The sequence below is a fragment of the Salvelinus namaycush genome, chromosome 41 (assembly GCF_016432855.1).
Source record: "Salvelinus namaycush isolate Seneca chromosome 41, SaNama_1.0, whole genome shotgun sequence".
Classification (NCBI taxonomy): domain Eukaryota; kingdom Metazoa; phylum Chordata; class Actinopteri; order Salmoniformes; family Salmonidae; genus Salvelinus; species Salvelinus namaycush.
The window spans coordinates 13,814,560-13,886,648 of record NC_052347.1 but is presented as its reverse complement, the minus strand read 5'-3'; the positions used below and the strand labels follow the sequence as shown (position 1 = coordinate 13,886,648).

At 43.0% G+C, this 72,089-nt stretch overlaps 1 protein-coding gene across 2 annotated transcripts; it reads right to left on the bottom strand.

Annotated features, from left to right (window-relative positions):
- Positions 1 to 28,940: 28,940 nt before the first annotated feature.
- On the bottom strand, positions 28,941 to 56,692 carry LOC120034151 (acyl-coenzyme A thioesterase 1-like). 2 transcript variants are annotated; one of them, XM_038980600.1, is made up of 4 exons: positions 56,414 to 56,692; positions 44,255 to 44,647; positions 39,827 to 40,047; positions 28,941 to 29,050 (listed from the first exon to the last, which is right to left on the bottom strand). In XM_038980600.1, exons 1-4 carry the CDS (start codon positions 56,570 to 56,572, stop codon positions 29,029 to 29,031), a joined length of 795 nt encoding a protein of 264 aa, XP_038836528.1. In that variant the 5' UTR covers positions 56,573 to 56,692; the 3' UTR covers positions 28,941 to 29,028. The 2 variants fall into 2 exon arrangements, with proteins under 2 accessions (XP_038836528.1, XP_038836527.1); XM_038980599.1 differs by lacking the exon at positions 28,941 to 29,050 and adding an exon at positions 54,779 to 54,984 and having other exon boundaries at positions 37,535 to 40,047; positions 56,350 to 56,485.
- Between the last annotated feature and the right edge of the window lie 15,397 nt (positions 56,693 to 72,089).

The following is a 72,089-nucleotide window of genomic DNA, read 5'->3' as shown; positions in this document are numbered from 1 at the left end:
AGATCATGCATTCAGTATTAGTTGATAGATTGATAACATTTATATAATTGTGTTAAAATCCGTCAAGCATACAAAGGGTACGAATTGTGAGAGGAATGTGTAAACGTTATGTTGATTACTTTATGTTGTCGTGGGTAAAAGTGTTAATCTGTGATCTACTAAATGCTCTTAATCTATGAGCCTGAGATCGATTGCTCTGGTCTCCACTCAAGTTCACGGAGAATTCGCGGTCTTTTTCTCATTGCACTAAAAGTTCAATGAGTAAACATTCCGTATCACAATTGTGATTCTTTCTCCCCTTGTTCAGGTACGTTATTGATGATTAAAAAGAGTAATTTAAATGTAATAACTTGCTAACATGTCAAGAGTGTTTAAGGTGTGTCGTAGTAACATATTGAGGAAGTTAGTTAAGTTTGCAGAGAGTAATATGAGCCGTGCTCGGTTGCAGCTAGCTTCGTACTGCTAGGTACTGCTACGTAGCTGCCATTTTATGTCGATTGTGAATGAACAGGTGCGTTGTTAATAATATATTTTGCGGTGTTATTTGTGTAATGGTTTTTCAAACACTTTATTGCCTGTTGATAAATTGAGTTATGGTTTACTGAGTTAAAGCTTATATTATTATATTATATATTGAAAATAGTATTTGTTTCAGTGATGTACAGTGTATACTGTTGTGACTTGAATAAGCCTTGTACCCTACAAAACTATCTATTTCCTGTAGATCTGTTATTCTGTAAAATGTGTTACTTATGTAAAATCATTGCACTAAAAGTTCAATGAGTAAACATTCCGTATCACAATTGTGATTCTTTCTCCCCTTGTTCAGGGGTGTAACACATGCAGGTCCTGTTTTGGACGTGCGTAAACCCCCTCCATGATGTAGGCTACATGTCCATGCCCATCATGAAATGAGAGATGAGAACCTGGGGCGGCAGGTAGCTTAGTGGTTAGAGCATTGGCCCAGTAACTGAAAAGTTGCTGGATCGAATCCCCGAGCTGACAAGATATAATTCAGTGTTCTGAACAAGGCCGTTAACCCACTGTTCCCCGGTAGGCCGTCAATGTAAATAAGAATCTGTTCTTAACTGACTTGCCTAGTTTAATAAAGGTTACGTTCACCGGTGAACCTGGTATTAAGAATTTATCTGTAACCTGTTACAATTTAAGTTTTCCGTTTCATATGTTCAAAACCCAAGATGTCCCTTAGACGTACTATAACGAAGGCTGGTTCAACAGCAATGCGTGTCTTTTTTTAAACTGCCGATTTTATGATATCATTACATTTTATTCACCTTACTGGTATTATGGTGACAATATCCGTGGTTCGCTTGCAATGCAACTTCTGGAGATGTGTGAATGTGATCTGATCTGCAAAATGGTTCCGATTATGTTCATAAAACATAGGCCTATTTGGGAGCAGTATAATGATGAGTGGACATTCTCCCTTTCTATTTATATTGGATCTGTGTCCAGCTACTGTGAAAAGTTTGGATGTGCACAAACCATCCATAGTTTGCAATGTTTTATATGCCCATGGGGAGAAACTATGGTGCAAACAAGTTGTTGCTGTCACGGATCCCTGGTCCTGCTGCTCATTCCGTTCACCAGCTCCGGAGGTCTAAGTCACCGGCCTTCTAGGCGTCACTGAACTGGATTCATTACCACCAACCCCGGACTGTCTCATTACGTACACCTGGTTCCCATTCCCCCTGATTAGTATGTGTATATATGTGCCCTCTGTTCCCCATTTGTCTTTCTCGATAATTGTCCCATGTCCCTTGGTCTTGTGAGTACCTGTGCTCTGTTGTATCGGCTTTCGTGCGACATGCTATTGCACACTTGTTATTACGGGTCTCGTTCAGTGTATTATTTAGAGGTTTACACCTCGCTCTTTTGTTTGGGTAACATCCCTGTTATATACACACACACACATACACACACACACACACACACACACACACACTTGAAGTCGGAAGTTTACATACACTTAGGTTAGAGTCATTAACTCTTTCTTCAACCACTCCACACATTTCTTGTTAACAAACTATAGTTTTGGCGTGTCAGTCAGGACATCTACTTCGTGCATGAAGTCATTTTTCCAACAATTGTTTTTCGGACAGATTATTTAATTTAATTCACTGTATCACAATTCCAGTGGGTCAGAAGTTTACATGCACTAAGTTTTAAACAGCGTGGAAATTCCAGAAAAGGATGTCATGCCTTTAGAAGCTTCTGACAGGCTAATTAACAACATTTGAGTCAATTGGAGGTGTACCTGTGGATGTATTTCAAGGCCTACCTTCAAACTCCGTGCGCTTGATGTCATGGGAAAATCAAAAGAAACCAGACAAGACCTCAGAAAAAAATGGTAGACCTCCACAAGTCTGGTTCATCCCTGGGAACAATTTCCAAACGCCTGAAGGTACCACGTTCATCTGTACAAACAATAGTACACAAGTATAAACACCGTGGGACCACGCAGCCGTCATACCGCTCAGGAAGGAGACGAGATGAACGTACTTTGGTGCGAAAAGTGCAAATCAATCCCAGAACAACAGCAAAGGATCTTGTGAAGATGCTGGAGGAAACAAGTACAAAAGTATCTATATCCACAGTAAAATGAGTCCTATATCGACATAACCTGAAAGGCCGCTCAGCAAGGAAGAAGCCACTGCTTCAAAACCGCCATTAAAAAAAAGCCAGACCATGGTTTGCAACCTGCACATGGGGACAAAGATGATACTTTTTGGAGAAATGTCCTCTGGTCTGATGAAACAAAAATAGAACTGTTTGGCCATAATGACCATCGTTATGTTTGTAGGAAAAAGGGGGAGGCTTGCAAGCCGAAGAACACCATCCCAACTGTGAAGCACGGGAGTGGCAGCATCATGTTGTGGGGGTGCTTTGCTGCAGGAGGGACTGGTGCACTTCACAAAATAGATGGCATCATGAGGAAAATGATGTGGATATATTGAAGCAACATCTCAAGACATCAGTCAGGAAGTTAAAGCTTGGTCGCAAATGGGTCTTCCAAATGGACAATGACCCCAAGCATACTTCCAAAGTTGTGGCAAAATGGCTTAAGGACAACAAAGTCAAGGTATTGGAGTGGCCATCGCAAAGCCCTGACCTCAATCCTATAGAACATTTGTGGGCAGAACTGAAAAAGTGTGTGAGCAAGGAGCCCTACAAACCTGACTCAGTTACACCAGCGCTGCCAGGAGGAATGGGCCAAAATTCACCCAACTTATTGTGGAAGGCTACCTGAAACATTTGACCTAAGTTAAATTTAAAGGCAATGCTACCACACACTCAATTAGTATATGTACATATGACACACTGGGAATGTGATGAAATAAATAAAAGCTGAAATAAATCACTCTAATATTATTCTGACATTTCACATTCTTAAAATAAAGTGATAATCCTAACTGACCAAAGACTTTTTACTAGGCTTAAATGTCAGGAATTGTGAAACTGAGTTTAAATATATTTGGCTAAGGTGTATGTAAACTTCTGACTTCAACTGTGTGTGTGTGTGTGTGTGTGTGTGTGTGTGTGTATATATATATATAACATACACACTCACGTGTTTGTTTTGGGCTTTGTCGTTGTCATGACGTAATATATTTTGGGTGGAGAAATAAAAAACCCTATTATGTATTCCTGCACCTGTCTCCTATCATTATACAGCGTGACAGTTGCTTCGTTTTTGTTTAGAATTTCATTCGAATTATTAGTTCACTTTTCAGGCCTTATCAACAATTTAATCTTGTTTATTGACAATGTTTGGTATGTCCATGCTCAGCCATAATACAATTTACAGTAGGCCTAGCCCCTATATCAGTTTGAATGCTTTTGAAGCCATGCAATTACTTAGAACAATGTGGAATGCTAGTTAACATATTTAGCAAAGATAGGTCTAAATTTTGTTATTTGTTTCTGTAAGCCATTTAACTATAACATAGTAACATTAGAATTGGAATTGATTCCAAGGCAATACATAAGACTGTAAAAACACAATTTGAAGCAACCAAATATTTCGACCATGGATCACGTTCTGATTGGCCAGTGAGGAGCCAAGCCTACACACACCCACAACTTGTCTATTCATCAAAACCCAGCCATTTTGCACCAATGCCAGCAAGTGTGCAAAAATAAATCTGACACACCCCTGAACCTAGAGTTAACTCCGGCGCTTAGATTTACCATTGCGTTAGGTTTGTTAAAATAGAGCCCTAAGAGTAATGTTTTTGTTGTATTTACTAGTAAAAATAAACATGTTTCATGTGTTCCTGAAGTATTAAAGCAGTGTGAATATGAACTCAGCAAAAAAAGAAACGTTCTCTCACTGTCAACTGCGTTTATTTTCAGCAAACTTAACATGTGTAAATATTTGTATGAACATAAGATTCAACAACAGAAATAAACTGAACATGTTCCACAGACATGTGACTAACATAAATTGAATAATGTGTCCCTGAACAAAGGGGGGGGATCAAAATCAAAACAACAGTCAGTATCTGGTGTGGCCACCAGCTCAATCGGATTGAGATCCGGGCTCTTCGCTGGCCATGGCAGAACACTGACATTCCTGTCTTGCAGGAAATCACGCACAGAACGAGCAGTATGGCTGGTGGCATTGTCATGCTGGAGGGTCATGTCAGGATGAGCCTGCAGGAAGGGTACCGCATGAGGGAGGAGGATGTCTTCCCTGTAACGCACAGCGTTGAGATGCCTGCAATGACAACAAGCTCAGTCCGATGATGCTGTGACACACCGCCCCAGACCATGACGGACCCTCCACCTCCAAATCGATCTCGCTCCAGAGTACAGGCCTCGGTGTAATGCTTATTCCTTCGAGAGATAAACGCAAATCCGACCATCACTCCTGGTGAGACAAAACCCTGAATCTGGTCCAGCGACGGTGGGTTTGTGCCCATAGGCGATGTTGTTGCTGGTGATGTCTGGTGAGGACCTGCCTTTCAAGCCCTCAGTCCAGGCCTACAAGCCCTCAGTCCAGCCTCTCTCGGCCTATTGCGGACAGTCTGAGAACTGATGGAGGGATTGTGCGTTCCTGGTATAACTCGGGCAGTTGTTGTTGCCATCCTGTACCTGTCCCGCAGGTGTGATGTTTGGATGTACCGATCCTATGCAGGTGTTGCTACATGTGGTCTGCCACTGCGAGGATGATCAGCTGTTCGTCCTGTCTCCCTGTAGCGCTGTCTTAGGCATCTCACAGTACGGACATTGCAATTTATTGCCCTGGCCGCATCTGCAGTCCTAATGCCTCCTTGCAGCATGCCTAAGGCACGTTCACGCAGATGAGCAGGGACCCTCAGCATCTTTCATTTGGTGTTTTTCAGAGTCAGTAGAAAGGCTTCTTTAGTGTCCTAAGTGTTCATAACTATTACTTTAATTGTCTATCGTCTATAAGCTGTTAGTGTCTTAACGACCATTCCACAGGTGCATGTTCTTTAAAACTTCTTTGGGACTGGGGGGCAGTATTGAGTAGCTTGGATAATAAGGTGCCCAGAGTAAACTGCCTGCTACTCAGGCCCAAAAGCTAGAATGTGCATATAAGTAGTAGATTCGGATAGAAAACACTCAGTTTCTAAAACTGTTTGAATGATGTCTGTGAGTATAACAGAACTCATATGACAACAGCACTGATATGGCAGGCAAAACCGGAGAAAAAAATCCAACCAGGAAGTGGGAAATCTGAGGTTTGTAGTTTTTCAAGTCATTGCCTATCGAATATACAGTGTCTATGGGGTCATATTGCACTTCCTAAGGCTTCCACTAGATGTCAACAGTCTTTAGAACCTTGTTTCAGGCTTCTACTGTGAAGGGGGAGAGAATAAGAGCTGTTTCAATCAGTTGTCTGGCAGAATGCCATGAGCTCAGTCAGGCGTGCAACCGTGAGAGGTAGCTGCGTTCCTTTTCCTTTCTAAAGACAAAGGAATTGTCCGGTTGAAACATTATTGAAGATTTATGATAAAAACATCCTAAAGATTGATTCAAAACATCATTTAACATGTTTCTACGAACTGTAATGTAACTTTTTTGACTTTTCGTCTAAACTAAGCGATCGCGCATTGAGCATTTGGATTACTGGGCTAAACGCGTGAACAAAAATGAGGTATTTGGATGTAAATGATGGACTTTATCGAACAAAACAAACATTTATTGTGGAACTGGGATTCCTGGGAGTGCATTCCGATGAAGATCATCAAAGGTAAGTGAATATTTACAACGCTATTTCTGAGTTTTGTGACACCTCTGCTTCTTTGGAAAATGGCTGTATGTTTTTCTGTGACTAATAATCGCAAGGTGTGCTTTTGCCGTAAAGCCTTTTGAAATCTGACACAGCGGTTGCATTAACTTCTTATGGCTGCAGGGGCAGTATTGAGTAGCTTGGATGAAAAGGTGCCCATTGTAAACGGCCAGCTCCTCAGTCTCAGTTGCTAATATATGCATATTATTATTAGTATTGGATAGAAAACACTCTAAAGTTTCCAAAACTGTCAAAATATTGTCTGTGAGTAGAACAGAACTGATATTGCAGGCGAAACCCTGAGGAAAATCCAAACAGGAAGTGGCTTCTATTTTGAAAACTCCATGTTCCATAGCCTCCGTTTGCTGGATTTAAAGGGATATGAACCAGATTCCTTTTCCTATCGCTTCCTCAAGGTGTCAACAGTCTTCAGACATAGTTTCAGGCTTTTATTTTGAAAAATGAGCCAGAACGATAACATCTCGTCAAGTGGTCACATGAGTTTTGCTCGCGCAACAGAGTTTGGGCAGCCATTGTTTTTCCCTCTCCTACTGTGAAAGACATTTGCGGTTGATATATTATTGATTATATATTTTAAAAACAACCTGAGGATTGATTATAAAAAACGTTTGACATGTTTCTGTGGACATTATGGAAACTATTTGGAATTTGTCTGCTTTGTCGTGACCGCTCTTTCCTGTGGATTTCTGATCATAACGCGCCAAACAAACGGAGGTATTTTGGATATAAAAATAATCTTTATGGAACAAAAGGAACATTTGTTGTCTAACTGGGAGTCTCGTGAGTGAAAACATCCGAAGATCATCAAAGGTAAACGATTAATTTGATTGCTTTTCTGATTTTCGTGACCGAGCTACTTGATGCTAAGTGTACTTAATGTTTTGTCGAGCGATCGATAAACTTACACAAACGCTTGGATTGCTTTTCACTGTACAGCATAATTTCATAATCTGACACGACAGGTGGATTAACAAAAGGCTAAACTGTGTTTTCCTATATGGCACTTGTGATTTCATGAATATAATTTTTTTTTGTAATATTTATTGAATGTAGCGCTATGCTATTCAGCGGTTGTTGATGACACTTATCCCGTTAACGGGATTGCAGCCATAACAAGTTAAGGAGAAGTTTATCTATAATTCCATGCATAACACTTGTATCTTTTATCAATGTTTATTATGAGTATTTCTGTAATTTGATGTGGCTCTCTGCACTTTCACCGGATGTTTGTTTGAGACAATGCATTTCTGAACATAAAACACCAATTTCAAATGAGGTTTTTGGACATAAAGATTAACTTTATCGAACAAAACACACATTTATTGTGTAACATGAAGTCCTGTGAGTGCCATCTGATGAAGATCATCAAAGGTTAGTGATTAATTTAATCGCTATTTCTGACTTTTGTGAGCCCTCTCCTTGGCTGGAAAATGGCTGTATGGTTTTCTGTGACTAGGTCCTGACCTAACATAATCGTTTGGTGTGCTTTCGCCGTAAAGCCTATTTGAAATCGGACACTGTGGCTGGATTTAAAAGAAGTTTATCTTTAAAATGGTGTATAATACTTGTATGTTTGAGGAAGCTAGCGTCCCACATATCCCAGAGAGGTTTTAATTGTTTATGGTTCATCGAACAAGCATGGGAAACAGTGTTTAAACCCTTTATAATGAAGATCTGTGGAGTTATTTAGATTTTTATTAATTATCTTTGAAAGACAAGGTCCTGAGGGGACGTTTCTTTTTTTGCTGAGTTTACAATAGTTCAAGGTTATGGAATCTTTACAAATGCCTATTGCCTTGCTCCAACGATCGCCAGCATCCCTTCTCATGCAGGGAAAGGCCTGTGGTGCCAGCTGTGGTCTGGGAAATCTCTGTCATTACAATGCTATGGGAAGGTCAGGAAACCAACACAATGATTCCTGGTCCCACCCAGTGCTGGACATGTCATGTTTGAGATGCCTGACAGAGAGCGGGATGTAGACTGATGGCCCCATCTGGACACAGCTCCTTCTTTCCATTGTGATGGAGGACAGAGTGTGATAAACATGCCTGGGAAAAGGCCGCCTTTGTCGGCTCAAAGATACCAGCCCGTCCATCCTCATGAAAGACCACAGCTCTGAAACCCTTTCAGTTCAATGGATCTGCATGGGGTGACACTGTGCGACACCTGCCACACGCACATGCCAGCCCGCACACAAATTATGGAGAAAGCCATGCAGTATATTTTCTGTTTACTGTACACTGCACGTATAAATCAACAGGTATCCTATTTGTTTTGTTGAGAAAATAACAAGCACTCAACATCCAGAACATTTGAATTTAGAGGCAAACTGATGAACTGAATCCCTCTGATGGCACGGTTCTACTAACGTAGTGTGGCAGTGCATCTCAGCCCAATGTTCTGCTAATCACACAGAGGGTGGCGTGAATCTTTCAGCATCTTAATAAGCTGTGTCTAGTTGTCTCCACCTGAGTCACTGCATCATATTATTACCCTGTGTCTGGTAAAACAACTCCCGCTAAATGGAAAACTACTTTTGATCATAACATTGAGATTGAAATGCAGAAACTCAGTCTAAACAGAAAGTTCACCCATTTATACATGTGGCCTTATTTTCATTATTTTTGTTCTTGTAGTTGATCCCCCAAAACGTATTTAAAAATATATATATTTTGTTTCTGTCACGACTTCTGCCAAAGTCGGTTCCTCTCCTTGTTCGGACGGCGTTCGACGGTCGACGTCACCGGTCTTCTAGTCATCAACGATCCACCTTTCATTTTCCATTTGTTTTGTCTTGTTTTCCCACACACCTGGTTTACATTTCCCTCATTACTTGTCGTGTATTTAACCCTCTGTTCCCCCCATGTCTGTGTGTGAAATTGTTTGTTGTAAGTGCTTGTGCACATTTTGACAGGTGTGCGACGGGTTTTGTACCTATATTTTGTATTTCTGGATGCCGTTGGTTTTGATAATTAAACTGCTCCGGTTATTACCCAGTTCTGCTCTCCTGCGTCTGACTTCCCTGCCACCAGTTATGCACCCCTTACAGAATTTTACACCCCTGCCACCAGTTATGCACCCCTTACAGAATTTTACACCCACAATATGGAGTCAGCAGGAGCAGGTGCCCCTGGTATAGGGGTTGAGGAGCGCGTCCGGGAGCACGCGGCGATGCTCCACCATCTTAGCGTCACCATGGACCGCTGGGAGAGACAGGGAGTTCCTCCAGCGCCTCCACCAGCACCACCAGGGTCTCCACTACTCGCCCCCCCTTCACCCGGTCCGAGTGGGACTCTACCTGAGGGTAGAGTGGCGGGTGAAAGCCTTTTCCATCTGAGGCAGGGGACGAGGACCGCCCAGGAGTTTGCGATGGACTTTCGGACCCTGGCTGCCGGCGTGGGATGGAACGACAGGGCCCTGATCGACCACTATCGCTGCAGTTTGCGCGAGGACGTCCGTCGAGAGTTGGACTGCAGGGACACCACCCTCACCTTCGACCAGCTGGTGGACCTGTTCATTTGGCTGGATAACCTGCTGGCTACCCGCGGACGTCCAGAGCGGGGTCTGTCGGTTCCATCCCCCAGCACCACCGCTCCGATGCCCATGGAGCTGGGAGGTGCTGCGCTCATGGAGACCGGAGGAGGTTCCGTCTCATGCACCATCTGTGGCCGCAGAGGTCACACTGCCGGTCTGTGCTGGGTTGGTCCCTCTGGGGGTCGAGGCAGCAGGCAGGGCACTCTGGCGTCACCCCAGGTGCGAAGGCACCATTCTCACCCAGAGCCCTCTGTTGCACACATGTTTTTGTTTGTTACTTTTCCTGAGTTTTCCCCGCATTCCCAGCATAAGGCGCTCGTCGATTCAGGCATGGCTGGGATTCCCCCCGAATATGCCGATTTGGCTCTCACCTTCTCCAAAAAGAATGCGTCTCAATTACCACCCCATCGATGGGGGGATTGTGCAATAAATCTCCTGGTAGACGCCGCACTTCCCAGGAGTCACGTGTATCCTCTGTCACAGGCGGAGACGGCGGCTATGGAAACATATGTCTCCGAATCCCTGCGTCAGGGGTACATTCGGTCCTCCACTTCACTCGCCTCCAAGTTTATTTTTTGTGAAGAAGGAGGGAGGTCTGCGCCCGTGTATTGACTATCGAGGCCTCAATCAGATCACTGTGAGGTACAGTTACCCGCTACCTCTGATCGCCACAGCGATTGAGTCAATGCACGGGGCGCGCTTCTTCACCAAACTAGATCTCAGGAGCGCGCACAACCTGGTGCGTATCCGGGAGGGAGACGAGTGGAAGACGGCGTTCAGTACTACCTCAGGGCATTATGAGTACCTCGTCATGCTGTACGGGTTGATGAATGCTCCATCAGTCTTCCAAGCCTTTGTAGACAAGATTTTCAGGGACCTGCACGGGCAGGGTGTAGTGGTGTATATTGATGACATTCTGATATACTCCGCTACACACGCCGAGCATGTGTCCCTGGTACGCAGGGTGCTTGGTCGACTGTTGGAGCATGACCTGTACGTCAAGTTTGAGAAATGCCTGTTCTTCCAACAGTCCGTCTCCTTCCTAGGGTACCGCATTTCCACCTCGGGTGGAGATGGAGAGTGACCCTTATTTCAGCCGTGCGTAATTGGCCGACTCCCACCACGGTAAAGGAGGTGCAGTGGTTTCTAGGGTTTGCCAATTACTACCGAAGGTTTATCCGGGGTTTTGGTCAGGTAGCGACTCCCATTACCTCACTGCTGAAGGGGGGACCGGTACGTTTGCAGTGGTCGGCTGAGGCGGACAGGGCTTTTGGTCACCTGAGGACTCTGTTTACCTCGGCTCCTGTGCTGGCCCATCCAGATCCCTCTTTGGCATTCATAGTGGAGGTGGATGCGTCTGAGGCTGGGATAGGAGCCGTACTCTCAGCGCTCAGGTACGCCACCGAAGCTCTGCCCCTGTGCTTTCTTTTCGAGGAAGCTCAGCTCGGCGGAGCGAAACTATGACGTGGGGGACCGGGAGCTGTTGGCTGTCGTTAAGGCTTTGAAGGCGTGGAGACATTGGCTTGAGGGGGCTAAACACCCTTTTCTTATCTGGACTGACCACCGCAATCTGGAGTACATCCGGGCGGCGAGGAGACTGAACCCTCGCCAGGCAAGGTGGGCCATGTTTTTCACCCGTTTTGTTTTCACCCTTTCTTACAGACCAGGTTCCCAGAACGTGAAGGCAGACGCACTGTCCCGGCTGTATGACACAGAGGAGCGGCCCATGGATCCCACCCCCATACTCCCGGCCTCCTGCCTAGTGGCGCCGGTAGTGTGGGAGCTGGACGCGGACATTGAGCAGGCGTTGCGTGCAGAGCCCGCTCCCCTCCAGTGTCCCGCTGGGCGTCTGTACTTTCCGTCTGCTGTCCGTGACCGATTGATATATTGGGCCCACACGTCACCCTCCTCTGGTCATCCAGGCTGTCTGAGTGGGAAGTACTGGTGGCCCACTTTGGCTAAGGACGTGAGGGTTTATGTTTCCTCCTGCTCGGTGTGTGCCCAGTGTAAGGCTCCTACACTGGGCACACACCGAGCCCTTACCCGTTCCACAACGGCCATGGTCTCACCTGTCGATCGATTTCCTGACCGATCTCCCCCATCACAGGGAAACACTACGATCCTGGTTGTTGTGGATCGTTTCTCTAAGTCCTGTCGTCTCCTTGCATGCAGAGGCTGTGTTTCAGGGTGAGTCTCCTGGGCTGTTCCTGACTCATTCTCACCTCATTGTTAGTAACTAAGTGATAACCATTAAAGCCTAGTTTTACTCTTTGATCACTTAAACCCTTTTCCCCTTTAAGTCTGTGATTACATCCAGCAGTCAGCTATCCTTTCTGACTCAGAGAATTCATTAGTGCTCACCAGTGGAGACTCCTCAGAGGAGGAAGGGGAGGACCATCCTCCTCAGTGAAATTTCATAAAAATAAAAATTGTGAAACATTAAAAAGTTATCATTTTTAGATAAAACTATACTCAAGTCACCAAATAATTGATTAAAACACACTGTTTTGCAATAAAGGTCTATTGTAACTTCAACAGCACTGTCTGGGGTAGGATCATGGTGTAGCCGGAGGACAGCTAGCTTCTGTCCTCCTCTGGGTACATTGACTTCAATATAAAATCTAGGAGGCTCGTAGGCCTCACGCCCTTCCACAGACCTACATGGTAATTATGACAACCTCCAACCAATCAAAGCTTTTGCAGTATGAACTCACATGTTGTCCATCCAATCATAGGATTAGGAGAGAATTAACCTAGTATGTTGTATTGGGGTTGTGCTGCAGAGCGTTATGGGGGGGATTCTATGTGTGAGAAGGTTGGAGAGTTTGGGAAATTATTGGATAGAGATTGAAAAGTGATAGTTGAGCATTTTTTGGAATATTATTCAATTCAAATTAGTTTCTTGAAATTACAGGAGATGGAGGCGGTAGATTATAAATTGTTTTCATGATTTTAGAACTTTTTTGTTGTTGTGCCCAGTTAGTGCAATTTATTTCAATTTGCCTTGCTAACTTCAGTAGCAAGTATCAGTAGCTACCAGCTCGAGTGTGCAGTTTTCACCACCAACACTACCGCCAATATTGTTGACGAACCCATTTCATTCTCTGGGGTACACGGAAAAGGTGCGAATTAAAACCAAGGGTGGACCTCTGCCTGAGATCAGTTTCACGAAGAAGGATGAAAAGGTGAGGGCGTTCAATACCAACTGGTATCAAAAGTATAGCTGGTTAACAGGGAGGCTTTCATCAAGCAACCTGTATTGCTGGCCTTGCCTGCTTTATGGAAAGTCTGAGCCTTGTGTGAAAGGGCAGGACAGTAGCCTCCAGAACATATATCGTTCAGCTAAACGGCTAAACAAAAGCAGGGAGCATACAAAAGCCCACATCAGATTTAAGCTTCTGGGGAAAAGCCGCATCGATCTTGACGAAGGTCTGCATATTCAGACAACGCAACACAACGAGAAAGTAAGAAGAAACAGGGATGTTCTCAAGCGGCTTATCAACACCACTGCGTTTTTTGGCATGCAAGTACACTTTTAGAGGATACGACGAAAAGGAAAGTTCCGCTAACAAGGGCAACTACAAGGAGCTTGCAGCGGTAATTGCACGTTACGATGCTTTACTTGCTGAACATATGGATACTTTTGACTGCCTTTTCTGGGATGTCGAAATCTATTCCGAATGATTTGATAGCTTCCATCGCATCATCCATTAAAAGTTAGATTAAAGAGAGAGGTTGACGCAGCGCATTTTTTTGCGCGCTCTCAAGTAGTCTTTCCACTTTCCTCCGGTATTTATTTAGCAAAGATGATAACATATCACTCCAGACAGACACAAGCAAAAACTACTTACATAAATGTTACAGCAGCCTAGACTACACCTAAACATTAGAGATCTGACATGCTGTATGGGATGAAAACTAGACAATTTTTCAGTCTGATCAACTGTAGGCTACTAATAAGAGCAACTGGTCAGGGTAAAATAATTGGTAACATTATGTATTTATAGTCCCATTTAAGGGCTTGTAAGTAAGCATTTCACTGTAAGGTCTACACCTGTTGTATTCGGAGCATGTGACAAATAACATTTGATTTGAACTCATTCTTAGCATTTTTGTCTAACTGTGTAGTGTGTTATTGTTTTTTGTCTTCCCAGTCAAATCCTGTCCTGCACTGAAGTCAAGCCTCTGAACACCTCAACTCATGCCTCATACCCTCATTCAATCGCTGCTGTGATCCCTTTCCAACACTGTATGTAGCCCTCTCATTCCCCATAATATTGTACTATAAATGTCTTTATTAAATGCTTTAGGTTAAAATAATTAGTCTTTGACGATTTTTTGAAACACTCTGTCGTCTCCGTGCCTATACCGTGGGTCTCGGATCCTCCTCAATTTTTAAGTCACCAGCCTCCACTGGTGCTCACCCCCTTCCTACATCTTGGAGGTGGCCAGGCTCCAATGAGAATCACCCTCTTGGGCTGACTGAGGATGTATGTGATACCTCTCCTCTTTGATCCTTACAGAACCAGGATGTAATACAGAGAAAAGGAAAGGGTGGTGTCATTCCATCTGTGTTCTCTGGCCTCTGCCAGCCTTCCGGTCTGGTTTGGAGTAACATGGGGATTAGTGACAGTCACATTCCAACTCTGTGTGCTGTGGTCACTCACAGAGGCATTCTCACAACATCACCACATACTGCATCACTGCTGAATGCCTATCAGGAAGCAATTGTCTCAAAAGGAAGAGGTTGGACTCCTCCGTTGGCCCTCCAGTCACGACACCTTGTTTTCCACCATCATTTATATTTTACAGTGTCTGTAACAGTGTGACCAAACGCAGTGCTTGAAGACTGAGTGTTATTCACGCTTCTGTTTAGAGTTTACAAGGTTTCTATTAACATGTATTTCTCGTAATCTGCCGCTTATTGGACACAAAGCCACAAATAACATTCAACTAAAGGCTAATATGTGGAAAAACTGGCCTTGTTAGAAATTAATAGGCAATGGAGTTTGTGGACAAAGAACTGCATGAAAGCAGAATTAATACTTCACACCCAATAAATACATCACAGTGCTGTGAGACCCATTATTGGCCATCTATCTGGTTTGGGCATTCATTTAAGCTGCATGTTTCATATTATATCTAAGCCATCACAACCCCTTACAAGCGCCCAGCCCAGGTATTATGATATTTCCAACAGCCAAAGACCAAATTGAGTAGATCATTGAGTCACTGTTTACTCCTATCAAGGAGACTTCATGCACTATTTTGATAATATTGACCACTTTCAATGGACTTTTCTCAAGAGAATCATAGGTCAAAGTGTCCAGACATTGACTACCCTTGGAGCGATCCTTTCAAATGGGGGATTACCGGTATGACAGCTGTAACACACTGAAAGATGGGAATCATTAACCACTTTAAATAAGATCCTTGATCCTTGAGGTCAGGACAGCATCAATAAGACTGCAGACCACGACCACCGGAACCTGTACGTGACTTTTACTGGGACAGGCAGATCATATCGAATAGATAGATGTGGGCCAGAATGTTATTTATTAGAGTACATTCCACATCAATGAAAAACTGTCTGGAAACACTCTCCTCATAGACGCAACAAGGGATCAGTGTCCCTGAATGTGTATGTGTGTTGTGTGCGTGAGCGTCCATGGGTGTGTGTGTGTGTATACACTGATTTGTATGTGACTACACTATGTGCAAGTGAGAGGCCTGACCACACCCCCTCTCCTCTCTGGGGGACGTGATGTGAAAACTCCAGGGTGTCTCTCTGAAGTGTCTGTGAACACATGAAGTCATTAGTTCCACCTCCGGCTGGACCCCTGCCTGCCTGATCCACACTGATGTGATCTCACAAAGGCCAGGGCGGCAGGGCGAGCCCTCCCTGGAGACCCATAACCACACGGGCACAAGAACAAATAGCTCAGTGCTTACTCATGTCTCTGGACCTCTTTATGGCAGGTGATTTCTAACCTTTTCAGAGAACGCCAAACTTCAAAGTACCGCCAGTCACCCCATTCCTTCTCTCGCCTTTCTCTCTCTTCCCTCCTCACGGCGCCACGTAGCTGATTCCTACTCATAACCGAGTAGTGAGACACAAAAACAATAACGGCAGGAATCATTGAGCTATGTGTTAGTATGGCCACTTTGAAGCTGAGGGGGGTCTTCAGCATTGGACCACAAGGTGAATTGGGACATCTGGAGGATACTGTATAGTGTTGGTCTTAGATATACTCCCAATTATATTCATATGAGAGACATATAGCATATTCTATTGTCAATGCAAACAAAAGTCAATCAGTTTTGATCCATTTGATCAAGGTGTTTTGAGGAAAACTGTGATAATTAAGCTGTCATTCTTGTCAGCCTTGGAACATGGAGCCAGGAGTTGATCAGTGACCTGATACTATTGAAGCAGAATAAAGGCTGAGAGATGACTGTACTGATACAGATATCCCTTTGAATAGTCAGCTCCCATTCAGTTCGAGTATATCAACATCTAGCTGCCTTTATGATACGTTGTCAGAAGTGGGTGGTAGATACACCTGCTGTACAGATGTGAGCCACTCTATCGTTAGCAGTAAAGAACACATGACCTCACCACCCCTCTAAGGTCAGACCTGTCTTTAACTATTCACCACAGGACAAATCCAACATTCTAAGCCCATACTATATACAAGTTAGGTGACTGTCGTTTGATCCTGTTCAATATGCCACATACTGTATCTATTAAAGTGTATCTATTTTTAAAATATAATATGCAATAAATTACTGGTACCTAATTTGTTCTTAACTCCACTATTTGTTGATATGTAACAAATGCATACATATAATTGGAGGCTGCTGTTGCCAATACTATACCCTAAGCTTTGCATGTCTTAATGTAATCTAGCACTTGCTGGATCAAAGTTAAAATAGCAATTTGCTTGATGTGCTTGATTAGGTAGGAATGCCTTTAATTTCATATTCATTTAATTTCCTTCAGCCTGAGATCATGGAACAGAGCGAGCCAGCGTATAGGCTAACATGTTGGCCATCTTTTGAAGTGTTGAAATGGGGGAAAGGAGGAGATGGAGAGCGGGAAATGGATGGCAGAGAAGAGATGCGTGAGGCATTGGAGGTTATCCACCAGCTGAGGAAACACCGAGGCTGGCTGGGAGAGGTTGTTTGTGGTGAACACAAGCTCTGCAGCCAATGAAAATGTTTTGGTAGAAAGCGCTTGAAACAACTTCCCATCAGCACAGGAAGAGAGATCCCTCTTCAGTGATAGGAAACACTCGTACTTACACACACAGACAGACATAACTCATGTCATCTTCTTGGCTTGGTGGGTATGATTCATTTGGACCAGAAATAATCTGCACCATATGAAAATAGCTCACTACTCAAGAATTGCACTATGGAGCAACTTTTTGCGCTATGTCTGAACAATCCCCTAGATCACAGGTTAATAATCCCCATTGCTCCTGGGAGACAACGGGAGCTCCTGTGGTGCTATTGGATAGTGTTTAATAGGCTTCCTGCTGTGACCTACTGCCTCAGCCTCTCTTCCCAGTCAAACAGGGGAGCACGCTTTCTTCAATCTGCCGTGAAATCGGGGACACTGTCCCCTCGCTGAGCCAGCACACAGCACACAGCCTGCTGCAGCCATGCCAACAACTGCCTTACGCTGAGTTACTATTTGCCACTGGCACCCACAGGAAGACAAGCCAAGCAGCCACTGGTGTATCTCTTCTCCTCTTACACTTTTAAGGGTGCAAATGTATTCAGATGGAAAGGTATTTCAAGGCAGGACATACATATAGTGCCTATTTTACTATTCATATTTTAAACTTCTAAATCTATCTCTGAAAACGACTCAATGGCTAAACCAGTCACACAATTCATAACTTAGCAATTCTTTATGTTAAATGAATGGGCATTAAAAAAGTATTGAAAATGAATGCATTGTCGTCACTTGATTATTGAAATGCCTCTGCCTTACAATGGTCCAAACATTGCACCCTATGACACCCAGCAGATGTTCTGGCAGTGGTAGGGAGAGGGCATTGAAACCTCCAACAGACACACTGGACATGCTCTGTCTCCCAGAATGATAGATGGACCGATGATCCCTTTTCCGTGTCCATCTCCTTTCCAACAACTCTTTTGCCTCCTCCGTAACCTCTGACCTCAGCCGCTGTGATGGAGACCCTGGGGCCACAGCCCTCCCAGAGCCCCTGGCTACTACTGAAGGCCCCTCCACTGAGCCTAACCTGCCAATAATGGATGTAACCAAGAAGAGGAGCGAGAGGAGGTGAGAGCCTGGTGGTGCACACATCTGCTATCCTCAGTGGCTGCTATTCTAATGGGGGAAAGTTTTAAAATCCTCATCCATCAGACCTGTCTATGACTGATCAGGATAGAGATATGATTCAACCTCCAACTAGTAAAACATCATCATCCTATCCGATCATTGCTTATAGGTTGAGGAAAAACCAAAGAGATTGTTTTCAGTGACAGAGGAACAGTTGGACAAGGAGCAAGAGAAAAAGAGCCAAAGGACGAGCCCAAATCTGTTCTGTTGAAACTCCACACAATGGTGAGAAAGACAGAGAATGTGGACCTGTGGATGACATCACTGATCCAGGCTCTGTTGCCAGACAATCAGTATAGGAGAGATTTCTGCCAAAGCTTGGCAAGAGGGATATGTACACACAAGCCTTTTTCATTGCCATTTACCCCTCTGCAAAACCTTGTCGAAAAGCACATAGTTGGAGAAGATGGATAAATGTGAAACCGAAACGAGACTCCCAGTACAGTACTCTTGCCTCTACAATCACTCAGCCCTCTCTGTTTAATTATGAAAAATGTCTCTGAGTTGATCATGTAGATAAAGTATTTCCCTCCTAAGAGACCACAGAGAGTTGTGCTGTTACAGTACAGTAGTATCTCATCATGCTGCCAGTAGAGGTGCTGAGGGACTGCAGCATCCCACCACTGAGTCTTACCCACAACCCAACACTGTTCCGCCACCCCACACTTTTCTAAATATGTATACGAGTGCCGTGGAGAGGGGAGCGGGCACGGAGGAGATTGGGCCGCCGCTCACCGCTCCACCCGCAGGTCATAAATCCATTGTCAGACAGGCAGGCTGAAGCTGGAACGTTTAGGCACTGTAAGTCAGGTGATTTATGGATCGATATAACCTCTGGAGTTTAAAAATAACGAGAGCAAATCTCACAGAGAATGAAGTACTTCTGAACTGATATAACCACTTTGGAGAGTTTATCCACTGTAGAGTTGAGTTATGTGAGACAGATAGTGATGTTTTAAAATGGCTTCAAGCTTACATAATGAAATGGTGGTGTGGAACCAGAATAGCAGTTGACTTACTCTTGGACTCAGCTAGACACAGAGGCTGTTAATAAAAGCCAGATAACAGAATAATTGGACATTACAGTTAACAGCTCTTGCTCACCAGTTCAGCCAAACTAATTTCCTTAGATATCTTCAGTACCTCCAGTCCAGCATCACTCATTCCTACCAAGACCACCTTCCCACCCTGAAGGCAGGACCTGCAGGACATGGGGACTGAGTGTAACTCACATTGTGGCAGGTCCCAGGGTCAGGCTGTGTGAAGACCTTTTCCTGCCCAGCATTTATTCTACATGACATATCCTGTTCTTCCCCGTGTCCTGCTCTTCAGGGGCCCAGCCTCCCCTCCATATTTCTCCAGGCCAAATGCAGCTAAACCTACAGCCTGAGCCCAGAGGTCTTATTTCATCTACAGAGCTTCTAAACGCTTCTCTAAAAACTACTGTTGTAAAAGTTGTCTGGTATTCACAGACTAGGTAGACAATCAAATTGTGTAAATCAAAAAAATGATTTAAAAAACCAACCTAAGTATTCCAGAGTATAATGGTCCTCTTGTAGGATGACATATCATTTTGGAAACTAATTTTAAATCCCTGTCCCTACTAGTGCAAAACACAGATGTATTTGGATTGTGTTATGTTCACCCTGCAGCTTTTTATAACGACATTCTCTATTCTCAGTAACAGCCTGTTCATCGTCTATGGTAAATTCCTAGTATTCCTGGAACAGCCTGTTTTCTTTCCTTATGTAAAAAAAAAGTGAAGAAAAACATGAAGCAATGTTGAAATGATCCTCTTTCTACGAAAGGTAAGAGAAGTGCAAACAACAGTAAAGTGAACAATGCCAGATGCTGTTATCACAGCCTAGTCATACCAGGATTACACATTTTATTTTTGGTATCCTGAGGCTTTGTAAATCAGGAATGTAATATGAAAGAATAGGCCTACAAGACTAAAGGAATACAGAGCGCTGTTGTTCTACTCATCACTCAGATAGCACACTGTGGTAGGTGGTGTGTACCTGTTATGTTAAAACTTACAGAAAAGCTCTGTTCCATCTTCATTGGCAAAGTCTAGATCAGCAGAAAAACACTACTCATATCATTACTGTAACACATAGGGAAGAAAGCTGCTATGACACTAAATAGGACCTAATTACTCTGTCGGCAGGGAGCTGACTCTGTCAGCATGCTCTACCACACCAGGCTGCTGTCATTTCCTAAATGATGCTCTACTACTCCAGGTTGCTGTTGTGTCCTGAATGATGCTCTACTACACCAGGCTGCTGTCATGTCCTAAATGATGCTCTACCACACCAGGTTGTTGTCGTGTCCTGAATGATGCGCTACCACACCAGGCTGCTGTCATGTCCTAAATGATGCTCTACCACACCAGGCTGCTGTCATGTCCTAAATGATGCTCTACCACACCAGGCTGCTGTCATGTCCTAAATGATGCTCTACCACACCAGGCTGCTGTCATGTCCTAAATGATGCTCTACCACACCAGGCTGCTGTCATGTCCTAAATGATGCTCTACCACTCCAGGTTGCTGTCATGTCCTAAATGATGCTCTACCACTCCAGGTTGCTGTCATGTCCTGAATGATGCTCTACCACTCCAGGTTGCTGTCATGTCCTAAATGATGCTCTACCACTCCAGGTTGCTGTCATGTCCTAAATGATGCTCTACCACACCAGGCTGCTGTCATGTCCTAAATGATGCTCTACCACTCCAGGTTGCTGTCGTGTCCTGAATGATGCTCTACCACACCAGGCTGCTGTCATGTCCTAAATGATGCTCTACCACACCAGGCTGCTGTCATGTCCTAAATGATGCTCTACCACACCAGGCTGCTGTCATGTCCTAAATGATGCTCTACTACTCCAGGCTGCTGTCATGTCCTGAATGATGCTCTACTACACCAGGCTGCTGTCATGTCCTAAATGATGCTCTACCACACCAGGCTGCTGTCATGTCCTAAATGATGCTCTACCACTCCAGGTTGCTGTCATGTCCTAAATGATGCTCTACCACACCAGGCTGCTGCCAAGTCCTAAATGATGCTCTACCACACCAGGCTGCTGTCATGTCCTAAATGATGCTCTACCACACCAGGCTGCTGTCATGTCCTAAATGATGCTCTACTACTCCAGGCTGCTGTCATGTCGTAAATGATGGTCTCTGGTGATGCTCACTGTTGACAAGTTGATGGTCGTACAACAGAAGACCTCTAGACACACACTAACTCATTCAGACGCACACAGACGTATACACATTCACAAAGACATCTCCACCATCTGGAGAAGTTGAACATGTGGTTCAAACAGCTGGCAACAAACCACCACCCCAACGGAAACCCATAGATAACCCCTTTGTCCTCTTCCCTGGTATATGCCATGCCTTAGCCAACATGTTCAGCCACCACCGTGTAACATTGATATTTTAACATTTATCAGTAATGCATGGTTGTATGCTATGTGTGAATGGACTCCAGATTCATATGGAAACATCTGTACAACTTATGGCTATAGTAACTGGAGATTACCACTCGCTCCCGGATGAATGGAGGAGCGATCAATTACTCTGTTGGCCTGTGTGGGTATACTTTATAAACACTTCTGTACTGTGTCAGAGAGGCCTGCTGGAATGACAGTCTACAGGCAGTGCAGGGCTGTTGAGGCCAGATGAGAAAGAGTTTATTTGTGGTTTGGTAAAAACAACTGTATGTCACAGTATGTGGACTTTATGTAAATTGATGCAATCCAAGTAGAATAACAGAGCCTTCAACACTTGTCTGCATTATCACCTTTTAGAAAAAAAGAAATCTCTTAATTTTATGTTATTTGAATTATGTCTGATTCCAATCGAAACATTGATTAAAAACAATATGCTTACATGAGGTCAAAATGCCAGTATAGAGTATGTTGTTTTTTAACCCCCCCCCCCCCCCCCCCCCCCCCACATACCCCCCAGTCCCCAAATCAGATTAAATCATTGTTATCATCTGAATGCATCCTGTTAGTTATCTTTAGTGAGTCATGTTTCTGTTGTCCAGAAGGATATTGTGAATATTACACCCCTGAAATGTTTACTAAGTATTTTACCAAAGGACTGATCTCTGTCTCCCTGTGCCTCTGATCCAGCAGGGCGGCAATAGTGTGAAGATTAAAAGCTTATCCAATTACCCACCCGCTGAGCCAATCAGGCCCATCTAAAGCCTGTGGTCACACTGGAGTGCTGCCGGACAGGCCCAGATCAGCAGGGTCAAACAGAGGAGAATGTCTCAGGGCTGCCCATGCAAGGGGAACTACAATGTCTTAGAATGGGGAGCCCTGTCTCCTCTCTTTCCTAGCTATTCTTCAATGAACATGCTGTTCCTCAAATAGTTCTTGAACAACGGTATCAGAGGGGGAAAAAGCTTGGATTACTCGAGCGTGAGTAACGTCACCACTGCACACAGAGACCCCACACTGTGCTTTTTAGACCACTGTTTAGGCTGACTTAAAACTGAGGGGTTCTGTGTGACGGATTTGTCTGTTCACTTTCAATTCTATGAGGATCAGTTTAAGATCCGGCTATGTTCTGTTGATCTAGATATTTCAGTGACGACATGGTGTCCTATTGTCCTACACCTCTTCTGTCTTTTTACACATCCATCTGCAGGAATTGCTGTGTTCTGACTGTCCTCCGGTTTTGTCTTCTGGACTGAAATGTCAGTGTTGCATTCAACAATATAACTCAACAATATCAAACCTGTCTTCATCCAAATAAAGACAGGATAAATATAAGAGGATGAGTCAATGGGCACTAAAATTGACACTCACAAAATCACAGTGAGACCATTGTGAGAAGGTCCCTGACACATTACTACCAATCATACGTGTCTCTACCTAGTCCTCTTCGTTCTGGGTGGGACATAAAGCCACAACAATCTTCTTCCACTGAGTTCTGTCTTTGGCCACAGTCCCATGTCAGTCATAACAAGTAGGGAGCTCATTCATCAGGATTTGTGCTGACACTGTGGTCACAAAATCTGCATAATCAAAAACAATTCAGTGAACCCATCGTTTCCTTTAAAACACTGTCCTCTGCAGGAAATGAGGGGTAAACAGAAATCATGACAGTTCGGCATTTGGCAGAAAAGGTCTTTCAGGCTATTATGCATAGACTATACCAAATACTTAATCTCTGGTGTGAGACATTCTAAAGAGGTAGTGATTCTTGTATCTCCGATGTTCTTCGTATTTCTCCTGACGATGCGAGTCTAGAGGTCAAATGCAGCTTTTCACTAAATACGCTCTTTCATTAGGGTGCCAAAGGTCATAGGATTATGACTTTTTTCCCTCATTTGTCATCATGGCAAAGACAAGCCTGCACTCCAGCTCACATGGTCATGAATGGGTGTCTTCCACACAGCTGGGTGGTCTGAGCCGGATGTGACCCCAATAAAGACCCCTACACTGAACAGTGGCTGCCCTTGCATGTCCCTCACTTTTGTTGAGGCTTCAAGGGGCATTGAGTCACAACACATTATGCAAAAAAGGACAGCTATGAAGTCAGCCAATGTTCTCACCTGCGTCCTTCTTGTTCTTGGAGGAGCCATGGAAGGAGAAGCAAAGGAGAGTGTGCATGTGTAACAGTATAACTTTAGTACATCCCCTCGCCCCGACACGGGCGCGAACCAGGGACCCTCTGCACACATCAACAACTGACACCCACGAAGCGTCGTTACCCATCGCTCCACAAAAGCCGCGGCCCTTGCAGAGCAAGGTGCAACCCTACTTCTAGGTTTCAGAGCAAGTGACGTAACTGATTGAAACGCTACTAGCGCGTACCCGCTAACTAGCTAGCCATTTCACATCCGTTACACTCACCCCCCTTTCAACCTCCTCCTTTTCCGCAGCAACCAGTGACCCGGGTCAACAGCATCAATGTAACAGTATAACTTTAAACCGTCCCCTCGCCCCGACACGGGCGCGAACCAGGGACCTTCTGCACACATCAACAACGGTCGCCCACGAAGCATCGTTACCCATCGCGCCACAAAGGCCGCGGCTCTTGCAGAGCAAGGTGCAACCCTACTTCTAGGTTTCAGAGCAAGTGACGTAACTGATTGAAACGCTACTAGCGCGTACCCGCTAACTAGCTAGCCATTTCACATCCGTTACACATGCCTGGACGGTGGAGCGTAATCTAAAGCACTATAGAAATCAGAAATAAATCCAGAATAATATCACATAGCTAGTGGACCCTACAAAAACTCCCTTCATTTTCCCATAGGCTTTGTTCAACGAACCATGGCGGAGGTAGTGCCAACAACAAGACACCATTATTGCCCTATATTGATTTAAGTACAATTTTCTAAACCCAGAGGTACAACATAACAAGACTTCCGGGAACACTTGCCAAGCAGACTCGGCAGACCAGACCAGGGTTTGAGAAGTCAATGAGAGAAGTGAAATATATTCCTAGTTGTTAATTTTTTAAGTCTAAAGGCGCATCCTAGACTTGAGGCCAATGTCTTAAAGGAAAATTCAACCTCAAACTAACTTTTTGTATTTGTTTCATTAGTCCATTGCTGATATACAGTAGCAAGAGAAAGAATGTGAACTCTTTGGAATTACCTAGACTTCTGCATCAATTGTTCATAAAATTTGATCTGATCTTCATCTAAGTCACAACAATAGACAAACACAGTCTGCTTAAACTAATAACACACAAACAATTATAAAATGTTCATGTCTTTATTGAACACACTGTGTAAACATTCACAGTGCAGGGTGCGAAAAGTATGTGAACCCTTGGATTTAATAACTGGTTGACCCTCCTTTGGCAGCAATAATCTCAACCAAACGTTTTCTGTTGTGGCGGATCAGACCTGCACAAAGGTCAGGAGGAATTTTGAACCATTCCTCTTTACAAAGCTGTTTCTGTTCAGCAATATTCTTGGGATGTCTGGTGTGAACCGCTCTCTTGAGGTCATGCCACAGCATCTCAATCAGGTTGAGGTCAGGACTCTGACTAGGCCACTCCAGAAGGCGTATTTTCTTCTGTTGAAGCCATTATGTTGTTGATTTACTTCTGTGTTTTGGGTCGTTGTCCTGTTGCATCACCCAACTTTTGAGCTTCAATTGGCGGACAGATAGCCTTACATTCTCCTGCAAAATGTCTTGATAAACTTAGGAATTAATTTTTCCGTTGATGATAGCAAGCTGTCCAGGCCCTGAGGCAGCAAAGCAGCTCCAAACCATGATGCTCACTTCACCATACTTTACAGTTGGGATGAGGTTTTGATGTTGGTGTGCTCCGCCTTTTTTTCTCCACATAGTGTTGTGTGTTCCTTCCAAATAACTAAACTTTAGTTTAATCTGTCTACAGAATATTTAGCCAGTAGCGCTGTGGAACATCCAGATGCTCTTTTGCGAACTTCAGATGTGCAGCAATGTTTTTTTTGGTGTTCTCCCATGAACACCATTCTTGTTTAGTGTTTTACATATCGTAGACTCATTCGCAGAGATGTTAGCATGTTCCAGAGATTTCTGTAAGTCTTTAGCTGAAACTCTAGGATTCTTCTTAACCTCATTGAGCATTCTGCACTGTGCTCTTGCAGTCATCTTTGCAGGACGGCCACTCCTAGGGAGAGTAGCAACAGTGCTGAACTTTCTCCATTTATAAACACTTTGTCTTACCATGGACTGATGAACATCAAGGCTTTTAGAGATACTTTTGTAACCCTTTCCAGCTTTATACAAGTCAACAATTCTTAATCTTAGGTCTTCTGAGATCTCTTTTGTTCGAGGCATGGTTCACATCAGGCAATGCTTCTTGTGAATAGCAAACTCAAATTCTGTGAGTGTTTTTGTAGGGCAAGGCAGCTCTAACCAACATCTCCAATCTCGTCTCATTGATTGGACTCCAGGTCAGCTGACTCCTGACTCCAATTAGCTTTTGGAGATGTTATTAGTCTAGGGGTTCACATACTTTCCCCAACCTAAACTGTGAATGTTTAAATTATGTATCTTTCTTGTCTATATTGAATACAATTCGTTGTGTGTTTTTAGTTAAGCAGACTGTGTTTTTCTGTTGTTGTGACTTAGATGAAGATCACATCTAATTTTATGACCAATTTATGCAGAAATCCAGATAATTCCAAAGGGTTCACATACTTTTTCTTGCCACTGTAGTCCCAAAATTTTGGCTTGCAAAACCAGCATCATATGGGCCAGATTTCTGTATTTTGAAAGCTACATATTTTGAAACCTTGATAGCTGACAAGCAAAACATTTGGGACTAAATCAACAACAGACTAATGAAACAAATACCAAAAGACAGTTTTTGGGTGGAGTTTTCCTTTAAGTAGCTCAACATATTATTACTCCATCCTCGTGAAAGTAACAAACTGACACGTTTTCATTTTCGACAAAAACAAATTAATATCAAAGGAGTGCCATTTATTTGACGGATTCACATGCAGATCGGAGAGAGATTGCCGTTAGACCCAATGATTTGTATAAACCCTGGATTGCTGATGCTATGTATTGCCCATTGAGAGGATTTGAACTCCACAGTGGATGCGTCATAATACCCATAAAACCTAGCGGTCAAACACGAAAATGGTTCCAATCGTTTTTCCACCATTCATTATTCACATAGGAGACTTTAGAAACACTTCAAATTAAGTATGTGTTTGGTGTAGGCTTACCTTGGCGTGATGTTTTGATAACCGGGTAGCCCGTCATTGTAAATAAGAATTTGTTCTTAACTGACTTGCCTAGTTAAATAAAGGTTAAATAAATAAAAAATAATAATAAAAAACATGTAATTCTGTCTCGGACAAGGTTAGTTTTATCAATATTTGCCTCAATTTACTCTCTAAAATTCAAAATGCTAATTAGCAACAGAGAAGACCTCATGCAAGACTTCCTGCAGGAAGCTCCTGCATGTCATCTCTAGCCGACACTGTCAGCTACCATTCACCAGCGCGATCAGAGGCCTTCTGTCCATGTGGAATATGTGCTATATTGAAATTAATTGAATAAAGTGTTGAAATTCTTCTATCCCATTTCTCTCTGTCTTAGCTAGCCACTGGCTATACTTCAGGTAGCTAGCTAGTTAGCAGAGCAGTAGATAAACAATATATTTTGTTTTACTTAGCCTAGATAATTGTTTGTACAGTATGTAAACTATTTCAGACCTTACGGTATTTTTCAAGGAGGATGCGCATGAGCATTAAAAGGGGAGAAGAGAAGACCACTATAAATCTGGCCATGTGGAGGAGGGCAGCTATAATGAGGGGCAACTTACCGGTTTGGTCAGGGCCAGCATGAGGAATAAAGTGTATCCTGTGTAGCTATTAAGTAAAGATTGAGCATCTTAGCAATACAATGTGTTCTACACAACTGTCAACATTCTACAAGAAAAGAGCCACATACTCAACATTATATAATCATTAACCAGATTACCCTGGATACCAGACTTAGATGAGTCATAACTCAGTTCTAGAATGTTGTCATTGACGAGAATTAATATATTAAAACACATTTTTATTGTAACCCTGGACAAGCACACCCGATTCAATTTGTCAACTAATCATCAAACCCTCAATGAGTTGAATGAGGTGTGTTTGTCCAGGGCTACAGTTAAAATGTGTTCTGTTGGGGTACTAGAGGACCAGGGTTGGGAAACTCTGACCTGGAAACACATGGAGGAGAGATGTACAGGAAGAAATGACTGAGAATGGCATCAACTGGCCTATGCTATTCATAGGAGCCATGGGCTTAAGTCAAGTCAGTCAGTCATTTGATTAGTCATGCTCAACAGGTGCAGTCATTGGAACAAAACCGTTTTTCCTGTTCGCATGGCAAAAATGTTGAGCCCATCCCCAACAGCCTGAAGAAACACCTGGTGGGAATAATAAGGACCTTCTAGTGGAAGTGAACCACAACTAGGCTACTAACTAAACACTATGCAGCCAACCCTCACTCACTGGACAACGAGTTGACTCACTCCATGTTCTTACAACACAGAGAACATCACTTGTGGCAAATGTTTCCCTAAGAATGCTGAGCCGAAAAATTATATGAGTATTTAGCACTATGTGGATGGGACATTCCTGCTGGGATGGAGGATTTATCTGGAATGCTCAACTAGATGATCAGGACAGTCTAGGGTACTAATTAGCTGTGAGATCACTAAGGAGGACCAACAATGGTTGAGGGATCATCTGAAAGGGATTGACATGTCTAACTGACTTCACAGGTCATTTGATTAGTCATGTACAACAGATGCATTCATGGAACAAAACAGTTTCTGTGGTTTGTATGGAAAAAACATTGAGGCCACAACATGCACCTCAGTGAGAATATTCTGTAACTGTGTCAGGGTGGACGTGCATGAAACGTCAATGTTTCCATTGAGCTCCAAATAAGAAGTAGAATTCGATAGGACTAACCCTAAGAAAATCCTCTGGACTGCTTAACTAGAGAGACAGCGAGAGAGAGAGAGAGAGAGAGTACATCTAAGGATCGGAGAGCCATCACTTCCGGAAGATCTCCTTGCCGAGGATGGCGTTGAACATCATGCACTGTTTCTCATAGGGGGTGCCTGAAGATGTTCTGCATGTCAAGCCTTGTCTAAAACATGGGTAAAAAGGGGAGACTATAGTCAAAATCTCAAAATTCAATGTTTTACACAATGTTGTATCACATTTGATGAGTTACTAACTTGTCCATCCACATTCTCGATCTGTTGTAGTCCCTACACCTGGACTATCGCACTCGGATCACACTGGCACAGGAGGTCCATGCACCGGATGGCGTCAGGGATGCACTCCTGTTGGACTGGAAAACAAAAACATTTGGTCAGTGGTGGGTCTTTCTCAAAGCTGTATTACTCTCTTTATCTGGAAGGAAAATGCATTGTTTACCATAACACAAACACACCTTGGACAATGTGACAAGTGGTCCCTCAACACCCAATCCTAAATCATGAGAACCATACACAAACATACTGTGCAGATATATATTTCAGCCACACCCGTTGCTGACAGGTGTAGAAAATCGAGCACAAAGCCATGCAATCTCCATAGACAAACATTGACAGTAGAATGGCCTTACTGAAGCGCTCAGTGACTTTCAACGTGGCACCATCACAGGATACCACCTTTCCAACAAGTCAGTTCATCAAATTTCTGCCCTGCTAGTGCTGCCCCGGTCAACTGTAAGTGCTGTTATTTTGAAATGAAAACATCTAGGAGCAACAACGGCTCAGCCACAAAGTGGTAGGCCACACAAGCTCACAGAACGGGACTGCGAAATGCATAGTGCCAACTGTAAAGTTTGGGGGGGGGGGGGGGGGGGGGGGGATAATGGTCTGGGCTGTTTTTCATGGTTTCGGGCTAGGCCCCTTAGTTCCAGTGAATGGAAATCTTAACGCTACAGCATACAATTACATTATAGACGATTCTGTGCTTCCAACTCTGTGGCAACAGTTTGTGGCAACAGTTTTGGGAAGGCCCTTTCCTGTTTCAGCATGACAATGCCCCTGTGCACAAAGCAAGGTTCATATAGAAATGGTTTGTCGAGATCGGTGTGGAAGAACTTGACTGGCCTGAAATTTAACTGACCTCAAAATGATACATTATTTTTAAAGGATTAATGACCTTAGATTTCAGCATTTGTGGCCTCCATTTCAGAAAATCCTAATTTACCTCAAATGTCTCAATGCTCATACCATCATTGGTGTTACTACTCCTACTGGTTGCACAAAGTTAAAATAATGGTAAAAAAATATTTAAAAGTCTTAAAGCTCCCATATTAGTTGATTTAGAATGGGAAGATCGACTAAAAAAAATGATGTTTTCCCAAAACGACATGCCCAAATGGCAACATAAAACGAGTCAGCAGCTAGTCATCAACACAATTTCAGTTGATGCAATAATTTTCTCAGTCAAACACATTACCCAAAATACACTGTGTGTCTTTTGTTTACCAGGTCATGTAATCTTTGGTGTAAAAGTAAACTCTAACAGAGAGCACCTTATCTATCCACTGGGCTGCAATATCATCCTCAAAAGCCTGACAAAAAAGAAACAGGAGTTTATGCATGACCACACCAACGTCTCCTGTGTCACTGTGTCCAAAGGTGGAAAGTATGTACCTCATGGTCAGGTCACTTTCATGGGTTTCAAGGTAATGGACTAATGCAGAGGAAAGAAAAATGGATGGGCAGAAAACTGATAATTAGCTGGTCTTTATCATTCTTTGAACAGGATGATGTTATAATATGGGACTTTGCCAAGAGAGGAATATATGCTCACCTGCAGCTCCACAAAGCCTAAGTGGGAGGATTGGCCTTCTCCCCTCAATGTCAAGTACCTGGTGACTCTTGGGGGTCACGATGATGGCAGGTTTTGTCAAACTTTGTGAAATACTGACATTTGACTCAGATCCTCTGTTATAATATAATAGGTACAAATAGTCATATTCATACATTTTAACTGAATAACTGTGTGTCTATAATTTCCATATAGTGGTGTGTAAAATAAATGGCTTCTCTGTTTTCTGTGTAAGTCCGGCCTCAGCCCACAGGGGTGGTCACTGCCTTACTCTGCAACATAAGTGACAACATCTTTGTATAGGCAGAACAGTATGTATATCTAAATAGAGCTATTTTTGTATAATTTTGGCTTGGCACACCTTCTAATGAAATGTCACAACTAAAGGCCTATACGGATCTGCATGATCTTCTTGTAGTGACACTCTCCCTGTTTAGGAACTTGATCTTCCCCACAAGATTACACACACTGAATGTCAGACAGGGTAGCTGAAAACAATTGTGAAATGCATTTGGGTAATTATAACATCAGAACACATGGCTATACACAGGGCTCTATGCTGACCTTTCATACAAGGAGTACATGTGCTCCGAAGTTGAAAAATGTAGGCACACAAAGAAATGAAGTCGCACTGTAGAGCCCTGATACATTTAAACACGTGAATAGTATGATTCTTTGTGAGAGCGTCATTTCCTCAGCATACTGCAGTAAGTCTTGCAGCAGTTTGCAGCCTGAATAACTTGTTAGTTCTTGATACAGATCCCTGAGGAAGGCAGCTATTTCTACTGTGGCACCAGTGGAGATATCATGAATGTCAATCTCAAGACTAAGCTTCTTAATGGGCCGTGGCCCAGTGAAATAGAAGTTCAGCAAGGTGGCTTCAAAAAAGGAACACAGTAGGAGGAGTTTAATATCTGGCTTAGTTAGATAGACTGCAGTACAAACCTCAGAACTCAGCATGCATTGCCCCTTGTTGTCTACATTGGGTGAACACAATCTGTGATGAAGACTGGCAACATATTGTCGGCTCAGGAGATGTCATGTTCCCTCTGTTCAGGATCCTCATCCAACTTCAAACACATCAAGTGAGTCAAGTGTCTGGAATGGAGGTCTTTATTCACTTTTATAGTTATTCTCTCACTTCAGTAATCCTGTGTGCATCTTCTAAAAGCATCTAATGGACCACTGTACTACTCAATGAATACTACCTGTACATGTAGTCTTTGGTTTCTACTCTTTGGCAGGAAGGTTCAGCTGGAGAAGGTGTGACATCCATGGCGCCCTGTGGTGATGGTCACCAGTTCTTTGTGGGCACAGAAGTGACACAGATCTACCATTTCAACTGCACTGACTTCAAAGAGGAGCTCATCACCTGATCACCACCAGTCATAACAGCGCCGTGAACAATGTGGACCTTCAATGGCAAATGACACAACAAGCTAAAAGATCACATCATTTACAGCATCACATTCCATGTGTGCAGGCTCAGTCCCCTACTGAATGCAAATAGGAAACTGTTTCTGCTCGACTGGCTGTTCATTTTGAAGCCAATTGACACCAGTAGAGGGGGCTATACAATCAATTAGTAACCTGGTATATTTATGTTAAGTATTATGTTTCCCAATAGATGGCAGTATTGACTCAATACAGGATTTGCTTTATGCCATCCGTTCAGATGTATGCCATATAACCGTGCTCGGAAAAGCCTCCGGTAATATACGCCAGGTGCATTCCAGTAATGTTATTCTAAGTTACAATTAAATTCTAAAACGTACTTGTCAGGTCAGGTGTCAGGTACCAACAATCTAAGAAGCAAGATACTACATCCTCCAAAGTTTCATAGTCATGGTCAATAGCTTGATCGATTCATTATGGACTGATAAGTGCTTTAACTTATATATATGTTGTATATCTCACAGTGGCTCATCTGAGCTCTTTGCCACGTTCTGAGAATGACATCTGGATGTGGCATACGGAAACCTCTAAAGAAGTGCTACATATCACTGTGCCCAACATGACCTGGCTGCAACGCTGTGGAATTCATGATTGACGGCAGGAGCATCATCAGTGGTGGATTTCCCATTCCATTTCTTAGCAGCAGAAACTCAGGGGCTTTCTATTATCAGCCGCGTCTGCTGTCTGGAATTGCAAATACATTCCTCTGTTTACTCCTCTGGTGGTGATTTAGTTGGGCAACAACAGTTGTGCCATTTTGAACTCGGATGATAGAAAAACAATACTTTCTGTCAGGCATTCATGTTTGTATTTCTCCCAGTCATTGACTTTTGTGTTGTTTTCTTTCAGCCTGGAATGAGGCTGCAAGAGGATTGCCAGCGGGGGAGGGGAGGGTGAAAACGATAAAGCACCATGGAGATAAACAACAACGATGGAGATAAAGAACCATGAGCATTACAAAGTACAAATAGGGTCGCCGTTGATAATGGCAGACCCTGGACGTGACCCCACTTTCCGAGGGAGTCTCAAGGAGAGTTGGGATATGCAAAACTACACATTTCCAATTCACACATGCATATTAATACACGCTTGTACATGCATGAAATAGGACAATAAGCACCCACCAAATTATTTGATTATAGATACCTTTATGCCTTAGAAGGTAATTAGTGGGCATGAAACCACTGCACTGTTAGGGCCTACCAGATAAACAACGTTTTCAAAAACCACAAGTATTACACGCCTTGGCTCATGTTTATTCATAACAGAATCTGGTTACAATGCTATTGATATGAAGAAAGGATTAATAGTTTAACAAATATAATCAAATACTAACAGTGAAACAGTGAAATAGTGAAACAAATAGAAGCAGCCGATATACTCTGGTTAGAAGTGTCTGCTACCACCCTGAGGAGTACCAGATCATCACTAGTGACACAGACAGACAGGTACATCCACCACAGTAGGATATAGAAGAGCATTTACTGAGGTCAGACTCATTTGTGCCACAGACTAAAGTATTGAGGGAGAATTCAACTCTGATTGGGTTAATGACTACCATAGTATTTATTTACAGTTATTACCATGGGTTTTGAAACACAATGGATGATTGATCGCACAGTGAGTTGTGTGTGAGCGCCATCTCCTTGCCACTGGTCATATTTTAGCGCCAGATGTCATAGTAGCGTAATGCAATGACAATGACAGTGCATTGTATTCTCTGCTAAGGGATTGTTTGTTCCTAAAGCAGACGGCATAGCTATGACTCAGGCAACCAGATGGTCTCTGTCACCCACTTCATCTAGGATGATGTTAACTTCTTCACAGAAAACCACATTGGAAAATTCTCTCTCCATGTTTAGCTTAAACATTTTTTATTTCACTGCTTTACCAGAGCAAGCCATAGAGTAGCACACTACCATCATCTTTTTTTGTTATTTGAGGTATTCCACAGAGATGATTTCCCTTGGGGGTTGATAATCAGAGTCCTTCATGAATACAGTCCATAATGTATTGATGACATTGGGTACATAATGCTAGTTTAGCAGAAACCTATATTAAAAGTATCAAAGTTGACCTTACAGTACCAGTAAATCAAACTGCAACACTTTTAAATAAACACTTTGCCATTTCTTTTTAACTGAGGGGGAGTGTTCTGTGTATACATAGAATGTACTTTTTGCTAGCATCATATCTTTACATCAAAGGACTAGGTATCTGTAAACTACACAGTACTGGAACATGTGTTTTTTCATGAAAAGTTGAGGCACAAACACATAGGATATACAATCTAAACTCTTCCCCCTCTTCCTGAGCACATTCTGTGTAACTTTGCAATGACAGAAAAAATAGAAAGGCACCTGCGTTTTAAAAGGGACATGTGGTATTTGTGGTCTAAATCTAACTTAAAGTAACAGTTGCAACAGGAGGCCAAAGCTGGAAGGAGACAGCTGCCAACCCCAGAGATGATTATTGCTTACTCACACACAAATATATGTTTTAACAACTGCATGTTACTATTTGATAGACGGTAGCGGCGACCATTTGCATACTGTGAAGGACTCATTAGGATAAAGTCAAGGCCTTAGGTCAAAATCCCCCCAAATTATTTACCAGACGAATTCTGGTGTGCACGATACATCTGCTTATAATGTTAAAAACAGGAGGAGAGAATGACGCAAATTTGTTTTAATTAAAAAGTTTGAATAATGAATACTGGTCATTGTCAAAGACTCTGCATATTATAATCCTGGTTGAAAAATAATGAGCATGTGCTTTTGGAAACGGTTGGATGGATTATTATGAAATCATATTTTATAGTGTCACTTTTCTATATAAATTTTACCATATTTTATTTCATAATGACACATTGTATTTCCCAATGGAATTTTTCATTATAACATTTATCACTTCAGTAATGGCGCTGTATGACATGATCTATTTCATAATTTCATGGTCTTATTCAAAATAAAAGGGATATGTAAATCAAGGCAAGTGGGTGGTCTTTAGCCACTGATTGGCTAATCCTTCACTTTACCCTGTGAATTTGACCTAACATTATAACGGAAAGCACAAGACATTTATTTACACTGTAGTAGCATAAGCAACTAATGATAGCATTTCAGTGAACAACTATCCCAGAATAGAAATATTTCACACAAATAACACAATCTCTCTCCTCAGTACCTGTTAGTGTTTGTGAATTAAGATGACACGTACCTAGGGTTGCAAATGGTCGGGAATTTTCCATGGGAAGTTAAGCTTAAGAATTTTGCTTAAATTCATCAAAAAAAGTTAGCTTATAACAGTGAACTTTTTTGTGGGATACACAAGGCAATTATAGGTCTTGTGGCATATTTTGGTTAAACTATCCCTAATTCAATGGAATTGCAACCCTCTGCATGCACATATTTTGGTTAAACTATCCCTAATTCAATGGAATTGCAACCCTCTGCATGCACAGTGCATTCTTCCATCACATGTACAGCTGATTCTCAAGATCTTGCACACTTCTAAACAGCGTTCTGTACATTTGCAAATACTGTGCCAAATCATATGTGAAGAATGCAACAAAGATGAAGAATCATCTGGCCAAGTGCATAAAGCTCCCTCAGCGCTCACAACAAGCAACCTCTGACAACAGTCCCTCTACTTCTATTCGAGGTGAAAATTATGAATCAGACACCTTATCGATAGCAACAGCTCATGGTCCTCCTGGAATCAGAAGTTCTTTTGACTCAATGGAGGAACGTAGTCAGAGAATTGTTAATGAATGTCTTGCTTGAGCTGTGTATGCAACTGGTTCACCTCTGATGCTCACAGGCAATGTGTATTGGAAGAGATTTCTGAATGTTCTTCGCCCAGCATACACCCCTCCAACCAGACATGCTTTATCTACTCATTTGCTGGATGCAGAGTTCAACAGAGTTCAACTGAAGGTCAAGCAAATCATAGAGAATGCAGACTGTATTACAATCATCTGATGGGTGGTCGAATGTTTGTGGGAAAGGAATAATTAACTACATAATCTCCACCCCTCAACCAGTATCCTACAAGAGCACAGACACACGGGACAACAGACACACCAGTCTCTACATTGCAGATGAGCTGAAGGCAGTCAATGACCTTGGACCACAGGAGGTATTCCCACTGGTGACAGACAATGCTGGGAACCTGAAGGCTGCTTGCTCTAAAGTGGAGGAGTCCTACCCTCACATCACACCCATTGGCTGTGCTGCTCATGCATTGAATCTGCTCCTCAAGGACATCATGGCACTGAAAACAGATAAACTCTACAAGAGTGCCAAGGAAATAGTTAGGTATGTGAAAGGTCATCAAGTTATAGCAGCAATCTACCTCACAAAGCAAAGTGAGAAGAATAAGAGCACAACATTGAAGCTGCAATGCAACACCCGTTGGGGTGGTGTTGTCATCATGTTTGACAGTCTCCTGGAGGGGAAGCAGTCTCTCCAAGAAATGGCCATACCGCAGTCTGCCGATATGGACAGCCCCATCAAGAGGATCCTCCTGGATGATGTATTTTGGGAGAGAGTGTTAATCAGACTGAAACCTATAGCAGTAGCCATTGCACGGATTGAGGGTATGCCATGATGTTCAGACTGCTTGCAGATGTAAGAGAAGAAATCCATACTGCCCTGCCCACTTCACTGTTGCTCCAAGCAGAGGAAACTGCAGTTATGCCTGAAGCCCACACATGCCGCAGCGTACATGTTGGACCCCAAGTATACTGGCAAGAGCATCCTGTCTGGTGCAGAGATCAACAAGGCCCATGGTGTCATCACTAGAGTGTCTCGCCACCTTGGCCTGGATGAGGGCAAGGTTCTTGGCAGTCTGGCGAAGTACACATCCAAGCAAGAGATTTGGGATGGAGATGCAATATGGCAGTCGTGCCAACATATCTCATCAGCCACCTGGTGGAAGGGACTTTGTGGATCTGAGGCTCTTTCCCCCATTGCCTCCATCATCCTCCAAATCCCACCAACATCAGCCGCCTCAGAGCGCAACTAGTCCTTGTTTGGGAACACACAAACACAACAAAGCACGCAACAGCCTGACCAATGCAAGGATAGAAAAATTGGTGGGCATCTGGGCAAATTTGAGGCTTTTTGAGCCTGACAACAAGCCATCCTCAACATGGTTGGAAAGTGAAGTGACAGTGAAGATGAGGCCTCAGAGTCTGATGTTCAAGTGGTGGACATTGAGGAGATCCAGGGAGAAGACATGGAAGCATGGAAGACAACCAAAGCTTTAGTTTCTAGACTATAATTTTAGATGTATGTTGAAAACATTTTTGGGAGACGCTATGGATCATTGGGGATCATTCAATATTCCCTTTCTTTTGTTGTTCAGTGAAATCATTCCATGTGAAGAGTCAACTCATTTAATTAAAGTTCAATTTGTAACTAAATAAAATAAAATAAAATTCTATTGGAAGGATTTAATCATTTGCAATTCTGTCTACTTATGATTAGGTAAAAGGTTTATGTTTGTCTCCATATGATATGGTAAATATAATCCAATGCAAAAAACATCTACATTTAAAATGGTATTAATATTAATTTGCATATATTTCCGTTATTCCCACGGAAAGTTTCCACCTCTAAAAAATTCCCCAAAATGTTCAACCCTACTACAATAATTATCTTATGTGGGGTCCTCCTCTCGCATTATTGGTTGTGGTTAGTGCCATCCGGGGTCCTTGGGACGTTCCTACCCTTACCTAACCCTAACCTTTAAGAAGCCTGCATAGTAGGTTTGGTTTGTTCCTAGCAGAACTCTGCAAAGCGAACGTTTGTGCCTCGCATACTCCCTTAAAATAAACTAGAAAAAACTGCAATATTACTGTTTGTCCCTCTTGAGAAGCAGTAACAAAAACATCTAATTAATTTTGACGCCCACAGATCAATTTCCAAAACAGATTCCCAGAATCAGGAGGGAATAAGCAGGAAATCCAGAATCCTCCAACCAGGATATCTGTAAAACCATGTTTTTGTTTTGTTTTAAAGTTCCCATAATTTTGCAACCCTCAGTAAAATACACAAGGTGCAATTTGGTTGTGCATCAGCAGTTTTAATATGTCAGTCACTCAATTAGCCATGTTAGCTAACAATTTTTAGATTGGTAAATTAGTCTTGCCAGCTATGTAAACTTGTAGTAATCATGGCTGAATAACACAGGGCTCCATTGATTTTGTTAGTCACTAGCAGGGACAGATTACCGAACAGCATATGATAGCAATTTGTGTAGAATTGCAGAAAATTACCGTTAAAACTGCAACATTTTATTTTAGCCTCCAAACAAAGTGTGTAGAATAGCATTATAAAAAACAGCTAATTTTTTTCTCAGCACCATGGCAAAATGTTGTGCCCCTGGGCCCCAAATGCGGTAGTCCGGCCCTGCTCAATAGTGCGGAGATTAACCAATTTCTTTCTATCCTTCTTCGGTTATTAAGTCAAATGAAAGTTAGAGGGGGAAAAAGTATGTCTACAGTGAAAAGCTTACAAGGGGAATGTCCTCTGTGTGACCAAGTTTTAATATTGTAGTAGACAAAGATTAGAAGAACGTTGGCACGTCCAAATGCAGGCTCCTGTGCAACTCGCTATTTTGGAACTTGTATTTATTTTCTTATTTATAATAATTTGTTTTATCATTACTCTATTATTGTATATGGATATTAGTGTAGGCCTATTTATTAATCTAAACCAGTTCTTGAAATATGTAAAACGTGTTTTGTATAATTCTGTTGAGACATTTTCGTTTTAAGTCCGATCTGTGTGTGCTTCGTATTTAGTTTAAAATAGGTTAAAAAGTGGGCCTGTTGTAAAATAAATATTATTAGCCTATTGCTGTCATTTGTTGGGTACGGTAGGCACTAGCGTTTGTTGGTAATTGCTTCACAAGTGTGTTTAAATTCTGTTACATTTTTATTTTATTTTTTCAATGGCCAAATCATATAATGTATAATGGTGTGTTTACTGCAATATAATAGCCTGCTCATATTTTCTCTACAAACAATGACTTTTGATATTTCCCTAATAAAGTTTAGAAACCTTTGTTAAAGTTTGGTGCGGCTATTAGGCCTATTAAACTTTGGCTGCTGCAGGACTATGAAAGCAGAGCGCACCGACGCTCCAACCGACTGACAGTTGAAGTTTATGTGAGGAAGAACATTTTAGGCCTACCAGAGTTAATCATTATATTGTTTATAGGAGTATCTTTATAAAAAAATATGAATGAATAAGCTTCCTTCTGTACACCTATCTCTTGCAGACACTAACCATCTGACAAATGCATGGAGGTGTCGCAGCATGCCACATCTCTCTCCGTCTCTGGGGCAAGGAATAAGTTTCTCTTATTTTACATGTTTTTTTTTATTTTAATATTCATATAATACGGTGGACGTCTAAGCCTATAGGCATATGCATGCAATGCCCTGATGCATTTAGTGCTCAAATATCCCGACAGCTGAACCGTGAGGTGGACAAATGTTTTAGGGAAGTAAAACCCAATAAAACAATAGGCCATACATGTTTGCTTATGCTACACATCTAAAACACTGAAGTGTTTTTGTAATTTGTTATAGGCTGTTAAGGACAACTAAAATGTGGCTCATTTGGCCAATAGGCTATCCCTCGTTTATTGATGGCACTGGCCTCGCCAGGTCGGCAGTTTCTTTCCCTCTCTCTTTGTAGTCGGATCTGAATGCATACGGATGTCCAGTACATTTCTCAATGTCTGGTCAATTAAAATCTTCCCGGTTATGTTGTCCGGTGCCAAATGTTCCTAACGGAAACCCTTGTCTTACCCTCTAGTATATAACATAGCTTTCTGGGCAGTGTTGTTCCTGTCCAGGTGTTTCCTGAAGAACTCCTGGACCCTCCTCCACAGGTCCAGCTGAGCCTGATGGTGGGCTTTAGCCTCTCCCCCAAACACCACCACTTGACCAACCGCGGAATGGAAGCCTGACGGGCAGTGGGGCATGTAGGGTACTTCCAGAAAATGCCCCGCCCTGGGGTACATCACCACCTGGTGGTGAAATGACAAGAGGACAGAACATCAACCAACGCCAAGTCAAGGTGCAGTGAAAAGCATTTAAGAAAAGACGGATACAACAATGAGCTGTTTCTGAAAAAGCAGTTTTAAAATATACGGCAAATAGAAAAAAATTGAATGGGAGGGGTTGAGGGTCGCTGAAGGATGGGTCTAAAAACAAACAAAAGATAACTATTGTAAAAATATACTGTGTCTGTAAAATGTATATAGTACAGTACCAGTCAGAAGTTTGGACTGTGAGAGCAAAATTACAAGATTGTTATAATACTGTACCTGCAGCAAATGGTTGTTTTATGCAACAGAATAGAGGGTTCTTATAACTGTATTGTGTGAACTGAAAGTGGGCCTCTCAGAGATTTAACACTGACAGGAGATGTACGATGTCTTTGGGTGATACCGCATTCCAGAGCATGAGTTAATGTTTCTGTATTGGGGTACCAGGGGGAGATGGCTCCAGTATGGAGTTGGGGGGCCAGACCCTGGTCTCTACACAATGAGGACAGTTTTTTACAGCAAATACTGTCATTTGTGAATTTTAAGTATCTTTCATACAAATCTTAACCTTATGACCCATTCCATACATCTGTTGTGTGTCATGTAGACTGAAGGAGGATGGGCTTTGCTATAAAATGCTGTGGCTCAAACCAGCTCGTTGAGTTCCTAGTGATCACCTCCAGGGGTGATTACTGACCAGCTCCATTACTGCAGTAATTAAATAATAAAGTTTGATTGTTTTGAAGAAATCTAAAAGTCTCTTTTTGATTACAATAATTCCACCACAGGACATCTACTCATTCAAGGGTTTCTTTATTTTTTACTATTTTCTACATTGTAGAATAGTGAAGACATCAAAACTATGAAATAACATATGGGATCATGGTCACCCCCAAAACCAATTCTTCCTTTGGCCGCCTCTCCTTCCAGTTCTCTGCTGCCAATGACTGGCACGAACTACAAAAATCTCTGAAACACTTATCTCCCGCACCAGCTGTCAGAGCAGCTCACAGATTACTGCACCTGTACATAGCCCATCTATAATTTAGCCCAAACAACTACCTCAGCCCCATACTGTATTTATTTATTTATCTTGCTCCTTTGCACCCCAGTATTTCTCTCTACTTTACACATTCTTCCACTGCAAATCTACCATTCCAGTGTTTTACTTGCTATATTGTATTTACTTCGCCACCATGGCCTTTTTTTTGCCTTTACCTCCCTTATGTCACCTCATTTGCTCACATTGTATAGACTTATTTTTCTACTGTATTATTGAATATGTTTGTTTTACTCCATGTGTAACTCTGTGTTGTTGTATGTGTCGAACTGCTTTGCGTTATCTTGGCCAGGTCGCAATTGTAAATGAGAACTTGTTCTCAACTTGCCTACCTGGTTAAATAAAAGGTGAAATAAATGAAAAAAACAAAAAAATGAAAATACTCTGACTTTGTAGATTATTAAGGCACATTTTAATGTTAGGAAAGTTTGTATGAATAAAAATCCAAACTTGTTTGGAGAGTCTTTACGCACTAAATATATTGATTAATAAAAAAATAGGTTTGATCCATCCTGAAAGTTGTCATATTCAAGTTCAATCTATAAAATATTGGAAGGCAAAAAAAATAAAAATAGGCGTTGAACAATAATTCTACCCCAATTCTCACTAATCACAAAACTGGATGACAACGGTCCAGTCGTCGTGAACCATGCACCACGCTCCAGGTTTAACCTGCTACATGTGGTCTGAGTTCCATAATGATTAAACATTTTGGGATGCATTTTCTGTTTATTTTGGTTGTGTTCCAGATGATTTTGTGCCCTATTGAAACAAAATGGTAAATAATGTAGTGTCATTTTGGAGTACCTTCTTGTAAATAAGAATAGTATATGTTTCAAAACACTTTTACATGAATGAATGTTTCTAATAAATAGGGGCGCGGATCAGAAAACCAGTCAGTATCTGGTGTGACCACCATTTTGCCTGATGCAGCGCGACACCTCTCCTTTGCAGAGAGTTGATCAGGCTGTTGATTGTTGCCTGTGGAAGGTTGTCCCACTCTTCAATGGCTGTGCGAAGTTGCTGGATATTGGCGGAAACTGGAACATGCTGTCATACACGTCAATCCAGAGAATCCTAAACATGCTCAATGGGTGACGTCTAGTGAGTATGCAGGCCATGGAAGAGCGGAGACATTTTCAGCTTCCAGGAATTGTGTACAGATCCTTGCGACATGGGGATGTGCATTATCAAGCGGAAACACGAGGTGATGGCAGTAGATGAATGGCACGACCTCAAACTAATAGTTGGTGAATAGCATGCTATTCTCATGCTAAAGTTCAAGGTCCAAATATGCATAGAGAGAAAAATCACATAAAAAAGTAATTATGTTCTATTTACGGGCGCTTAACTCGGGTCGGAATCGGGGCCTTAGAGACTTACCCAGAAGGACGCACAGCTGTAATTGCTGCCAAATGTGTTTCTAACACAGTGGTCACCAAACAGTCAATCGCCAAGGCATTCCTAGTAGATTTTCTATAACATTTTCTACGAAAACAAAATAGATAAAGCCTTGCATTCCTGCTTTTTTCTGTCTTGCACTGTTGGCAGTAGGTGCAATTGATTCAGCTGCCCTGTGCAACGGGTAGACAAAGTGTTTCCACAGTAGTGTAAAGTACTTAAGTAAAAATACCTTAATGTACCTAAGTAGTTTTTTGGTATCTGTACTTTACCATTTACATTTTTTACAACTTTCACTTCACTACATTCCTAAAGAAAATATACTTTTTACTCCATACATTTTCCCTGACACCCAAAATTATATATTTTGAATGCTTAGCAGGTAGGAAAATTGTCAAATTCACACCCTTATCAAGAAAACATCCCTGGTCATCCCTACTGCCTCTGATCTGGCAGACTTACTAAACACACATGCTTAATTTGTAAATTATATCTGAGTGTTGGAGTGTGCCCCTGGCTATCTGTAAATAAATTTAAAAAACAAGAAAAGTGTGCCATCTGGTTTGCTTAATATAAGAAATTAGAAATGATTTATACTTTTACTTTTGATTGAAGTATATTTTGGTAATTGATTAACTTAAAACCAAATAACTTTACTGAAGTTGTATTTTACTGGGTGACTTTCACTTGAGTCATTTTCTATTAGGGTATCTTTACTTTTACTCAAGTATGACAATTGGGTACTTTTTCCACCACTGTTTCCATTTTGAACCGTTTCAAAGTGTCTGAAGGTACAAACCGGAGAGTAAATCAAGTGCACCTATAGGCCTACCGCTAGCCATTCGGATTGCTTAGATCACCATGTCTGCTGCTTCCTCGAGTTCACAGCAAAGTGATAATGTATTGGGCCTATAGCATACTGCACAAATAACTGCTTTTAATAGGTTAATGTTGCATAGGCTTATGTTTAAGTCATGATTTAAAAAAAACATGAACGGTAGATCTCAGCCTGCATTTTGAAAGTGATCTCGGCTCAAAAAAGGTTGGTGACGACTGTTCTAACATGTATTGACTCAGAGGTGTGAATAATTATGTAAATGAGATATCTGTATGTCATTTTCAATACATTTGCATTTTTTTTTTTTTAAGTGTGTAAATGGGTGAGGGAAAAAAATACATTTAACCCATTTTGAATTCAGGCTCTGACAAAGGACTCGAGGCTGATAAGCTAAATAAAGAGCAGTGATACTAGCAGGAGTAGTGTGCAGGTTTCTGCTTTTTCTCAGGCTTTAACACAACAAAATGTGGAATAAGACAAGGGGTATAAATACTTTCTGAAGGCATTGTATGTATGGAAGGTCTCATTCAAATCAAAATGGTGTCTCTGCCTTTCAGTGTCTGCCTGCCAGCTAGTTAAGAATACTATAGTTATCACGTCATTGAGACAACTCTGATGCTCAATGTTCCTCCATATTAGCCGCTCCTCCATAAGCATCTAGCTAGTACACAATTCAGTGAACTAACTTTATTATGCTGGTCGGAACAATGGAACGGAACAAAATAAATAGAGGTTCTGTTCAGAACGAAACTATTGGAAGAATAAGTTCAGTTTTAACCCCTGCTATTGAGTAAAGGCAGTTTAGGCTGAAACATCATGTGTTTATCTAGTAGTACTTGATTACATTTTTGCTATCAAAATGTTTGTGTTCAGGTTTATTTCCTTACCTCAAAGTTCTCTTTCCCATGATGCCTCAGCCGGGCGGCGGCCTGTTGGGCGAAGAGACAGCTGTTCCAGTTTCTGTCGTCCTCAGAGGCAGCGAAGAGGAACCTAGAATTGGAACGTTCTATTGGGATCACAGAACCGCGGTTCCCCTCAGTCTCTGGGTCCGGTAAGGTGTCTCGGATGTCGAGGATGCCGGACGGTGAGAAGGTGACGTTCTCAACGATAGGCGTGATGGAAGGGATGATGAGGTCTTTGTAGTGCAGTGGCGCCACCATATTAGCGTTGCTGCCGTTGATCCAGGCTGTGGCTGAGATGCCAGAGAGAAAAGAGGCCATGGACAGAGCCAGATCCCCACTCTTCGAGATGGACAGGATTCCTATTCCTGGACCCTGTACCTATAAAAACAAAATATGTTTTATTGTCCCAGGGGTTAAAGCAAAAAAATACATACCAGATCGATTGTCTGGGGCCAAGTTAACCTCCCCTTTAAATGTAGAAAGTCATGACCATCAAGGTTTTAGGAAAGAGGATCATTTTGTTAATGATAGAGTATGATGGCCCCGACAGACATGGAAGCTCTGCTTCTTGCTCCTAAGCAACTTTGCAGTATTTTGTTTATTTGTGTGTTATTTCTTACATTAGCACAGAACATTTTTTGTGTTATTACATACAGCCAGAAATAACTTTTGGATATCAGAGCGGCGCTAACCCACCAGCATTACGACTTCCCAAATTAGAGCCTTTGTTCTTACCCCCCAGGGCAATTGAACTCATCCCAGAGACTGCTCCAAGTGTACGTCTAGTCCAACTCAGGAGGCAAGCACACCATCCACCGCTTCCGAGTATATTACGCGCTAATGTTCAGTCTCTGGACAATAAAGTAGACAAGCTCAGGGCGATGATCTCCTTCCAGAGAGACATCAGGGACTGTAACATACTCTGGTTCACTAAATCATAGCTCTCTCAGGATATACTGTCCCCATTCTTACAGCTAGCTGGCTTGTCAGTTCATCACGCAGACAAGAATAAAGAACTCTCCGGGAAGAAAAGGCGGTGGTTTAGGTTTCATGATTAACTACTCATTGTGTGATTGTGATAACATAGACACTCAAATATTTTTGTTCACCCGACTAGAACACTTCAAATGCCGACCATAGGTCCTCCCAAGAGAATTATCTTTGGTTATAGTCACAGCCGTGTATATTCTGCCTCAAGCCGATACCACGACGGCCCTAAAAAGGAACTACACTGGACTATATGCAAACTGGCAACCACATACCCTGAGGCCGCATTTATTGTAGCTGGGGATTTTAACAAAGCAAATGAGGAAAACACTACCTAAGTTCTATCAACAAATTGATTGTAGTACTCGCTCTTGAAAAACACTAGACCACTGCTACTCCCCCTTTCAAGATACCTGCACTCCCTCCCTTCTGCAAAATCAGATCACGACTCAATTTTGCTCCTCCCTTACTATAGGCAGAAACTCAAACAGGAAGTACCAGTGCTAAGGTCTATTCAATGCTGGTCTGACCAATCGGAATCCATGCTTCAAGATTGTTTTGATGTTGAGAATAACATTAACGTATACAAAGACACGGTGACGGAGTTAATCAGGAAGTGTATAGGGGATGATGTTCCCACGGTGACTTAAAACCTACCCAAACCAGAAACTGTGGATAGATGGCAGCATTCGCGCAAAACTGAAAGCGCAAACCACAATTAACCATGGAAAGGTGACTGGGAATATGGTTGAATACAAACAGTGTAGTTATTCCCTCCACAAGACAATCAAACAGGAAAAACGTCAGTAGAAACAAAGTGGAGTCGCAATTCAACAGCTCAGACAAGACGTATGTGGCAGGGTTTACAGACAATTACAATGGGAAAACCAGCACGTCGCGGACACCAACATCTGGCTCCCAGACAAGCTAAACACCTTCTTCGCCCGCTTTGAGGATAACACACTGCCACTGACAGCTCCCAAGGACTGTGGGCTCTCGTTCTCCGTGGCCGACGTTAGTAAGACAGTTAAGCGTGTTAACCCTTGCAAGGCTGCCGGACCAGACGGCATCCCTAGCCGCGTCCTCAGAACATGCGCAAACCAGCTGGTTGGAGTGTTTACGGACATATTCAATCTCTCCCTATCCCAGTCTGCTGTCCCCACTTGCTTCAAGATGTCCACCATTGTTCCTGTACCCAAGAAAGCAAAAGTTTGAACTAAATGACTATCACCCCGTAGCACTCATTTCTGTCATCATGAAGTGCTTTGAGAGGCTAGTTAAGGATCATATGACCTCTACCTTCGCTGACACCCTTGACCCACTTCAATTTGCTTACCGCCCCAATAGATCCACAGAAGATGCAATCGCCATCGCACTGCCCTTTCCCATCTGGACAAGAGGAATACCTAGGTAAGAATGCTGTTCATTGACTATAGCTCAGCTTACAACACCATAGTTCCCTCCAAGCTCATCATTAAGCTCGGGGCCCTGGGTCTGAACTCCGCCCTGTGCAATTGGGTCCTGGACTTCCTGACGGGTCGCCCCCCAGGTGGTGAAGGTAGGAAACAACATCTCCACTTCACTGATCCTCAACACTGGGGCCCCACAAGGATGCGTGCTCAGCTCCCTCCTGTACTCCCTGTTTACCCATGACAGAGTGGCCATGCACGCCTCCAACTCAATCATCAAGTTCCTCAGCGTACACATCACTGACAATCTGAAATGATCCACCCGCAAAGACAGTGTGTTGAAGGCACAAGAGCACCTCTTCAACCTCAGGAGGCTGAAGAAATTTGTCTGGGCCCCTAAGACACTCACAAACTCTTACAGATGCACAATTGAGAGCATCCTGTCGGGCTGTATCACCGCCTGGTACAGCAACTGCACCGCCCGCAACCACAGGGCTCTCCAGAGGGTGGTCCAGTCTGCACAACGCATCACCGGGGGCACACTGCTTACCCTCCAGGACACCTACAGCACGCGATGTCACAGGAAGGCCAAAAAGATCATCAACCACCTGAACCACGGCCTGTTCACCGCTAACATCCAGAAGGCGAGGTCATTGCAGTTGCATCAAAGCTGGAGCCAAGAGACTGAAAAACAGCTCTTATCGCAAGGCCATCAGACTGTTAAATAGCTATCACTAGCTGGCAACCACCCGGTTACTCAACCCCGCTGCCCTATATACATAGTCATGGAATCGTCGGTCACTTTAATAACACTAGTCACTTTAATAATGTTTACATACTGCTTTACTCATCTCATATGTATATACTGTATTTTATTCCACTGTATTTTAGTCAATGCCACTACGATATTGCCCATCCCAATTTTTATATATTCCATTCTTTTAGATTTGTGAATTGTTAGATACTACTGCACTGTTGGAGCTAGGAACACAAGCATTTTGCTACACCCGCAATAACATCTGCTAAATATGTGTATGAGGCCAATAAAATGTGACAATTTTATTTCAATTTGATTAAAAGTATTAAACTGCGGGTTTGACCAATTCCTGTCCCCTTAGGGTCCGGGATTCTCCTTGGGGGAATTTCTATGTATAAGGACCGAGAAGCTCAGTTACTGTGACTTTTTTAAAGTATATTCTACACCAAAATGAATGAAAATAAAAATGCTCACAAAATCTCATATCTAATTTCCACCTCCAGAAATAATGCCAAATAAATGTTTAGAAATAAATCCACACACAATACCACAAATAAGGTTTAGACATTTTAGCAACAAAAAAAAAAAAAAAAAAAACTGAAATATCACATTTATATAAGTAATCAGACCCTTTACTCAGTACTTTGTTGAAGCACCTTTGGCAGCGATTACAGCCTGGAGTCTTCTTGGGCATGACGCTACAAGCTTGGCACACCGGTATTTGGTGCGTTTCTCCCATTCTTCTCAAGTTCTGTCAGGTTGGATGGGGAGCGTCGCTGCACAGCTAATGTTCAGGTCTTTTCCCTCAATCCTGACTAGTCTCAGTCACTGCCGTTGAAAAACATCCCCACCATGCTTCGCCGTAGGGATGGTGCCAGGTTTCCTCCAGATGTGACGTTTGGCATTCTGGCCAAAGAGTTTAATCTTGGTGTCATCAGACCAGAGAATCTTGTTTCTCATGGTCTGAGAGTCTTCAGGTGCCTTTTGGCAAACTCCAAGCGGGCTGTCAGGTGCCTTTTACTGAGGAGTGGTTTGTCTGGCCACTACCATAAAGACCTGATTGGTGGAGTGCTGCTGTAACGGTTGTCGTTCTGGAAGGTTCTCCCATCTCCATAAAGGAACACTGGAGCTAACCAAGGCCCTTCTCCCCCGATTGCTCAGTTTGGCAGGCCGCCAGCTCTAGGAAGAGTCTTGGTGTTTCCAAACTTCTTCCATTTAAGAATGATGGAGGCCACTGTGTTCTTGGGAAACAGCAATGCTGCAGACATTTTTTGTTACCCTTCCCCAGATCTATGCCTGACACAATCCTGTCTCGGAGCTCTACGGACAATTCCTTTCGACCTCATGGCTTGGTTTTTGCTCTGACATGCACTGTCAACTGTGGGACCTTATATAGACAGGTGTGTGCCATTCCATGTCTAATCAACTGAATTTACCACAGGTGGAATCCAATGAAGTTGTAGAAACATCAAGGATGATCAATGGAAGGAGGATATACCTGAGCTCAATTTCGAGTATCATAGCAAAGAGTCTGAATACTTACAGTTGAAGTCGGAAGTTTACATACACTCAGGTTGGAGTCATTAATACTCGTTTTTCAACCACTCCACAAATTTCTTGTCAAATCAAATTTTATTGGTCACATACACATGGTTAGCAGATAATGCGAGTGTAGCGAAATGCTTGTGCATCTAGTTCCGACCATGCAGTAATATCTAACAAGTAATCTAACAATTTCACAACAACTACCTTATTTATACACAAGTGTAAAGGAATGAATAAGAATATGTACATATAAAATATATGGATGAGCGATGGCCGAACGGCATAGGCAAGATGCAGTAGATGGTATAGAGTACAGTATATACATATGAGATGAGTAATGTAGGGTATGTATACATTATATAAATTAGCATTGCTTAAAGTGACTGTGATACATTTATTACATCCAATTATTAATTATTAAAGTGGCTAGAGATTTGAGTCAGTATGTTGGCAGCAGCCACTCAATATTAGTGATGGCTGTTTAACAGTCTGATGGCCTTGAGATAGAAGCTGTTTTTCAGTTCCAGCTTTGATGCACCTGTACTGACCTCGCCTTCTGGATGATAGCCTGGTGAACAGGCAGTGGCTCGGGTGGTTATTGTCCTTGATGATCCTTTTGGCCTTCCTGTGACATCGGGTGGTGTAGGTGTCCTGGAGGGCAGGTAGTTTGCCCCCGGTGATGCGTTGTGCAGACCTCACTACCCTCTGGAGAGCCTTGCGGTTGTGGGCGGAGCAGCTGCCGTACCATGCGGTGATACAGCCTGACAGGATGCTCCCGATTGTGCATCTGTAAAAGTCTGAGTGTTTTTGGTGACAAGCCAAATTTCTTCAGCCTCTTGAGGTTGAAGAGGTGCTGTTGCGCCTTCTTCACCACGCTGTCTGTGTGGGTGGACCATTTCAGTTTGTCCGTGATGTGTACGTCGAGGAACTTAACTTTCCACCTTCTACACTTGTTAACAAACTATAGTTTTGGCAAGTCGGTTAGGAAATCTACTTTGTGCATGACACAAGTCATTTTTTCAACAATTGTTAACAGAGATTATTTCACTTATAATTCACTGTATCACAATTCCAGTGGGTCAGAAGTTTACATACACTAAGTTGACTGTGCCTTTAAACAGCTTGGGAAATTTCCGGGAAATCATGTCATGGCTTTAGAAGCTTCTGATAGGCTAATTGACATAATTTGAGTCAATTGGAGGTGTACCTGTGGATGCATTTCAAGGCCTACCTTCAAACTCAGTGCCTCTTTGCTTGACATCATGGGAAAATCTAAAGAAATCAGCCAAGACCGCAGAAAGAAAATTGTAGACCTCCACAAGTCTAGTTCATCCCTGGGAGTAATTTCCAAACTCCTGAAGGTACCACGTTCATCTGTACAAACAATAGTACGCAAGTATAAACACCATGGGACCACGCAGCCGTCATACCGCTCAGGAAGGAGACGCGTTCTGTCTCCTAGAGATGAACGTACTTTGGTGCGAAAAGTGCAAATCAATCCCATAACAGCAGCAAAGGACCTTGTGAAGATGTTGGAGGAAACAGGTACAAAAGTATCTATATCCACAGTAAAACAAGTCCTTTATCGAAGTAACCAGAAAGGTCGCTCAGCAAGAAAGAAGCCAATGCTCTAGAACAGCCATAAAAAAGCCAGACCACGGTTTGCAACTGCACATTGGGACAAAGATCGTACTTTTTGGAGAAATGTCCTCTGGTCTGATGAAACAAAAATACAACTGTTTGGCCATAATGACCATCGTTATGTTTGGATTAAAAAGGGGGATGCTTGCAAGCCGAAGAACACCATCCCAACCGTGAAGCATGGGGGTGGCAGCATCATGTTGTGGGGGAGCTTTTCTGCAGGAGGGACTGGTGCACTTCACAAAATAGATGGCATAATGAGGTAAGAAAATGATGTGGATATATTGAAGCAACATCTTAAGACATGTCAGGAAGTTAAAGTTTGGTCGCAAATGGGTCTTCCAAATGGACAATGACCCCAAGCATACTTCCAAAGTTGTGGCAAAATGTATTGGAGTGGCCATCACAAAGCCCTGACCTCAATCCTATAGAAAATGTGTGGGCAGAACTGAAAAAGCGTGTGCGAGCAAGGAGGCCTACAAACCTGATTCAGTTACACCAGCTCTGTCAGGAGGAATGGGACAAAATTCACCCAACTTATTGTGGGAAGCTTGTGGAAGGCTACCAGAAATATTTGACCCAAGTTAAACAATTTAAAGGCAATGCTACCAAATACTAAGTGAGTATGTAAACTTCTGACCCACTGGGAATGTGATGAAAGAAATAAAAGCTGAAAGAAATCCTTCTCTCCACTATTATTCTGACATTTCACATTCTTAAAATAAAGTGATGATCCTAACTGACCTAAAACAGGTTATTTTTTACTAGGATTAAATGTCAGGAATTGTGAAAAACTGAGTTTAAATGTATTTGGCTAAGGTGTATGTAAACTTCAACAGTATGTAAATAAGGTATGTTTCTATTTTTAATATATTTGCAAAAATGTCTAAAAACCTGTTTTCGCTTTGTCATTATGGGGTATTGTGTGTAGATTGATGAAGGATACAATTTTTAAAATCCATTTCAGAATAAGGATGTAACATGACAAGTGGGAAAAGTCAAGGGGTCTGAATACTTTCCGAATGTACTGTAAATGCCTTTTTACAACTACTAAAGAAAAATCACTGTCAGACCATACATCAGAGTTCCTCAAACTTGGTCTTCGGGACCCCAAGGGGTGCACGTTTTAGTTTTGGCCCTAGCACTACACAGCTGATTCAAGTAATCAACTAATCATCAAGATTTGATCTTTTGAATCAGCTGTGCACCCTTTGGGGTCCGGAGGACCGAGTTTGGAAAACACTGCCCTATAGGTTCCTGATTTATACCTGGTTAAGATGGTGCCGGAGAAGAAGGCAGACGTTTTACGTGCCCCCAGCCGATAGTTATTTTTTTTTGTTTGTTTATAACTTATTTTTTTACATAATGTTGCTGCTACAGTCTCTTATGACCGAAATTAACTTCTAGACATCAAGACTGCGATTACTCACCACGGACTAGCAGAATCCTTTTTTTCCTTTCATGACTCTGACGAGCCCGACGCAAAGGATATACTACTTCCTCTGAAACAGGCCCTGATCCCTGTGATCTGCGTAAGAGGCGGTGGAGAAAAAGGGGCCGAAGGTCGGGCTGCCTTCTGAGAATTCATAAGCGATGGAATAAACCCCCACTTCCCTCCATTCTGCTAGCAAATATGCAATCTTTGGACAATAAAATCAAAAAGTTACACGGAAGATTAAACTACCAACGGGACATTAAAAACTAACAGCTTATGCTTCACGGAGTCGTGGCTGAACGATGACAAAATCAACATACAGCTGGCTGGTTATACGATGTACCGGCAGGACAGAACAGCGGCGTCTGGTTAAGACAAGGGGCGGCGGTCTATGTATTTTTGTAAACAACAGCTGGTGCACGATATCTAAGAAAATCTCGAGCTATTGCTCCCCTGAGGTAGAGGATATCATGACAAGCTGTAGACCACACTACCTACCGAGAGAGATTTCATCTGTATTCTTTGTAGCTGTTTACATACCACCACAGTCAGTCAGAGGCTGGCACTAATATAGCATTGAATGAGCTGTATTCCGCCATAAGCAAACAAGAAAACGCTCACCCAGAGGCGGCGCTCCTAGTAGCCGGGGACTTTAATGCAGGGAAACATAAATCCGTTTTACCAAATTTCTATCAGCATGTTATATGTGCAACCAGAGGAAAAAGAACTCTGTACCACCTATACTCCACACACGGAAACGCATCCAAAGCTCTCCCTCACCCTCCATTTGGAAAATCTGACCATAATTATATCCTCCTGATTCCTGCTTAAAAGCACAAATTAAAGCAGGAAACCACCAGTGACTAGATCCAATAAAAAAAAGTGGTCAGAGGAAGCAGATGCTAAGCTACAGGACTGTTTTGCTAGCACAGACTGGAACATGTTCCCGGGATTCTTCCAATGGCATTGAGGAGTAGGGGCCTCTCAGGGGTGCGTGCTCAGTCCCCTCCTGTACTCCCTGTTCACTCATGACTGCACGGCCAGGCACTACAACACCATCATTATATTTGCTGATGACACAACTGTGATCACCGACAACGACAAGAAAGCCTATAGCGAGGAGGTCATAGACCTGGCCGTGTGGTGCCAGGACAACAACCTCTCTCTCTCAACGTGATCAAGACAAAGGAGATGATTGTGGACTACAGGAAAAAGAGGACCAAGCACGCACTCATTCTCATCGACGGGGGTGCAGTGGAGCAATTTGAGAGCTTCAAGTTCCTTGGTATCCACATCACCAACAAACTAACACGGTCCAAGCACACCAAGACAGTCGTGAAGAGGGCACGACAAAACCTATTCCCCATAATGAGACTGAAAAGATTTGGCATGGGCCCTCAGATCCTCAAAAAGTTCTACAGCTGCACCATCGAGAGCATCCTGACTGGTTTCATCACTGCCTGGTATGGCAACTGCTCGGCCTCTGACCGCAAGGCACTACATTGGGTAGTGTGTATGGTTCAGTACATCACCGGGGCCAAGCTTCCTGCCATCCAGGACCTCTATACCAGGCGGTGTCAGAGGAAGGCCCTAAAAATTGTAAAAGACTCTAGTCAGCCTAATCATAGACTGTTCTCTCTGCTACGGCACGGCAAGTGGTACCGGAGCGCCAAGTCTAGGTCCAAGAGGCTTCTAAACAGCTTCTACCCCCAAGCCATAAGACTCCTGAACATCTTGTCAAATGGCTACCCAGACTATTTGCAGTGCCCCCCCCCCCCCCCCCCCATCCCCTCCTACACCACTGCTACTCTCTGCTGTCATCTATGCAGTCACTTTAATAACTACATACATGTACATACTACCTCAACTAACCGGTGCCCCCGCACATTGACTCTGTATCGGTACCCCCTGTAAATAGTCTCTCTAGTGTTATTTTATTGCTGCTCTTTAATTACTTCTCTCTTATCTATATTTTTTTGAAACTGCATTGTTGGTTAGGGGCTCGTTAAGTAAGCATTTCACTGTTGTAGTCGGCGAATATGACTCATAAAATTTGATTTGATTAGGTTACCAGATTAGGAAAAGCCCCAGGGGAAACAATTTGCCCCACCACTCTAGAACCTGTGGTGCCACCTCTGCATCACCAGTCCCAAAAAATATTTTTGTAGTGGGGGGGAGAGGGGATGCAGTTTGTCAAACGTGGGTCAAAAATCACTGATGTATTGCAATTGCAATGAAATTGGCATAAAACACTTAACCATTGACTTAAGAACTCGAAACCCAAAATTAGGGACTTGTGACTTGACCTGAGCTATTGAATTTGGAACTTTACTTGAGACTTCCCCATTATTACTTGAGACTTGACTCGAGACTCGAAAGTTAGACTTGCTTAGGACTTTCAAAATTGTGACTTGGTCTCACCTCTGTTAGGTGGTCCCTGATGAATTTGTTAACACAAATGGGGTCCCCGCCCCCAAAAGGTTGGAGAACCCCTGGTGTAGAGCAAACAGAAGCCACTAGATAGTAGCATTTACACAGCTAACAAAATATTGAAGCATAGTGAGAGGAACCTCAAGGTGACATTTTCTTCTCATGGAACAAATGGCCTATATTCACAATGTGTCTGAATTAAGAGTGCTGGACATTATATGGACATGAGGAACCTGTCCCTAGATCAGCACTCCTATAATCAGATGTTTTATGAGTATGGGCGCTGATTTTCTTCCTCCACTAACCTGTGGCTGTCGCCTCAGGAAAGTGATAGCCTCTTCAAAGTACTCCAGGTCAAAGTATTTGGGCAAGGTTCTGGGCAGGTCCTGGAAGCCATAGTAGGCCAGAGCCAGAACCACAAAGCCTTTGTTAGCCAGCAGACTGGCTCGAACCTCTGATATACCTCCACCCAGAGTATACACATCCAGTACACCGGGGAATGGACCCTGCCCTGTGAGGATGGGGGAATAACAGAGAAATGTAGGACTGTTTTGTCACTCACTGCAGGTGGAGATGCTTTCTGGCCTACCTACCGTATATAAAACCTATGCAATGCAAAGTAAGCTTTGTTATCTAATGCCTTGATCATACCGACAGTGTCATTTGATTTTGGTACACCTGAAGTTTGCCTTGCAGCATTGCGTTGCAGAGGCAGTTGCAGTGCGTTCTGGGTGGTGCATACGTTGGATTTAATGAACGTATGCATCAAACTGAATGTGTTGAGGGCTTGACAGAAATGGTAGTAGAAGGTGAATATTGAACTTTTGTTGCACACACATCCAGATGATGCTGCGTATCATTTTGCACAATACAATGACGCTGTCCGTGTAATCAAGGCATAAGCTTATAGGCCTTCTAAACTGTAATTTGTGCTTTTCTTAGGAGAGCTCACAACAAAATATTCAAACACTTTTCAATCATAATATAGGCACTTTCGTTAAACAGGTATGAATACAGTACATACAAATCTATGGATTTATATTTCCTTACGCTTCGAACACACCGACAGCGTCATTGCATCACTGCTGCATAACATTTTGCGCAGCTAGGCAACTATACTGATGCAGGTACCTTTTGCAAATGGTCGCATGCGGTTGGACACATGGAGGAGAGAATCATTTTCGCAATATCCTCAAAACCGTGTCTTTTTGACACAACTGCTGACAGCTACAGGGACATAAACACAAAAAATGCTGCTTGGAGACAAGTGTCCACGATAGTAGGATTGCCAGGTCAGTTTAGTAGTGAGCTTGTGCTAGATGTGGCTAGTTAGCGTTAGCTAGCTTTCGGCGGGGCTGGTCCCGGCCCAACAGCGCGATCAAGACCACCTTCCTCAACGTTGGTCTCATTGTTGAAAGAGCCTACTCTGCCTATCTTGACTATTTATTATTGCATTTCGCTCCAAAACTGCATTGGAGGGAAATTATATTATAGGCTCTCACAATTAATTTGAGGATGTCATCGAATAAATAATATACTTGGCAAATAAATAAATAAAAAATGTAAAGAAATTATGCAATCAAACTGTTTTTATGTAATCCCAAATTTTTACTGAATGTGTGCAACAAAAAAAATCTACATTCATATTTTGCTACTTTCTGTCAAGTCCACTCATACAATTTGATGCATACGTTCGATTTATCTGCAACGCAATGCTGCAAGGCAAATGCAGCGTTCCATTGGAAATGAATGTACTTCTGGTGTATCGAAACGCAATGACGCAGTCGGTGTGTTCGAAGCGTTAGAACTTAATCCTGGTCCCGTAGACACAAAAATATAATTTCCCACTTCAGGGCATTTTGAATTGCCTACTAACCGGGTGGTAGAAAGAGGACTCCCCGAATTCTCCCTTCTTTCATGCCCAACGGTATTCTCCTTACCCCTTCCGCCATGAACCGCCTCTCGTTGGTCTCTGTGGCCAAGAGTTCACCTGTGTCCCCATGCAGCACTTCTATGTCAACCGTCATTGAACCCAAAACATTTTTTTTTAACAGTTTGCTGTGTGGAGTCTCGGCCGCCATGGCCCAAAACAAGCCCATGGATTCAACTCCCGTGTAGCTGCCGCCCAGAGAGGGAGAGCGACACAGGTCCACCTGTCCGCTAGCATCTGCAGCGACCAGAGCGGAAGCTCTGAAGATGACCCCTTTATCGTCCTTGAGTTTGGACCTCAACTCTACTTTCTGGTGGGGAGAAAGTCCATCTACCTTCACGTGCACCGGTTCGTCGAAGAAACAGCGAGGGCTGGGGAGAAGCCGGACGCAAACCTGTTGCGAATTCAAACCTGTTGTTTGAAATCGTATAAACCATATTTTTGAGATAACTTCACGGTAAGCCCGTTGGCGCAACATGGCCACAGATATAAGTAGCCAGATGTTTCACCGGATGTATAAATCTGAAGCATCCGGTTGAAATTTCCACTCGGTTTTGACTAGATGGATACAGCTTTTGTCATAGTTCACTTTTCGTATATTAGGAGAATTAACATAGCAGGTTAGGAATAGAGTTAAGGGTTAGCTAATATGCACTTTTGACGTTAACTTGACAAAAGCTGTAGCCACAGCATACTGTCTTCGCTATATCCCTTCTAGCCATGACCTTTCCACTAACCACCAAATATGGCGAAGTATCATTGGCCGTGTTCGAGAGCATCAAAATGACAGCAGGTGACTGCCGGATCTACAAATCACCTTGCATCACACTGTAATGAAACAGCAGGGAGCAGGTCTCGAACCCTCGACCTTCTAGCCCGAAGTCCGGCGCGCAATCGACTGTGCCGAAAAAGTATGCTCGTGCGGCAGAGTCGATTTCCGCGTTTATAAACCCAGGGTCGTTACACTACTCCCTCCTTTCAAAGAGCGCGTCCTCGCGCTAGCTTGCGACTCTACGTCTTACAGGAACGCGCTCACCGGCCAAACACACGCACTGTCGTGGATGCAAGGTCCGATCACTTATGACACCAGTGTAATTAAACAGCAAGGAGCAGGTCTCGTACCCTCGACCTTCTAGCCCGAAGTCCGGCGTACTATCGACTGTGCCGCAAAAGCATGCTCGTGCGGCAGAGTCGATTTCCGCGCTTATAAACCCAGGGTCGAACTCACTACAATTTGTCGGTCAGTCAAGCACAATGGTACATTGCGGTTTTGATCCTCTCGAACACGGTCATAGTCTTACGTCAGTTCGGTTCACCCTACGCGACGCTCGTCCTTCAACCGATCTTGGTGTCATGGCTAGAAGGAATCCAGCTTTTGTCAAATTAACGTCCGATTTAACTTTTCGTAGCGGTTTAGAAGAATTTACGCAGCAAGTTAGGAAACTGTACGTCGCAGGTTAGGATAATTACTTTAATGTTAGGAAACGAGTTGGGGTTAGCTAAAATGCTAAAGAAAAATCGACTTTTGACGTTAACTTGCCAAAAGCTGTATCTCTTCTAGCCATGATCAGATCTTGGTATGTTTGCAGTCATGGCTAGAAGGAGTCAAGCTTTTGTAAAAATTGCATTTTAGTTAACCCTAACCCTTTTCCTAACCGTAACCGAATTATCCTAACCTGCTACGTTAATTATTTTTGTTGTTGTTGCCAGCACTGAATACATCTATATCGTCAGCTAATACAGCACTAGTAAAGGCCCAGTGCACTACTTTTGTGAACAAATTTAAACTAAATGTATTGGAGTGTTTACCAGCATTTGTAACTTGAGTCTGATAATTATCTGTACTTAACAGTTCATCTGATAATACTTGTTGGAATATAAAAATGCTTGATATAGGTTTTTCAGTTTCTTGAAATACTTTGCAAATGCAACTTATTTCTATGTGAAAAATGAAATGCTCTATTCATTCCTTTTTCTAGACGCTCTTATCCAGAGAAACTTACAGTAGTGCGTGCATACATTTTCATACTTTTTCGTACTGGTTCCCCGTGGGAATCAAACCCTAGCATTGCAAGCACCATGCTCTACCAACTGAGCCACATCATATCATCACAAACCACTTGATGTCTCAATGTACTCAATTACTGTGTTGTGCATTGTTTTTATTCAAGGTTGATGGAAAGTCTAACGTACAAACCTAGATGACAAGCCTATGTTCAATACAGTAATGTAAATTTACATTGTGGTTTGTAAGGATGATAAATGAATACTGCACAAAAAGTGGTTGTTTTCCATGTTATTTGATCAAGAAAAATATTTAATTTGATGTGGATGTTTTGTGTCTTTTCACCTTTTGATGTAAATGTTTGAATGTTTGGTTTTGTCCTTTCTGGATTCCATTAGAATGACAATCACAGCGAAAGGGACAGTGAAAAATAAGGGTAGGTTTTTAAAGAATCGAAGGACCATGAATGTAATAAGAAACCTTAGGTGCTGGCTTAAGGCCGGTTTCAACCACTACAGAATGTCCGTTCAGAACAGGGAGGAGGCGGATGTCCAGGTTAAGGAAAGTTTAATGGAAGAAGATGTCCACATTCACACACACACATCTGACCACTCATGGTTCAGATAACTGAGAATCATGTCCAGTGAGAACTGACATTAATTATGTGGTTGTTCAGATGCACGCACAATTAAACATCAGACATACAGGGATTCAGTCCACAGGAGGACAAATTCAGCAGGAGGGGAAACTGTGGAAATGCTCATCAGGATGGGGAAAGCATGTTTCTGACCACACAGCGTGCTGGTGTCATAGACTAACTGAAACGGAAGTTCCAGGAATCAAGGCCACTGATAGGCTGAAGGAGATGTGGTGATAAGTATTTGGCGTGACCTTGACCAATAAGACACTAACAAAAGTGGTGGGTCTCTGAATGGGAGACTAAGCTGCCCGACTAGAACTAACCAGAGGGATGGCTAGAATCAGCTGACTGACAACAAATGTGTTGTACAGATTTTAAAGGGCAGCAAGAGCAGACAGTCACTGAGAGGAATGACGTGAATACTTGTGGTCATCCAGAGAGGGAGAAATGTAGACCAGATGGGCGACTGGTCCAACAGAAGGCCTGACTTTTGTTGCACCTGGCCGCCCCGTCACGAAGGTGCTTGAGTTCACCAGACCAGGGAGAGTGATACTGTGGGGGCCAGTGCAGGCTGTAAAGCAGTTCTGGAAGAGGGGCGCCAACAAGATGCAGTGGTGGATTTGGTGATGGCTGCCCCCTCTGCCCAGGAACAGGCAACAGGAGTACCTCAATGGTGAGGGCTTGTAAGACCCCAGGGGGAGCAGGAGTCATATTGACCCCTGGCACAGTGTCAGCTGAGGACACCAGGACAGGAGACCGCAGGGCCACAGCGGCAGAGCTTGACGAGGGTGTCAGGACTGGAGGCCGCAGGGCTGCAGCAGCAGAGCTCGATGAGGACCCTGGAACTGGATACATAGGCATCTGGAGCCACGAAGCAGCAATGGGCGGTGGCCATCGGACAGGCCGGACCCAGGCAGAGGGACCAGGTGAGGGCCCCGGATCAGGAGTTTGGGCCGCAGCAGCAGAGCTCGATGTGGTCTCAGCACGGCAGGCGGCGGAGGTTCGGCCGCAGGTCTCGATGATGTTCTCAGGACTAGAGACCACAGGTCCACAGCAGCAGAGCTCGATGAGGGTCTCCAGACTGCAGATGGTGAGGCCACCCCATTGGCGAAAGGAAAGGCCCAAGGGACAGGAGTTGGGGTCGGCTGGATCTCGCAGCGACGGGTGGAGATCTCAGGACAATAGACGGCTGGACCACCACGTCAGCGAACGGAGAGGGCTCTGGGACCGGAGCTGAGATCAGCTGGATCCTCACAGCAACAACAGGTTAAGATCTCAGGAGAGGAGAAAACTGCACACCTGAAAGAGAGGGAGAAAAAGTAGCAAAGGCGGGAGAGAGCTGGACCCTGGGTCCAGGAGAAACTTGGGGCCTGACAGAGCTAGTGACTTTGGGCTTGACTGGGCTACAGACTGTGAGCTAGGGGATGTTAGATCTATCAGGACAGAAAGCTCTGATCCTACTGGGATAGGAAACTGGGGACCCAGCTTTGCAGAAAACTGTGAAGCAACTAGGTGATCAGAGAACTGAGGGCTAAGATACTATGGACCTACATGGGCTATAGACTGAGGACCTAGTAGGGAAGAAAGTGAGGTGTCTCCTACGATCGGACACTGAACACATCAGTCAGGAGGGTCCCCCACGGGCACGTCAGGAAGGCTCCCCAAGGCTGGAACTAGCGGGAAACAGTTTGTAAGGGCTAACAAGAACCCCAGGGCTGAGACTGGCAGGTTCCACCAGACCGGGACTGACAGGGGTTGGACAGCAGACACGGACCGAGCCACTGCAGCAGAGACTGGAGGGGGCTCCCAAGGAGGAGCAGGGAGACAACTTTGGACAGCAGTAGGCTGGACGTCGAAGGTAGGACTAGGCAGATCCCACCAGACAGGGATCAGAGATTTATGAGTGGCAGGGCTGGACATGGCGCCTTCAGCCTTCAGCACGAATATCCTACCAACGGGACATCAAAAACTGTAATATCCTATGTTCGCCTGAAGTAGAGTATATTGTGATAAATTGCAGGGCCACACTACTTGCCTAGAGAGTTTTCAGCTATACTTTTCATGGCTGTTTATTTACCACCACAGACAGATGCTGGCACTAAGACCGCACTCAGTCAGCTGTATAAGGAAATAAGCAAACAGGAAACCACTCACCCAGAGGCGGTGCTCCTAGTGGCCGGAGACTTTAATGCAGGGAAACTTAAATCAGTTCTACCAAATGTCCATCAACATGTTAAATGTGCAACCAGAGGGAAAAACATTATTGATCACCTGTACTCCATCCACAGAGACGCGTACAAAGCTCTCCCTCGCCCTCCATTTGGTAAATCTGACTAGAACTCTATCCGCCTGATTCCTGCTTACAAGCAAAAGTTAAAGCAGGAAGCACCAGTGACTCTGTCTATAAAAAAGTGGTCAGATGAAGCAGATGCTAAACTACAGGACTGTTTTGCTATCACAGACTGGAACATGTTCCCGGGATTCTTCCAATGGCATTGAGGAGTACACCACAGCAGTCACTGGCCTTATCAATAAGTGCATTGAGGATGTCGTCCCCACAATGACTGTACGTACATACCCCAACCAGAAGCCATGGATTACAGGCAACATTCGCACTGAGCTAAAGGGTAGAGCTGCCGCTTTCAAGGTGCGGGATTCTAACCTGGAAGCTGACAAGAAATCCTGCTATGCCCTGCGATGAACCATCAAACAGGCAAAGCGCCAATACAGGGCTAAGATTGAATCTAACTACACCGGCTCTGACACTTGTCGGATGTGGCAGGGCTTGCAAACTTTTACAGACTACAAAGGGAAGCACAGCCGCGAGCTGCCCAGTGACACGAGCCTACCAGACAAGCTAAATCACTTCTATGCTCGCTTCGAGGCAAGCAACACTGAGGCATGCATGAGAGCATCAGCTGTTCCGGACGACTGTGTGATCACGCTCTCCATGGCCGACGTGAGTAAGACCTTTAAACAGGTCAACATACACAAGGCTGCGGGGCCAGACGGATTACCAGGACGTGTGCTCCAGGCATGTGCTGACCAACTGGCAGGTGTCTTCACTGACATTTTCAACATGTCCCTGATTGAGTCTGTAATACCAACATGTTTCAAGCAGACCACCATAGTCCCTGTGCCCAAGAACACAAAGGCAACCTGCCTAAATGACTACAGACCCGTAGCACTCACGTCCGTAGCCATGAAGTGCTTTGAAAGGTTGGTAATGGCTCACATCAACGCCATTATCCCAGAAACCCTAGACCCACTCCAATTTGCATACCGCCCACACAGATCCACAGATGATGCAATCTCTATTGCACTCCACACTGCCCTTTCCCACCTGGACAAAAGGAACACTTATGTGAGAATGCTATTCATTGACTACAGCTCAGCGTTCAACACCATATTACCCTGAAAGCTCATCACTAAGCTAAGGATCCTGGGACTAAACACCTCCCTCTGCAACTGGATCCTGGACTTCCTGGCGGGCCGCCCCCAGGTGGTAAGGGTAGGCAACAACACGTCTGTCGCACTGATCCTCAACTCTGGGGCCTGTGCCAGTCTCCTCCTGTACTGTCTTTTCACCCACGACTGCGTGGCCAAGCACGATGAAAAAGTTCTACAGCTGCACCATCTAAGAGCATCCTGACTGGTTGCATCATCGCCTGGTATGGCAACTGCACGGCATCTGACTGTAAGGCGCTACAGAAAGTAGTGCGTACGGCCCAGTACTTTACTGGGGCCAAGTTTCCTGACATCCAGGACCTACAGTGGGGAGAAGAAGTATTTGATACACTGCCGATTTCGCAGGTTTTCCTACTTACAAAGCATGTAAAGGTCTGTAATTCTTATCATAGGTACACTTCAATTGTGAGAGACGGAATCTAAAACAAAAATCCAGAAAATCACATTGTATGATTTTTAAGTAATTAATTTGCATTTTATTGCATGACATAAGTATTTGATCACCTACCAACCAGTAAGAATTCCGGCTCTCACAGACCTGTTAGTTTTTCTTTAAGAAGCCCTCATGTTCTCCACTCATTACCTGTATTAACTGCACCTGTTTGAACTCGTTACCTGTATAAAAGACACCTGTCCACACACTCAATCAAACAAACTCCAACCTCTCCACAATGGCCAAGACCAGAGAGCTGTGTAAGGACATCAGGGATAAAATTGTAGACCTGCACAAGGCTGGGATGGGCTACAGGACAATAGGCAAGCAGCTTGGTGAGAAGGCAACAACTGTTGGCGCAATTATTAGAAAATGGAAGAAGTTCAAGATGACGGTCAATCACCCTCAGTCTGGGGCTCCATGCAAGATCTCACCTCGTGGGGCATCAATGATCATGAGGAAGGTGAGGGATCAGCCCAGAACTACACGGAAGGACCTGGTCAATGACCTGAAGAGAGCTGGGACCACAGTCTCAAAGAAAACCATTAGTAACACACTACGCCGTCATGGATTAAAATCCTGCAGCGCACGCAAGGTCCCCCTGCTCAAGCCAGCGCATGTCCAGGCCCGTCTGAAGTTTGCCAATGACCATCTGGATGATCCAGAGGAGGAATGGGAGAAGGTCATGTGGTCTGATGAGAGAAAAATAGAGCTTTTTGGTCTAAACTCCACTCGCCGTGTTTGGAGGAAGAAGAAGGATGAGTACAACCCCAAGAACACCATCCCAACCGTGAAGCATGGAGGTGGAAACATCATTCTTTGGGGATGCTTTTCTGCAAAGGGGACAGGACGACTGCACCGTATTGAGGATGGATGGGGCCATGTATCACGAGATCTTGGCCAACAACCTCCTTCCCTCAGTAAGAGCATTGAAGATGGGTCGTGGCTGGGTCTTCCAGCATGACAACGACCCGAAACACACAGCCAGGGCAACTAAGGAGTGGCTCCGTAAGAAGCATCTCAAGGTCCTGGAGTGGCCTAGCCAGTCTCCAGACCTGAACCCAATAGAAAATCTTTGGAGGGAGCTGAAAGTCCGTATTGCCCAACGACAGCCGTGAAACCTGAAGGATCTGGAGAAGGTCTGTATGGAGGAGTGGGCCAAAACCCCTGCTGCAGTGTGTGCAAACCTGGTCAAGAACTACAGGAAACGTATGATCTCTGTAATTGCAAACAAAGGTTTCTGTACCAAATATTAAGTTCTGCTTTTCTGATGTATTAAATACTTATGTCATGCAATAAAATGCAAATTAATTACTTAAAAATCATACAATGTGATTTTCTGGATTTTTGTTTTAGATTCCGTCTCTCACAGTTGAAATGTACCTATGATAAAAATGACAGACCTCTACATGCTTTGTAAGTAGGAAAACCTGCAAAACATCTTATTGCCTCGCTATTATTTTGAATGAATTAGTCTCTCAATTCAACCTAAACAACCTATTAAAACGTTCAGTTCATATCTTTAACAAACACTAACAACCGTATCTTTCCGGGCAAAAACTATAAATATTTGAATCACCATCAGAATTAATTTTAGTCTATCGATGTCAGGGCTGAGATACTAACCCGCGTCTCCCGCGCCGCAGTCAAAAAATGCTTCTCCGTCATAGCCAACCCTATCTGCCTTCTCCATAGCATCTGCAAGTTAACCCCTTCGTAACTCTCCCTCTCTTTTTCTGGCTTCCGACAACCACACTCTGGCCGTGTCTAGACTCTCTACCTTCTGCTGTACCAACTTTATCATTAATAGGAATCTTTCTACATCCATACTCTCAAACTCGTACATTCCTCTCCACCCTGGGCATTAGATTCACCCAAACATTCCACCGGGCTCCCCGTCGACAAGGAGCCCCTCCTTCCACTCTCTATCACTCCTCTCCTTACCATTATTTTTCTCTAGAACAGATTTCAACTTCCTCAAAAACCTTTCTATTTCTGGAGACATTATATATCCCGTGCGTATACTCGCGTATGTGTGTAAATTAATTTTAATTGATCCACCTATCGTTATGAATTATTTTAAACGCTCCACTTGACGTTATGAATTATTTTAAACGCTCTACCTATCGTTGTAAATTATTTTAACCTATCATACTAAATTTACCTGTTTAATACCCTCATCGATGCAATGTGGATCCCCTAGGAATATCCAGTCTCCTTCTGTAATATTCAACGTACTGTCATGCGTTAGGCAAATTGTCCCATATGAACTGTGTCCCTGACACTTCCTTTTAAAACATTCAATCTTGGTATTAGTACGCCGACTAAATACCCAATGCACCACAATTACACGGCAAACTTATTTTTCTTATTAGACACAACCTTCTCCGTTATATCCACGTTCACCTCACACCTCACATACCAATAGATTCGTCGACCTATTCTCACTCAAACTTGGTAGATTCACTTCTACCCCGTGCATTGCATTCGTTATCATATGGTCATTTAACCTCATTAGTCCCCGACTATAATCATTTTCACTTCACAATCACTCTTCTCATCCACTCAGTACATTTCATTTACACATTGCATTTTTGAATGGTTTTGATCAAATAAAATTGCATTTACCACTCCCGGTATGAAATTGTTTATATACTAAATAGAGCGTTAAATTTGGTAACTTACATCAGACTCGTATCTCACAAATAAATTTGGATAAAGCCAATATGCAGAATTTTAGTATCAATCAATAGGTATCTGCTCACCTGTTGTTTTTAGACCGGTCTTTTCTTACGTCGTCCGACGACAGTCAATGCCAATTGGCTGGTATGATGTCCAGCGATCTCCCTTGCCAGACCAACGTCGGGGTCACCATGAAAGAGATTTGCGTCAGTTCAAATCTGGCATCAGGACAAAATGTGATTCATAGTCACCGAAGATATTTTAAGTATTTTAATTAAACTCAAACTATAAATGGTAAATGCAATTTTCGTATATACGGGTTCACTGGATCTCCGCGCAGGGTATATCAGAGAACTGTGGAATGTACTCAAAATAGTAGTTTTATACTATGACACTTTCATTCTCTCCTTGTCCAGTTGGCCTATCATAGTAGAGGTTTAGCATGGTTCATACTCTTGCTCCTCCTTTGTGGGCCCCCAAACTTGTCCAAGCCCCTTGGCGTTTTCCTTCTCCACATCTGGTTGTTGGGTAGAGCAGCTCTATCTTGTGTCCCCCTCGACCATTCACTGAAACAGTTCCTAATATGGTATTGTCCAGTCTCTTCACCATCCTGGTTGGTCTAGAGAGATGCACCCCTCCCCTCTCCAGACTGTCCACAGCTTTTATGGCCTGTGGGGGTCAATCCTTACCCACCTACACACACACCCCTCTAAATTGTGTGTGTGTGCAACAAAACATCATTCACCTTTAACCAATCTGCTAACAGCCTATAGTGCATAAACATAAATCCTAACAGGTGTCTTCCACACAGATGAGTGATCTGAGCCGGATGTGACCCCAATAAAGACCCCTACACTGAACAGTGCATGACCACTTTTATTGAGGTGTCAAGGGGCACTGAGTCACAACACATTATGCAAAACTCCAACAGAGAAAAGAGCATTCCACTGATGATATAAGAATAGGTATGAACTCAGCCATAAGGATAAGTAATTATAATTATATAATGCTTCATTCTGGGTCTTGGAGGAGCCATAGAAGAAGAAGAGGCGAGTGTGCTTGCCTGGACGGTGGAGCGTAATGAAAAGCGCTATATAAATTAAATGTATTCTTTTCAGAGTTTCTGTCAAACTTATCACACATTTCACGCTGCTGCATGAGTTATTGGCCAAAATCATGAGAAAAAATTGAGTCCACTGAAAGGTTTGAAACATTGTAATCTCTCCCTCAACTGGGTCAAATATGGGTCAAATGTTTTGTCTGCGCATGCACAGAGGTGCTCCTGGGCCAAGCGTTGCTACCTGGAGGGCTGTGAAAAAAGTTTTTTTGGCAGTCGGTGTCGAAGCTAAAAAGTGAGAGTGCTTCGTAAACGTTTACCAGTAGGTTGGATATACACAAAATGTTTCACTTATTGATCTTGATGCAGTTATTGGTTATACTGGTACGTCCTTGCTAGCTAGCTAGACTTTAGTCATCTCTTCTGAACTGATTACTGTGTTTATCAATCGATCAGAAAAAAATCCAGAATAATATCACATAGCTAGTGGACCCTACAAAACTCCATTCATTTTCCCAATACTTCCGGGAACGCTTGTGAAGCAGGATCCGCAGACCAGACCGTGGTTTGAGCAGTCAATGAGAGATGTAAAAAAATATTCCTTGTTGTTAATTTTCTCGAAATCTAAAGGCACAACCTAGATTCGAGACAATGTCTTGTGTAGGTGAACATGTTATTACTCCAACCTCGCCAAAGTGACAAACTGACACGTTTTCATTTTCGTCAAAAACATCTTTATATCGAAGGAGTGCCTTTTGATTTGACGGTTGCACATGCGCAGTTCGGCGCGAGATGACCGTTAGACCCAATGATGTGTGTATCAACCCTGGATTGCTAATGCTATGTATTGCCCATTGAGAGGCTTCGGAGCCACCGGTCGGCCACATTGGCACTCCCCAGTAGGAGCAGTCCACCATAGAAATGAATGGTATTATATAGTATTTAAATTAAATGTTTAAAGAATCCATTTGTGTAAGCCCGGCCTCAGCCGACAGTGGTGGTCACTGCCTTACTCTGCAATACTCCAACACAAGTGACAACATCTTTGTATAGGCAGAACAGTATGTATATTTAAATAGCTATTTTTGTATAATTTTGTCTTGGCACACCTTCTAATGAAATGTCATAGCTAAAAGCCTATAAGGATATTGATCATCTCTTGTAGCAACACTCCGCGTTTGGGAATGTAATCTTCCCCACAAGATTAGGTCCACTGAATGTCAGACAGGGCAGCTGAAAACCATTGTGAAATGCATTTGGGTAATTACAATATCAGAAGAGTTTGTGGTCATACCACATTATTAAAAACATAGGTGCTGGGCTAATAAAGAATACTAGTATAGAACAAGAAGGCCCGCACACTGTTAAAGCTCCCAGTTCACCGATTTATTGACGTTTTGATCCGAAACGGATCTTCGTTAGGTCATAAATCGGCTAAGATCCACTTCAGATCGAAACGTTGTCAATAAATCTGTGTATTAGGAGCTTTAACAGAGTGTGGGCCTTCTTGTTCTATACTAATTCTAATATCAGAACATACTGTGCACTAACACATGGCTATACACAGGGCTCTACGCTGACCTTTCATACAAGGAGCACATGTGCACCTAAGTTGAAAAATGTAGGCTGTAGAGCCCTGATACATTTGTGAGAGTGCTATTTCCTCAGCATCCTGCAGTTTGCAGCCTGAATAACTTGATTTTGCTTCACGGTACAGATCCCTGAGGAAGGCTGGGATCAGCTATACTATTTCTACTGTGGCACCAGTGGAGATATCCTGAATGTCAATCTCAAGACTAAGCTTCTTAATGGGCCGTGGCCCAGTGAAACAGAAGTTCAGCAAGGTGGCTTCAAAAAAGGAACACAGTAGGAGGAGTTTAATATCTGGCTTAGTTAGATAGACTGCAGTACAAACCTCAGAACTCAGCATGCATTTCCCCTTGTTGTCTACATTGGGTGAACACAATCTGTGATGAAGACTGGCAACATATTGTCGGCTCAGGAGATGTCATGTTCCCTCTGTTCAGGATCCTCATCCAACTTCAAACACATCAAGTGAGTCAAGTGTCTGGAATGGAGGTCTTTATTCACTTTTATAGTTATTCTCTCACTTCAGTAATCCTGTGTGCATCTTCTAAAAGCATCTAATACACCACTGTACTACATAATGAATACTAACTGTATGTGTATTCTTCGGTTTCTAAACTCTTTGGCAGGAAGGTTCAGCTGGAGAAGGTGTGACATCCATGGCGCCCTGTGGTGATGGTCACCAGTTCTTTGTGGGCACAGAAGTGACACAGATCTACCATTTCAACTGCACTGACTTCAAAGAGGAGCTCATCACCTGATCACCACCAGTCATAACAGCGCCGGGAACAATGTGAGTGACACAACAGGCTAAAAGGCCACATAATATACGCCATCACATTCCATTTGTGTGCAGGCTCAGTCCCCTACTGAATGCAAATAGGGAACTGATTCTGCTTGACTGGCTGTTCATTTTGAAGCCCAATTGCCTTTTTAAATGACACCAGTAGAGGGGGCTATACTATCATTTACTGTAAGTCATGTCCTGTGTCCTCCAAAGTAGATATTGTTAAACATGATATTTATCATTGTCATGGTCAATAGCTAAATCAATTCATTATGGGCTGATAATAAGTGCTTTATTAACATATATATCTTGATGTATATCTCACATTGGCTCATCTGAGCTCTTTGCCACGTTCTGAGAATGACATCTGGATGTGGCATACGGAAACCTCTAAAGAAGTGCTACATATCACTGTGCCCAACATGACCTGGCTGCAACGCTGTGGAATTCATGATTGACGGCAGGAGCATCATCAGTGGTGGATTTCCCATTCCATTTCTTAGCAGCAGAAACTCAGGGGCTTTCTATTATCAGCCGCGTCTGCTGTCTGGAAATGCAAAAACATTCCTCTGTTTACTCCTCTGGTGGTGATTTAGTTGGGCAACAACAGTTGTGCCATTTTGAACTCGGATGATAGAAAACAATACTTTCTGTCAGGCATTCATGTTTGTATTTCTCCCAGTCATTGACTTTTTGTGTTGTTTTCTTCCAGCCTGGAATGATGGTAAGATCTGTGGCTTCACTCCTGAGACTGGCAGGCTGATGATGACTGTGCACAACGCCCACAGCATGGGTGTGAGTGACAGCCATTGCCACCACCAGAGGCTGCAAGAGGATTGCCAGCGGGAGGGGAGGGACAGGTAGAGATCAAGAAGATAAAGCACCATGGAGATAAAGATAAACAACAATGATGGAGATAAAGCCCCATGGAGATAAAGATAAACAACAATGATGGAGATAAAGCACCATAGAGATAAAGAACCATGGAGATAAAGATAAACAACAATGATGGAGATAAAGCACCATAGAGATAAAGATAAACAACAATGATGGAGATAAAGCACCATAGAGATAAAGATAAACAACAATGATGGAGATAAAGCACCATGGAGATAAAGATAAACAACAATGATGGAGATAAAGCACCATAGAGATAAAGATAAACAACAATGATGGAGATAAAGCACCATAGAGATAAAGATAAACAACAATGATGGAGATAAAGCACCATGGAGATAAAGATAAACAACAATGATGGAGATAAAGCACCATAGAGATAAAGAACCATGGAGATAAAGATAAACAACAATGATGGCGATAAAGCACCATAGAGATAAATATAAACAACAATGATGGAGATAAAGCACCATAGAGATAAAGATAAACAACAATGATGGAGATAAAGCACCATAGAGATAAAGATAAACAACAATGATGGAGATAAAGCACCATAGAGATAAAGATAAACAACAATGATGGAGATAAAGCACCATGGAGATAAAGATAAACAACAATGATGGAGATAAAGAACCATGGAGATAAAGATAAACAACAATGATGGAGATAAAGCACCATGGAGATAAAGATAAACAACAATGATGGAGATAAAGCACCATGGAGATAAAGATAAACAACAATGATGGAGATAAAGCACCATAGAGATAAAGAACCATGGAGATAAAGATAAACAACAATGATGGAGATAAAGCACCATAGAGATAAAGATAAACAACAATGATGGAGATAAAGCACCATAGAGATAAAGATAAACAACAATGATGGAGATAAAGCACCATAGAGATAAAGATAAACAATAATGATGGAGATAAAGCACCATAGAGATAAAGATAAACAACAATGATGGAGATAAAGCACCATGGAGATAAAGATAAACAACAATGATGGAGATAAAGAACCATGAGCATTACAAAGTACAAATAGGGTCACCGTTGATAATGGCAGACCCTGGCCGTGACCCCACTTTCCGAGGGAGTCTCAAGGAGAGTTGAGATATGCCTTAGAAGGTAATTAGTGGGCATGAAACCACTGCACTGTGTTAGGGCCTACCAGATAAACAACGTTTTCAAAACCACAAGCATTGCACGCCTTGGCTCATGTTTATTCATAACAGAATCTGGTTACAATGCTATTGATATGAAGGAAGGACTAATAGTTTAACAAATATAATCAAATACTAACAGTGAAACAGTGAAATAGTGAAACAAATAGAAGCAGCAGATATACTCTGGTTAGAAGTGTCTGCTACCACCCTGAGGAGTACCAGATCATCACTAGTGACACAGACAGACAGGTACATCCACCACAGTAGGATATAGAAGAGCATTTACTGAGGTCAGACTCATTTGTGCCACAGACTAAAGTATTGAGGGAGAATTCAACTCTGATTGGGTTAATGACTACCATAGTATTTATTTACAGTTATTACCATGGGTTTTGAAACACAATGGATGATTGATCGCACAGTGAGTTGTGTGTGAGCGCCATCTCCTTGCCACTGGTCATATTTTAGCGCCAGATGTCATAGTAGCGTAATGCAATGACAATGACAGTGCATTGTATTCTCTGCTAAGGGATTGTTTGTTCCTAAAGCAGACGGCATAGCTATGACTCAGGCAACCAGATGGTCTCTGTCACCCACTTCATCTAGGATGATGTTTACTTCTTCACAGAGAAAACCTAATTGGAAAATGATCTCTCCTTGTTTAACTTAAAATATATCTATTTCACTGGTGTACCAGAGCAATCCATTGAGTAGCACACTAACATCACATAAAATATTGTTATTTTGAGGTATTCCACAGAGATCATTTCTCTTGAGGCTTGGTTTTCATAGTATTATAAGTGAGTATTTCATGAGTACAATCCATATGTCTTCATGATGGAAGTTTGGACCTGATTTTTTAGGTTCAGGACTCTGGATCAAAATGCAGCACTTTCAAAGAAACACACTTTTCTCTTTATTTTTAACTGAGGGGGAGTGTTTTGTGTATAAATAGAATATACATT

What these genes read in the sequence shown, in the direction of transcription:
- LOC120034151 (XM_038980599.1), bottom strand. Translation starts at nt 56,425, where the DNA reads ATGGCGGAAGGGGTAAGGAGAATACCGTTGGGCATGAAAGAAGGGAGA. An exon ending in AGTCCTCTTTCTACCACCCG is followed by an intron (nt 54,985 to 56,349) that starts GTTAGTAGGCAA and finishes CCATCCTCACAG; the next exon opens with GGCAGGGTCCATTCCCCGGT. An exon ending in TCCTGAGGCGACAGCCACAG is followed by an intron (nt 44,648 to 54,778) that starts GTTAGTGGAGGA and finishes TTGTTTTTATAG; the next exon opens with GTACAGGGTCCAGGAATAGG.